Source organism: Mustela lutreola, chromosome 3 (genome assembly GCF_030435805.1).
Source record: "Mustela lutreola isolate mMusLut2 chromosome 3, mMusLut2.pri, whole genome shotgun sequence".
Classification (NCBI taxonomy): domain Eukaryota; kingdom Metazoa; phylum Chordata; class Mammalia; order Carnivora; family Mustelidae; genus Mustela; species Mustela lutreola.
This window is the reverse complement of record NC_081292.1, coordinates 135,690,107-135,762,195: the sequence shown is the minus strand read 5'-3', so window position 1 is coordinate 135,762,195 and position 72,089 is coordinate 135,690,107.

The following is a 72,089-nucleotide window of genomic DNA, read 5'->3' as shown; positions in this document are numbered from 1 at the left end:
CCTAAATTTATCACTTTGTGTGCATTTTTGTAAACTGCCTTAATTCCCTTCTGGAATGAGGTATGTCATAAATTCATTAATATCTACTAAGAGTGTTTTGAAAATTTGTGAGATAGTATTTGTAAACTTAATAATAGAATACACTGGCACACAGTCCTCTTTCTATTCAATTCACTCTTAATCCAGTTACATTAATATTCCTATAAAGTCATATATCTGTTATATTTGCCATCCTCCCAACATGTACTTAAAACCATTTTGGCTCCTTTTACTCTCTGAATAAATCCAGAAACCATTCTAGTGTGTTTTACTCCAGGTTCGTGTGTATTAATTTCCATGTCAGATGCAAGTTTTTGTCTAAGCATGGATCAAGTCAGTATCAGCTGAGCATGAGTAGGCAACAGTTTTGTTTTCTGAAGGCCGTGTCATGGTCAGGTAGCAGGTGGCAGGGAACCTTAAAAGTAGACTCCCAAGTATCAAAAACCTAAGTATATCAAAAACCTAAGATGCAGGGGCAAAGTTAAACTGAAATTGAGAGAACAGATAGGAGTTAAAGACATCATGGGTGTTAGGTTTCAGGTGAATGCCAGTAAGCCCCTTTTTTGATAACCCAATAGGTTATCCATCTTAAAAATGTAGGTGAATCTCTGGTAGTAAGAAAAAGAAAATTACATTTGTATGAAACTTAAAAGTATTTGTAGTCCACATATGTGAACTAATTTGATTTTTTATAGCATAAAGAAGGTAATATAAATATTATTAATTTTTATTTTATCTGAAAGCCGATATTTGGAAATGGTAAGCAACCTGTCCCAGGTCTCTTAATTAGAGAGGGTAGATCCTGGAGTTTTCTCCTTTCCTCTTCCACAAAATCTCTGTGTTTGCCTTCAGATGCTCTTTCAGCTGAGCAGACCTGATCATGTCCTAACATTTTAGCCTCCACACTGTTTATGCTGGAATGGAATGTTAACTAAGTCTAACTTTTCCATTATAGGGCGCTTTCAGTGATCTTCCTGTTACCTGAACTACTATAGCTTTTGTTTTCCGTGTGACTTACTAGGTATTAATGTAGTTCCTAAAATATAACCAAGGACATTTCAGCTTCTGAAATTTTCTTCTAGCCAATTAAAAAAATCAATTTTCATTTACTCTTTCCTTTTTAACTTTCTATGCTTAAAAGTCTGTCTCCTTAGTTACGGAGCTTCTTCAAGAATGAATTCTTACATATCTTTAAATTCCCTTAGGGACTCTGCAGTGGAATGCATATAGGATGTGCTCAATTAATACCTGGTAAACAAATAAATATGTACATGTTAAAAGTCAATTATGAAATAGCTTTTATATTTCTTACTCCCACTTAAATTGTGTTTGTCTAAACAGTGCAAACGGTTCTGCCAGTTGATGTTCTCTGCATGACAAAAACACTTTACATTAGTTACAGGCTTAGTGTATTGCTATCTACTTGAGCTAGTGTGTGTACAGGAATCAGAGAACCAATTTGTTCACATTTTTAAAGTATAGTGATGTTATTCTCCATAGTCAGATTTCATTATTTGCATGGAAGACTTCATTTGACCCAGACATGCTATTATTTGTACTGGGTTCTGGATCCACATGTAAATTCTCCAATCCTTAATAACATACTAATGTTTGATCTTTAAAGTACACAGAAGTCAGTTGGTTAGGTGTTTTTATGAGCTCCTTTGCCCCTTGAGGATTTCTGTAAACCCTGATTAAGCCCCAAATGTATTGCCAGGATGCTTTCCATAATTTCTCCCCTTGTTACTTATGTACAAAGTTCCAAGCTTCCTCTTTTTTTTTTCTTCTTTTTTTTTAATCTATCAACCCACATTTGTGGATTTGGTAGGTTTTAATGCAGACCTGAAAGTTCTCTACAGAAATCCAGTCACACTACACAGCCTTTCTTCTTACTTTACCCCCACTTTCTCTTTTATTTTCATTTATCCTTTCCCTTTCCTTTCCTTTCTTTTCTCTCTCTTTTTTTAATTTCCTTTTTTGAAGCCAGAAGTCCATTGTCTTGTCTCAGGCAGAACAGTTTTACCCATACTCAAGTCCCATTATATCTCACCTTCTATTCCATACAAGATTATTTTTGTATTTTCTTAACAGTAAGAGTTATTCTCTTTCTAAGAATTCTTATACCAGCTAAAACACTTCTTGATATACATGATTTTCTAGGCTGGCCATATTCATTGTCTAAAAAGCAAAGCTTGATGTCAATACATGGGATTTGAGGGAACCCAGAAGCTGAAAAGCATTGCAAAAAGGCAAACCCCATAAAATACAGCACAAAGGCCATAGAATACCAGACTATTTGCAAATTTAAGATCTGTTTATCTCTATATTGTTGGAGTCCCCTAAATTTCTACAGAGCATTGCATTTGCCACAAACTATCTTCCACTAAATATCTTAAAAGTTATGGAAGGATGTTAAATACATCTGTAAAGTTCTTTAAGCCCCGTCTCTTCATTTAACGACAGATACACTGAAGCACAGTGAAGTGACTTCTCCACAATCAAACAGTTTATTTAAGTTGAAATTTAGACTGGATTTGCAGCCTATTGTCTACCTGTTGGAGATTGGTAACAGAGCTTTGGACTTAACCACTCACAAGGCTGTGAGCTGAACAAGGAAAAATATATTAAGTCCTCCCTGATACAAATTCTGCTCAAATTACTCCTATAGTAGCTCGGGAATTTTTATCGTGTTGCTAACAAATGCCAAGGGGTTCCCTTTCAGGACTTTCTGCTGAAGGAACTGTATTTCTGGGTTTGCCATTTGATGGTCTCTGAATGACCAAAAAAAATTCCCCAAAGTGATAGGCCAGGAAATCAGCCATGTGCTAGGACAAAGACCATAGTTATTTTAAGGTGGCCTGTGTGGAAAGAGAACGAGAGTATAAGTGTGAGAAAATATTAGCATAAATATCTCACCAAAACAACCTGCGATCTCACATTCCCTTTTCTGTTGCATAAACACTGTTACTATTGCTGTGAAATTATAACTACATTGCAGCAGCAGTCCTATTTCTCCGCTCTACCAATTGTTTTATAGGAGGAATCTACTGAAACTGCCTGAGGCTGTGTTTCCCAAACTTTCAGGATTGTATTTTTTTAAATGGGTGATTCTTATGATTTGTCAGCTCTTAACCACTGGTTTAAAGCTTTGTCTCACACCTTAGACTCATTCCAGGGAGGGGAAGGCACTTGTTAAAAATGTAGATTCAGGTCTCATCCCGAGACTCCAGTTCAGAAAATCTGGGGTGAGTTTGGGAAAATACCCTTTTATAAGTCTGCACAGTGATTCTGTAAGAGGTGGTTTGAAATCCACACTTTCAGCAATGTTAGTCCTCAGGCTATACCAAAGTAAATGCTAAATATGTTTGCTTTGGATTTAAATGTATGTTTATAAATGAAACATTCCCCCAGGGACTCCATAAATCATTTCCCTTCATCTGTCTTATTCCCTTGACTACTTTGAAAGCATTAACCTTAAGTAGTAATTTTATTTTCTTCCTTGATAGCAATGTATATTTCCTTTTATGTTGTTTATATTACAATAGTAATGCACACTTCCTCTAACAGTACTTACAAAGCTGTGTAGAGGAAACATTTATTATTACAAACCAGTGGCACACTCTGCTTATTCTGTGCACACCCATGTCACCCATTCTCAAGCTATGGAGTCAAAATTAACAAACTGGTATTATCATTCTGTCCCTTCTCTTTGCTCTTTCAAACATATGCAAAAATAAATCACCATACACTCAAGAACTTGCTTTTTACACATAAAATTATCTTGACATTTTCATATATCAGTAAGCAGAGTTAATTTTGCTTTTACAAATTGCTTTATTAATTCATACATCCTTTGAATCACACATATTTATATGTGTCGTTGTACATAAAAAAGATAGTCTCTTATGCATCATTTTTAAAACTAATAGTTTGCTTTCTTTTGGAGTGGTCTCTCCTTTCCTTTTTTCTTTCATCTGCCTTACTTTCTCACCTTTATTGAACCCTACTGAATGAATGCCTAACAACCTTGTCTTTATCTTTTCTTTTCCTTTATGTTCATAGAACCATATATAAGGAATTCATCCATCCATCCATCCACCCAGTCATCATACGAAATGCTTTTCTGCATCTTTTTTCCCTACCATATAGTACCCTATAGAAATGTTACCACATTAACTGGAATAAAACCAACTCAGTTCATCCTAATTGTTAATATTTCATGGTAAAATGGTGAATATTATTTTACCGTCCTTTTTATAGATGATTATTAATTTTATTTCCATTTTTTGGGCATTATGAACATAAGTACAAGGAATATTAGAAACTGGCAATTTTATCTTATGGAATATATTCCCAGTAGCATGACTGCTAAGATATTGTCTTATTGCTTTCCAGAAGATTACAATGATTTACATTTCTGCCAGCAGTATATGATCATAACTTTCCCCAGCATCCTAAACAGCAAGATGTGTCATTCCTTTTAATTTTTGTCAGTCTAATGAATATAGTGATATTTCATTGTTACCTTAATTTATATTTTCTAGACTTTTAGTAAGTTTAAGCTTTTTTTTTTTTTTTTTTTTGCCATTTAGGTTTGCTCCTGAGTGAACTACTTATATCCTTTCTTCATTTTTCTATTGAGTTGTTTTTATTTTCAGTTTTAAAGGCTCTTGTATGTTATCTCATTGCATATAATACACATTAAAACATTTTTGGTATCTTTTCCTTTATAAATCAATTAAATTATTTATTATAAATATATCTCTTTTCTTATTTGTAGTTTCAGGGCTTTCTTGTTTTGATTAAGAAGACTCCCTACTCCTTATTTTTTTATGAATATAATGTTTTTAGTATTTAGATATTCTACCTCCACTCCATAATTTAATGTTGTTTATAGTGTGAGATTGGGGTTTAACATAATTTTCTCTTAGTTAGATAAATGCTTCATGTTCATCAGTTAATAAATAAATCCTTTACTTTTTTTTTTTAACTTATTTATTTGACAGACAGAGATCACAAGCAGGCAGAGAGGCAGCCAGAGAGAGAGAGGAGGAAGCAGGCTCCGTGCTGAGCAGAGAGCCCGATATGGGGCTGGATCCCAGGACCCTGGGACCATGACCTGAGCCGAAGGCAGAGTCCTTAACCCACTGAGACAACCAGGCACCCTATTAAACCCTTTACCTGTTAATAGAGTAAATGAGCTATATACTAGAATCTATTTTAGTATCTTCTTCTTCTTCTTTTTTTTTAAAAGATTTATTTATTTGACAGAGAGAGAGATCACAAGTAGGCAGAGAGGCAGTCAGAGAGAGGAAGGGGGAAGTGGGTTCCCTGCTGAGCAGAGAGCCTGATGTGGGGCTGGATCCCAGGACCCTGGGACCATGACTGAGCCGAAGGAAGAGTCCTTAACCCACTGAGAGACCCAGGCACCCCATTAAACCCTTTACCTTTTAATAGAGTAAATGAGCTATATACTAGAATCCATTTTAGTATCTTCTTTTTTTTTTTTTTTTAAAGATTTATTTATTTGACGGAGAGAGAGATCACAAGTAGGCAGAGAGGCAGGCAGAGAGCGAGGGGTAAGCAGGCTCCCCAATGCAGGGCTCTCTGCCTGCCTCTCTGCCTACTTGTGATCTCTTCCTTATCCCTTTTTCCCTCCAGGCAGCTCATTTTTTTTTTTTTTTAAGATTTTATTTATTTATTTGACAGACAGAGATCACAAGTATGCAGAGAGGCAGGCAGAGAGAGAGGGGGAAGCAGGCTCCCTGCTGAGCAGAGAGCCCAATGCGGGGCTCCATCCCAGGACTCTGAGACCATGACCTGAGCCAAAGGCAGAGGCTTTAACCCACTGAGCCACCCAGGTGCCCCCATTTTAGTATCTTCTATTGTACTCCAGTCTGTCTGTTCCTAAACTGATATTGTATTAATTCGATTACAGCAGTTTTGTAGTATATTTTGATATAGTATAACAAGTCTCCTAAGTTATCTTTCATTCCTGTTTTCTTGGGTATTCTTGAACATTGTTTCTTTTGGATGACTTTCAAGATCACTTTATCTAATTCTAGAACCATACTTTTGGGATTTTAATTGGAACTGCATTAATTTACATGATAATTTTGACACAGTTAATATATTTTTATTTTAAGTCATTATCTAAGAACATTGTGGGTTTTCCATTTATTCACACCTTGTTTTAAGGCCTTCAATTATTTTAAATTATGTTTATTAAGGTATAATTCATATTCAGTAAAATTACTCTGTTTGAGGTGTACTCTTTGATGAATCCTGCGAAGGTATACACTCACATGTCTACCACTGTAATTAAGACATAGGACATTTCCATCACCTTGAAAAAATTCCTTATGCCCTTTTTTAGTTGTCTTCTCAGTCCCCCAATCTCTGGCAACTATTGATCAAACCTCTTTGAATTAGTTTTGCCTTTTTCAGAATATCATATATATGAGAGCTTATAAAATATATTGCCTTTTGTATCAACTTTCTTTCATTTAGCATGAACATTTGAAATATATATATTGTTGTGTGTATTAGGAGTTTGTACTTTAATCGTGAAATGAATATTCCATTGAATAGGCAGTTTGTTTTTTCATTTACTAGGTGATAGACATTCTGTGGTGATGAATAAACCTACCTTAAATATTTGCAGACAGATTTTAGTATGGAAATATGTTTTCATTTCCCTTTGTAAATAACTATGAGTGGAATTGCTAGGTTGTATGATAAGATATGTTTAGCTCCCTAAGACACCAGCAAACTTTTCAGAGTGGTTGTATTGTTTTGTGCCCCAGCCAGGGGTATATCCATTCTGCTTGTTCCACATCCTGATCAGGACATACTGTGTTTTTGTTTTTGCTTCTTTTTGTTTGTTTGTTTTGGTGCTTTTAATCATTCTTAAAGGGGTGTAGTGTCAATGAAATATTATGAGGTTCTTCATGTGTCTTTGCGGGGCCCTGGGAGGTTAAGATTTTTCCTACATAATTCATTACTATTGTTAGTTTTATTCTTTTCTCCTTTATATTTTTTGATATAGATGCATACTCTAGTGTAAAGCTATTGAGTTTTGTATATCTATCTCTTTTCCTTCACATTACAAATCTCTTCTATAAAATTTTATAATTTTTAAATTAGAATCTCTTTGTTGTCTCCAGCATATAAGTGCATTATCAGCAAATGGCAGTTTATCTCTTCTAAAATATTTATATAAGATATTTCTTTTTAAAATTGAATATGCCAGAACCTCCAAAATAAAACTGAAAAATAATGACAGCAGTGAACATCTCTCCTGAGTTCCAAATTATAAATAAAATCATTTTAGTGTTTTATCTTTTAATGTGATATTTGCTGTTGAACTTTAATAAGTAGATTTATTTATATTTAAATAGACTGTTTCTATTCCTACTTAGAGTTTTTTTTAAGAAGCGTCTGTTGAATATTGTCAAATGCCTTCTCAGCATCTATTAATATAATATGATTTTTCTGTTTTACATTTTTTGCTGTAATGAATATGGTGATATATTTTCTTTTATTTTTAATTTAATTTATTTTTTTTCAGTGTTCCAAGATTCATTGTTTATTTTCTTATATTGAATGAATCTTCTATTCTCTACTTCTTTTGATACGCTGTTGGTTATTATTTGCTAATATTGTCTTCAGAATTTTCTGCATTCGTATTTTGAAGTTCTACTTTTTTGTTCTATTTAAACTTTTATCTTCCCTTTCTTTATTAGTATTGATTTGATCAAGTTATTATTCCTTTTTCAACTTTATAAATTTAGGAATTTTTCTATGATTTTCAGTTTTATTAATAGTTATCTTCTCTTTTTTTATCCCTTACAATCAAACCTATATATTATATATCCATATATTAAAATGAGTTACCAGTTATTTATCTCCCAAATATTATATTCTCCTGCTTCTAATTTTCCTTTCTCCATAAGGTATAAACTTTACTATACTTTTCATTTCTCACTTTTCCTAACATCCACTTCAAGTTTCCAGATAGAATCTTTTTTAAAAACTTTTATTTCTGGGGGTGCCTTGGTGGCTCATTGGGTTAACCTCTGCCTTTGGCTCAGGTCCTGATCTCAGGGTCCTGGGATCTAGCCCTGCATCAGGCTCTCTGCTCGGTGGGGAGCCTGCATCCCCTACTCTCTCTATGCTTGCCTCTCTGCCTACTTGTGATCTCATTCTCTGTGTCAAATAAATAAATAAAATCTTTAAAAAAAGAAAAAAACAAAACAAAAAAACTTTTACTTTTGGCCTAGCCCCCCCCCCCCCCGCCCCAAATCCTAGTTTAGAAATTTTAGTACCAGGTGAATGTTAGGATTTCCACTAAAGTAGATTTCTTCTATTTTAAGAAACTTTATCACGTACACTACACATTCCCATAGAATCTAACATTGTTTATTTGGATTTAACAATACACATTTTAAGATTATTGCCCATCACATTTTACTCTCCTCCTTATTGTCTCCTATTATATTAATCAAGAGACTTTTCATGGCAAGTAATGTAAATGAATTTAAGCTGACCAGAAATATAAGCACAATATTATTAAAATTTTTATATCTCAACATTATATAATGTCAATTAATTTAAATACAATACAAAATTTATTTTATATTGTTAATTTATATACAATATAAAATTATTATATCTTAAAGATAAGAAGTTTGAAAAGGCCTGATTTCTTACTCTTTGAAATTAACCCCAAGTAACTTTTTTTCTTTCTCAAATTTGTAATATTTGTTTTTTTATCCTTGACAATCAATAGTTTCATCAAGATGTATGCAGGAATGTGTTTCTGTTTCTACTCATTTTTCATAGACTTCTATAATCCATTCCAGTCTACAGATATATACTTAACTTTTTATTTTTAAGGCTCTTAAAATATTTCTACTGTCTTGTTTCTTTCTTCCCTAAAGAAGCTTATAATTGCTAATTTCTCTTTACATTCTCTGTTTTCCATATTTGTTATTTTTCTCATCTTTATTCTTGCCTCTCCTTGGCATTTAACTCCTCTGGTTTGCCACATTAGTCATTCCCACAATGGTGTGTATATTGTAATCACCTGGAGAACTTTTTAAAATACAGTATTTTTGAGATGTTAAATATATAAATACAGTGTTATATCAATTGAGTCAGACTCTGAAGGTTAGGATTCCACGTCTATATATTCAAAAAACACTCTTAGGATGCCTGGTTGGCTCAGTTGGTTAAACCTACAACTTTTTATTTCGGTTCAAGTCATGATCTCAGGGTCGTGAGATCAAGCCCCACATTGGGCTCAGTGCTGGACATGGAGCCTGCTTGGGATTCCCTCCCTCACTCCTCCTTCTCCTACCCCCTCCTCCCCCCTGGCCCCCCTTCCCTCCAGCTGCACAGTCACTCTCTCAAAAAGAAGAAGAAGAAGAAGAAGGAGGAGGAGGAGGAGGAAGAGGAGGAGGAGGAGCAATCCAGGAGATTCTGATAGGTTTAGCTTAGCTTGTTGATCAGCAGTGAACAGCTTATATTCTATATTTTGTTTCTATTACTTTAGTGTCGATTCTGTGGTCCATTGATTTCAATATATATTTTAATTTTGCTATTTTGTTTTCATTTCTCTGCATTATTTTCTTATATCTGCCAACTCTATTTTTGTCTTAGCTAATGTTCTTTCTTGTCATGTTAGTTTATCTTATGTTTCATAGAGTCTGTGAAACTAGATGGAATCACATTTTCTTCTACATTCATAGACATGCTTTTCCTCTAATCTTAAGTAGATTGATTTCCTTGCTTCATGTTATAAATCTTTCCATAGTCTTCTTGAATTGGAAAAGATCTAGCCAAGCCCAATATGCCTCTGGACAAGATATTAATTTGATTGGCTTTACTGTATATCTCTGTGCTGTCAGATTCTTTTTTTTTTAGAGTACATACTGAAGCAAAAGTTGATACACAGTCACTAGTGAAATTTCTATTTTATAAAGTCTTTTATTCACTATTCCTTTGACATACAGAAAGTTTACTTGTTCTTTGATTACCTATTCTTTTTAATATGAATAGATGGCTTTATTCCTTAATAATATTCTGGAAGGACATTCCTGTCCCTCATGAACACTGAATGTTCCCACACTTTTCCTCTTTCTGTCCTTAGCTATTATCAGCAATATTCCAGGTTGTCCTTTATTACAACCTGTGCCCTTTACTCTTAGCCATGTTGCATTGCTAGGCGATGAGGCTTCATTAATGGAGGTACGAATAAAATTATGATAGATGCCAAAGACATAGAAGGAGGAACCAATTCTGACTCTTTAGAAAATATATCTTATATAGTAGGTCAGTGGTTCTGGCCCTACTTCTTTGTCATTAGGGTTCCTGGGAAGAGAGTTCCTGGAAACTCTCTCTTATATAATCCTCTCTAGCCATGTTGCTGGTTCAAATGTGTAGACCAACACCATTAGAAATGTGGCAGTCACATAATGTAATTTGATATTTCCTAGTAACCACATTAAAAAAAAAAAAAACTAAATGAAAGCAAGAGAGATATTAGTCAGCCCAATATCTTAAAATATCATTTAAACATACAACTGATATAAAAATTACACATGAGATATTTCACATTTTTATTCAAAGACTTCACATCTGATGTGTATTTTACACTTCCTTTATGTTTCCATTTGGAATAGTCACATTTAAGTTCTCACTGGCCGCTTGTGATGAATGGCTAGCTTTTCACACAGCATAGCTCTGGGCATTGATCATCTCTCAATCTGTTCAACTATGCACTTTTATAAGGGAAATTTCCTCCCAGTGTTTAGCTACATTTTTTTATTGCTAATATTGCTTCTCTACCATTATGACTTTATATCACTTTCAGTATTTTTATGAAAATTTCTGTGAGAAGTTTGGTTGTATAAATGAACACAGGTAACTAGCCATTATCATTACCTGAAAGAACCTGATACTTAAAAAACATGAATAAGTAACTCTATTACTTTAAGTATTAAAGCTACAGTATTATCTGATTACAGTGCAACTCCTGAGACAATTGCCTTACTGTGATTTAAAAAAATTTTGATAAGAATTGCTCATTTGCCTTTGCTGTATGACACTGTCTGATATCCACATACGTTGTTGGTTTTGAATTTACCTCAGTTCCATTTCTCAGAAATCTTTAAAATATGTTATTTTTCCCTCAAAGTCCAAATATTCCTGTATCCATGTGTGTTCAATGGACAAGGAAATTGAACTTTTTCATATCCTAGGACTCCAGGTTTCTAAAGCCTAAACCTGCTGAATATACTCTACTAATCCTATGTTCACCCAAGTGAGATCCAGGATTAGGGGGAAAAATAAAGCATTGTTATATCTGATACTACATTAGGATCTATTTGGATTTCTATGTTAGAGTACTCTAGCCTCCTAGGCTTTTTTTTTTTTTTTTCTTTTAAAGATTTTATTTATTTATTTGACAGACAAAGATCACAAGTAGGCAGAGAGGCAGGCAGAGAGAAAGGAGGAAGCTGGCTCCCTGCAGAGCAGAGAGCCCAATGCGGGGCTCCATCCCAGGACCTTGGGACCATGACCTGAGCCGAAGGCAGAGGCTTTAACCCACTGAGCCACCCAGGCGCCCCTAGCCTCCTAGGCTTTTAAATACATATCCTTGTTCTTCAAGCAGAGAATTTGGCTACATGAACTAGCCCTGCCAAAAGAATCAGTAGCCATTATCAAAGGTAACATTACATCAAGTTTGGAATATACTTTAGACTGCAACTTTTCTAGTATTAGAAGCAATTGTCATACTTGCCCCACTCGAATGTAAAGTGCTTGTAGATTTTTTTTTTTTTAAAGATTTTATTTATTTGTCAGAGACAGAGGGAGAGAGAGCGAGCGAGCACAGGCAGACAGAGAGGCAGGCAGAGGCAGAGGGAGAAGCAGAAAGGAGCCTGATGTGGGATTCGATCCCAGGACCCTGGGATCATGACCTGAGCCGAAGGCAGCTGCTTAACCAACTGAGCCACCCAGGCGTCCCAAGATTCTTTCATTTAACTTCTTCCACTGATCCTTTTTCCCTATAGCTTTGAATATTCTTAATAGGAGTAACAAGAATATTACTGAATAATATTTTATAGTACATCCTTATTGGGGAATATAGGATGATCACCCAGAATTATCCCTGATTCTTGCAACACAGCTGACAGTTTGTGAGAAGCTGACTGGCATTGGCAGTAATAATATGTGTAATAATGAGTTGTGATATGATGGAGTCTGCTGGGATAGAGATTTGAGCATAATTAAAAACATCTTCAGGGATAGCTAGCTGCCCTTTCTTTTATGAATGTTCAAAGGGGTCACCCAGGCTAAAGTGAAACAGAAAAATACGGATCCATATTATTTATTGTTGGCATTGAGTGTTTCTTTCCCAAAGAAAGGGAGAGATATCTCAATTCCTCAGTAATCCATAGGCTCCTCCTCATCTTCCTTTTATTTGTTTGCATTACAAAGGTCACTGAGGACAATTTGAAGACAGTCTTCCTTTGAGATTCATTTTCCAGTTAAACTTTGTATTTTTTAACTAGCTTAAGCAGAATTTCCCATGGTACTTGTTTAGTACTTAGGGAAATACTTAACCAAAATGATGAGATGGTGGATGTAAATTTCTTGAATGGTAGATGTGAATTAACTTGAGATGATGGATGTGGAATTAATTTGGGGGAAATTTGGGAGATTATATGTTTATGAATATCCATGTCACTTTTTATGCTTAATTTTAGTGACCCAAATTAATAATTCAAATTATAACATGAAAAACTTCTCAAAAACAAGTGACTTCCAAAAAGAAATGCCTAGTGTCTGCAATTCCTTTTGTATAAAGGTGGGTATTGATAGGTCCTTTAGGGAGCTGCAGAGAAGATTAAAATAATGAATGTGAGTGCTCCAGTCATTTTGCTAGGTACACAGTAAATACTTAATAGATGCTGGGTTCTTTTACCTGTACGTGGCCAAAATAATTTTGTTAAACCGTTGAGTCCCCAGTGTTGGGTCCCCCAGTAATGGGTCCATGGTCAAAGGAGCGAGACTGATACAAAGTAAAGTTCAAGCAAAGCTTTATTTTGTGCCAAGCATCAAGAATCAAACCCACCATCAAACAGACTGGTCAGGGCTGCCCCTTACAGAGAGGGTGACCCCTCCCTGCCCCACAGACTAACTTTTATAGAGCAAAGGCCATGTGGTTGGGCCTGGCCACACACAGGTGGCGAATGAGACTGTAACACACAGAGAAAGCTGCACAGTCATGCTAGGTCACACATGGGTGGCCAATTGAATTACAGTTCACCTAATAGTAGCCATTTGAGCTAGCCTATCACCTTAGTCAGAATTGGCACCCAAAAGTGCCCAAAAGATACCCAAAATGTGGGGCCCACACTGCTTGGTAGCTAGGGAGACAGTATTCTCGCTTTACTGACTGGATGTCTCCACCTGACCCGACTCATCCCTGCATTCTGGCCGTTATCTCCACCTGACCTGACCCACCCTTGTATTTGGGCTTTGTTACCTGGGACTGGTTTCCCGGACTTGCTTTGAAATAAGTTCCCCTGGGGCTAGGGGGACAGGGTCAGTTTAAGTTTTACTTCATAAACAACAAAATGGCTGTTAACCAAGGTGGGGCTGTTCTGGCTAAATAGGCCCTTACAAAACTTTTGGTAAACTTTTGCTATTTACCTATTTTAAAATTGTTGTTAGTTAATTGATAATGAAAATATGGAAAAATAAGATAGGGTTATAGTTTGTTAGCACAATATGTTGTAAAAGTGTTTAGTAGAACAGTGAAGTATGAATATTATCATTTGCTTGTTACTATTGTGCTATTTTGATACCAGCTTTGAACAGGGTACATGCATATTATATAGCTCCACCTTGGCTACTTGGAGGCAAAGCAAAAGGAAAAAAATTGCATTAATCTTATTATAAGATAATTCTTTTAAACTTAATGTGTAAGGGAAAATAAATATAACTTCTGACTTAAGTGTAGCTTTCTTTGACAAAAATCTCTTATCCTCTCCTTTTCTGATTCTATTCATAAAATTTGTGTACAGTTAAATGTTTGTGAAAATCTGATGGTGTAAATATTTGTTTATTCCTTTTTTTTTTTCCTTGAAGTCATTCATGAAGAATTCCTGTGTTCAAGTGTGGTGTACAAAAGTGAAGATAAAATGAAGTATGTTTTATAGGAGAATAGATGTTTCATGAATAAATTGATGTGTGCTAGTAAATTCAATGTGGAACATTCTTTTCTTGATATAGTAGCAATTCAAGTATAAGAATGTTAAATTTAGGGTCCTCTTAAACCACCATTTCTTGGCACTCTTTCTGAATGATGAACACCTCATTTCAAATTTATCTGAGAAATTTTATAGACTGGGAAGAGAAGGTTATTTTAGTTTTTTTTTTTTTTTTTTTTTTTTTTAATATTGCCCTCAGATCTCTTCTTTATTGTTATTTCCAATCCATTTAAAGAAATTCTTGGTAGAGGAGTTTCTACTATAGAATGTATTATTTAGAATGAATTTAAAGAATGAATTAAAAACATAGTAAGTGAGATTTTATTTCAGAATTGTGTGTTTTCATGGGTACCATCTGTAATTGAGAGGCTCTTTGAAATGCTCTGTAGCCCTTCAGAAACCTCTGGCAGTTTCTTGCATTTCATCTGTCTTTACACACGTGGCAGGAGTGGAGTGACATGGCTGACAGGATTCCACAAGGACTTTTTGTATTGCTGGTTTAACAGCTCATTCATACCTCATTCAACAATAGTTCCTCTGACTAGAGCAGTCATATTTTCTAATCTGCCTCAGCAACGAATTCTATTGGTTTTCCTCTAATAATTTCTGCTTGTATATCTTAATAGAGTTTTTTTTTCCTCCATTGTGATTACAAGATACCACTCTGTAAAAGTATAGCCAGACTAATTTTTATATTCCCTTGGTATTTTTCTTGGAGAAATATAATTTGTCATTTAATGGAATAGAAATTTAATAATTTGTCCTCTCCTATGGAAAAGACAAGATATTGGTGATAAAGAAGTCTATGCTAGGAAGTGAGAGCTCAAGTAAGAGGCTAGCCTTTGGGGATATTTGGTAATGGGATAAATAGCCAGTGCTAAACTAATATTTTATTCCAAGGGGAATATGTTTTATGTGGAAGGACAAATACTAAAGTTGTGAATTTAGACAAAGTCATCTTCATAATTAATAGATATTTGTGATTTATGGGAACCTTCCTTATATTGCTGAAAGCTGAATTGAGTGTGTTTGTGATAGTGTAGGTATATGTGTATGTATGTGAATATGTACACATGTCAAGGAATCTAAAAAGAAATTATATGAAATTCAGGGAAAAATTGAATGAAAAAAATTGCATTTTGGATGCAGACACTACGGTATGTTTTAGGAGAACAAATGCAAAATGACTGTGATGTTATAACAACTTCAGAGGGGACTATATTTTTGGTTTGTTTGGGTTTCTGAGTGATATGTTGGGCACAGGGTCTGTACGGATATATCATTGCTAAATTCTAGAGGAAAATATACCTCCAGCAAGAAGTCAGTTAATGATAGCCCCTCAAATGCATTTCTCACATTACAGTCATCTAATGTCATACGTGGTGGATAAGCTAGATTGACCAACTCAGTGTTTATTCTACCTTCCTTAATGTGCTTTCTGTATGGCAGAGACTGAAAAGCTTAAAAATACATTTCTCAGACTTCCTTTGGAGAAGAAGCTCCAGATGTAATTTGAGTTCATTCAATCAAACACACTCGTGAGAGATTTGAATGCACAGCAGAGTGAAGTGGGGAAAGGGAGGGCCTGGACAGGTCATGCATTTTCTTGGTGCAGGACCAGACTGAGGAGCCAGCACTTCCAGCAGCCCCATCCTGATACAAAAAGCAGACGTGAGGAGCACTGTCTTCCTGATTCCCAGCTTCCTGACTGCAGCTGAGCGAGCAGTTTCCTTTGAACCAGTTATGCAGTGATGATATGGAGGCCCAGCCTAGAGTTTTTGTTGCTCTATTTCCTTATGTCATCTCCTACTTGGAGATGACAATTTTTCAGATTTTTCTTGTTTTTGATGACTGTGACAGTTTTGAGGAGTCCTTGTCAGATATTTATGTAGAATATCCCTCATTTGGGAATTACCTGATGTTCTAGTCATGATTGACGGGAGTTACATATTTTGAGAAGAAGACCACAAAGATGAAGTGCCATTTTCATCACATCACATCAAAGGTACATACTGTCAACATAACTTATCACTGTTGATGTTGACCTTGATAACCTGGATGAGGTAGTGTTTTTTAGGATTCTTTACTATAAAGTTATTCTTTTCATCCATTTTTATACTGCATAGAAGGAACCACTGCACATAGCCCACATTAAGGATGGGGAACTATGCTCCATCTACTTGAAAGTGGAGTATGTACATAAATTATTTGGAGTTCTTCATGGGAGATTTGTCTATTCTCCCCTGCTTATTTATTGATACACTTATAGAGACACATATTAATTTTATACCCAAGGTAATCAGCGATGCTGCTCTATTTCTTTTGTTTTAAAACAGTTCTATCCTCGAACATTGAGAGCTCTTGCAGTTGATTCTTGTATTTCTTTGCCATACTACCATTATTGTGAATTTTTTAAAGCACTTCTTTATACTGTAGCCACTATTTCCATATTTCCTGCCCCATTTCTAGAATCAATCATTTCTTGTAGTAACACTGGTTCATTTTATTAAAGAAGGGTATTAGAACCAAGATCTGGGTACTAGGTGAGCTGGCTGCTGCCGAAGTGTATTTGCTTCTGACTCTTTCAACTGGTAGAGCAAAATATATGAATGTATACTAACCTGTGTATATACACGTATCTATAAATTTCTATATGAAGCCATCTGTATCCATATTAAAGTCATATGAATGTCTCCAACTCAAAACCCATTATCATGTAGATCATTCTAGCCTCTTTTTGTTCATTGATAACCTTCTAACAGCGGGAAGTGTGGCTCCTGCTGTCAGCTACCTTTTGGAAACCATCAGTTCTAGTGTATGTACATAGTGGTATCAGAATTCCTAACCTGAGTTCACATGGGGAACATCTTTCTCAACTAGAATATAACTCTTATGTATAGTTTCTTTTGCCTTTAGTATTATAGACTCCATTCGTTTCCATAGTTACTTAGGTTAGCACCTTTCCCCTTACCCTCTTCTGTGAGATAACTTCATACATTTATCATACAATTAGATTGTTTTGTTATACTTTGCATTCCATCTTAGGAGCTGCCAAGTGTCTACATGATTTTTTGAAAAATTTAATACATTAAGGTTCTCTCTTTATGCTATGAAATCAGTGGGTTTTCGCAAATACATTGGGTCATGTATCCCAAATACAAATATCATGCAGAATAATTTCACTACCTGCCAAAAAATCCTCTGTGCTCCAACTATTTAGCCCTGACCGCTGGCAACTACTTATCTTTTTATTATTGCTATTGTTTTGCCTTTTTCAGGATGTGATGTAATTGGAATCATAGGGTATGTGGCATTTTCAATATAGCAATATTCATTTAAGATTCCTCAATGTGTTTTCATGACTTTTAGAGAAATTCTAGTAATTCTAGAAATTTTAGAGAAATTAAAAAAAAATTCTTTTTATCTCTGAATAATACTCCATTGTATGCATGTATCAGTTTGTTAATTCATCTATTTGAAGACATCTTGGTTGCTTTCAAATTTGGCTATTGTGAATAAAGCTGCTAAAAACATGCAGGTTTTTGTGTGAACATAGGTTTTTATATCAGTTGGTTAAATACCTAGAAGCCTGTTTGCTGGATCATATGAGACTATGTTTAGCTATATAGCAGAAAATGAAACTGTCTTCCAAAGTGGCTATAGAATTTTGTGTTCCCACCAACAATGAATGAGAATTTCCTCACCAGCATTTGTTATTATCAGAACTTGAATTTTAGCTATTACAATAGCTGTATATGTCATTGTCACTTTACTTTGCAATTCACTAATGACAAATAATGATGAGTATCCTTACATATGCACTTTTTTTTTCACCTTCATGAGGTTTCTGTTCAGATTTTTTGCTCAATTTTTAATTAGCTTGTTTCTTTTCTTACTGCTGAGTTTCAAGAGTACTTTGTATATTTTGGATATAAGTCTTTTATCAGATATATGTTTTGAAAAATTTTTTCCCTCAATCTGGCTCATGTTTTGATTCATTTAACAGTGTAATTTGTGGAACAGAAGTTTTTAACTTTAATAAAGTTTAATTTATTAATTTTTAGCTTTCATAGATATGTTTTTGGTATTGTATCTAAAAACTCATCACAAAGCTAAAGTATAGAATTTATTCTTTGTTATCTTCAGGAAGTTTTATATTATTGTGTTGTATATTTAAGTGATCCATTTTGAATTGTGAAAGATCTGTGTCTGGATTCATTTTCCTGCATCTCGATATTCAGTTGTTCCAGCACTATTTATTGAAGAGACTAGTCTTTCTTCATTGAATTGCCTTTGTTTCTTTGTCAAAGTTCAATTGATTATATACATTTGGGTTTATTTCTGAGCTCTATATTCTGTTGCATTGCTCTATCTGCCAATTCTTTCACCAGTACCACACATTCATGATTATTATAGCTGTGTAATATGTCTTTAAATCTGTTTATATTAGTTCTTCCAACTATATTCTTTGCCAGTTTTGTATTGGATATTTTGGAGTTTTGCCTTCTCATATAAATTTGAGAATTATTTTTTCAATATCCACAAAGTAACTTTGCTGTAATTTTGCTTGGTTGTATTGAATCTGTAGATGAAGTTGAAAAAAACTGGCATCTTAACAATATTGAATCTTTTGCAATAGATAAATGTAGAATTCCTCTCCATTTCTTTATATCTTCTTTGATTTATTTCATCACTTTTACACTTTTTTTCATATAGATCCTATGTGTATTTTGTTAGATTTATACCTATTTGATTTATTCCTATTTAATTGTTTTGTGAGTTATACATGATCAGGCACTTTTAATTTCATATTCCAGTTGTTCATTGCTTATATATAGGAGAGCAATTGACTTTTGTGTATTAACTTTGTTTACTGAAACTTATTTATTTCACTTATTTCACCTATTTATTTCACCTATCACTTATTTATTTCAGGGTGTTTTGGTTTCGTTTTGCTTTTGTCACTTCTTTGGGATTTTCTATAAATACATCCATGTTATTTGCAAACAAAGACAGTTTTGTTTCTTCCTTTCCAATCTGTATGCCTGTTATTTCCTTTTCTTACTGCACTATTTAGGACTTCCAGTATGATGTTGCATAGGAATGCTGAGAGAGGGCATTTGCTCTTGATCTTAGGGGGGAAATCCAATTTCTTACCATTAAACACTATTTTAGCTGTAGTTCTTATAGATATTATGAAGTTGAGGAAGTCCCTCTGCATTTCTAGCTTGATGAGAGTTTTTACCATCAATGGGCACTGATTTTGTCAAATACTTTTCCTCCTCCTAAATTGATATGATCATATGATTTTTTTTCTTTAGCCTGCTGTTGTGGTAGTTTGTATTAATTGACTTCCAAAGTTGAACCAGTCTTGAATAACTGGAATAAATTCCAATTGGTCATGATGTATAATTCTGTACATTGTTAAATTCAATTTGCCTAGTATTTTGTTGAGAATTTTTGCATTTATATTCATGAGAGATATTGGTTTGTAGTTTTCTTCTCTTGTCTTTCTGGCTTTGGATAAAGCTGGCCTTATAGAATAAGGAACACAGTGTTTTCTCTAAAACAAGAGTTTGTGTAAAATGTATATGATTCTTCCTTTAATGTTTAGTAAGATTTACTAGTAAAGCCATCAACTTAAGCATTATAAAATCTAATGCTTTCTATTTTGGAAAGTATTATTGATTCAATATCATATACATGCATATATGGAAAGAGAGAGTCTTTTATTCTTTCTGTGAGCTTTGGTAATGTTTATCTTTCATGGAAATGGTCCTTTTAATCTAAATTATAAATTTGTGGGCTTACTGGTGTTCAGAGTATTCCTTTATTATCCTTTCATTGTCCGTTGTATCAATAATAATAATTCCTTCTTCATTTTTGATATTAGAATATGTCTTCTCTCTTTCATTCATGGTTAGCCTGACTACATGTCGATCACTCTTATTGATCTTCTCAGAGAATGGGATGTTCTTTTCCTTGATTTTCTCTACTATGTTCCTGCTTACATTTCATTGATTTCTGTTCTGTTTTTTATTATTAATTTCTTTGTTTGTCAGACTGTTCTTTCTCTAACTTCCTAATGTGGGAGGTTAGATTATTGATTTCAGATCTTTCTTATTTTCTAAAATAAGCATTTAATGATATATATTTCCTTCTATGCCCTGCTTTCACTGCATTTTGATGAGTTGCATTTTTGTTTTTATTGAGTTCAAAAATATTTTAGAATTTCTCTTGATACTTCTTTGATCTATTTGCTATCTAGAAGTTCTTTGGATTTTTAATTTAAAAGAAAATAGGGGTGCCTTGGTGGCTCAGGGGTTAAAGCCTCTGCTTTCGGCACAGGTCATGATCCCAGGCTCCTGGGATCCAGCCCTGCATCAGGCTCTCTGCTCCATGGGGAGCCTGCTTCCTTCTCTCTCTCTGCCTGCCTCTCTGCCTACTTGTGATCTCTAGCTCTGTCAAATAAATAAATAAAATCTTTTAAAAAATAAATAAATAAAAATAAAAAAAGAAAAGAAAAGAAATTCTCCACAGGTTAGTTTCTCTACTTTATTACTAGAATCAGTACCTGCCTGTTAATTATCTAACCAATAAGTGGATAGACATCATTTTAATCTGAGACACCTTAATGTGTAACTATATACTTCATATTTAAATCCCTAAGCCCACTGGAAAGTGGACATAAAATGTACATTTAAAAAGAAAATTTATTTATAAAGAAAATTTCTAAATAAAAAATTTATTTATAAAGAAAATGAACATTTAACAAAATTGACCAAAAAGGTGTGTTTTTATCAGACCTAAGGTTGACCATAGTTAAGGTTAATTTTCCTAAACATTTACATTAATAACTTCACTTATTAAAAGAGTGAAATGTGTCAAGTTATATTTTTTAATACGTGAGAACTTTACATTCTTTTTCTTCTGAATAAGAATAAAAATCTAGTCAGTGTTTAATCAAGTAATTAAATAATGTATCTGACCAAGCAAAATGACACCCACAATCGATTTTGTAGCTTTAAAGACTGCGTAAAATGTGTGAAAGGATTTAGAAATCACTGAAAAATACATATCAATACCATTGAAAAATGGTGTGTTCTGAATTTTCCAAAGATAAGAAAAAGTGCCTAGTCTCAGTATATGACAAGAATATATCTGAGACTTAAAGTTCTAGGTAAAAGAGATTACAGTTTGGGAGAGTCTAGGAAGATTCCATCCAGTTGAGAGTATTGCTTCTATGTTCTGATTGCATGTAAATGCTGCATGATACTACCTGTCCCCAAAGATACAACACTCCAGTGTAAATCTAGTAATAGGCTTCCTTGCCACAGATACTGAAAAGTTAGATGGGATTCCTGTCCAGTGGTGAGGGTCTAGCTTGCCAGTACTTTTGCTGCTGGTCCACTGGAGAACTCTCAGTGTGTCATTTACTATCTCTCAGAGAGATTGTAACAGATGAAGGGTCCGGATGCTGAAGAATTCCATATTCACTCTCATGACTAGGCAAAGAGAAATTACACTCCATAGAAGAAAACACATGAACTTAGAGCAGGGAAAGTAAACCAACAGCAAGAGAAATTTCTCTACAGGACACAAAAGTAATGAGAGAATTAGATCACTACACTTTGAGTATAGATGTACTTTAAGGAACTATGATGAAAGGGCTTTTAGAAAAATTCAAAATAAGATTTTAGAAGATTAAATAGTAACAGAAGAATTAAAAATCAAAATGACAACCAAGATTCTTTTCTGGAAGATTGGAAGAAATATAGTACAACTTAACATAATACAAAATTATAAAGAAATAAAGTTGTGGTTATATTGATAAAAGACATGAATGCTCTAGAAGATATAAGTCAATGGTAAGATTTCTAAGTAAGTCAATGGTAAGATGTTCATAAAGAAAAATGGAACAGTAGGAGACATATGTTGGTTAGATTGTTCTTGCAAACAACAGAATGTGCCCTGTCTAGTTGAAGAAATAAGTGAATTTATTAAAATGTATTTGGTAGAATATCCACAATATGGCTGGAGAGCAAGCTTGTGGAACTTTGGGAATAGAAGATAATGGCTCAGAAAAACTTCAGGGCTTCTGTAGTAAAAGCAAGACTGCCCTAACCACTGGGCACCTCTGCCACTTAGGACTAAGGACCAAATATTGAAGTTAGCCAAAATAAATAAATAAATAAATAAATAATTAATTAATTAAAAAGATGCTTAAGCACAAAGGGGATTCCATAGCACAAATGACACTGGCATCACTACTTAAGGCTGGAGGCAAAAGATTCTCCATCCTGCTATGCCTCACCAATGTGACATCTCTACCACCATGGCTGCCAGAAGGTCATTTCCCTCTTCTGAGTATCTGACTTCTAACTAGGAAGGTGAAAGTTACACTGTGGAAAATTGCAAGTATGGTATTTTTAGATTTTAAGCAACTATAGATGACCAATATCCACTGGAAGATAAAATATTCCCCCCAAATGCTAAAAACTTCTTTGAGATTAAAAGAAATTTGAGTTTTTAGACTGAAGGTGCTTATCACATCCCTTGAAGGATTGATTTAAACTACATAGACACAACTATATCAGAGGTATAATTCTTATACTTTGTTGCCAGTTAAGATTAAGGGTAGGTAGATATGAAGTCATATTCTCTTTTCAGATACAAAATAATACTCCCACCTTTTGCCTTATTGCTCATTCCTGCCCTCAGGATCTCTCTATAAACTTGTAGGTTCTGAATTCTCACATTCTTCAGGTTATTTTCTAGACTGTGGCTCATTTTCTAGACTAACTTCTGTTCTGTCTTGGTGGTTAGTATGCAGTCATTCACTTTAGAAATTCATTAAAATCACTTCTGTTCTCATGGCCCCATTTCTCAATCTTTTTGCTATTTTCAGTTTATACTATATTTATTCCTTTACTATCATTTCAATGAATCCTCAGGAGGCACAAGGGATATAAATCTGTTTTAAGTTTATCATTTTAACCTGTAAATCTCCTATGTTTTATAAAAATGATTTTATCATTCTGATATTATCATAGTATTAAAAATCCATGTGGAATCATTTACTATTCTTTTCCTTACATTAAATTAAAAATGATAATCTGTCCTTTTTTAGATGATAATGAAGAATATCCAATAGGATGTTTAACACCTGTCACTTTCTTTTATGTAGTCCTTTTCAGCATTTTATTCATTTCTTTGATTCATTCTATTGTCTGAAATGGAAAACAGCTAGCCACCCACAGGAACAAAGATGGGAATTATAAAATGTTTGTCTTGTAATTTTAGTCGTTATATACATTAAAGGGAGCGCATGGGCCAAGGGTGTTTGAATATGTAATGCAGATAGTATGGAACAGAACCTGCCCATTGGGGTTTCTGCTTTCAGCTAATGAGTTGGCCCACAAAACAGAATCATTTTTGTGTGTGTTTGAGTCACCCCTTATCCACCCCATTGGTGAGGAATTATAGTAAAGGTTGAGCACATGACACCCAACACTAGACAGCTGAGAACCACAAAATGTATTAGTCACATGTACTCACAGCCTGGAGGAGGATACAGTATACTGTGCAGGGCCACATGAGGGTTGTCTTTGGGAACAGGGTAAATAATCGGGAGCTGTGGTAAGCAGGTTTCAAAGCGACAATATGGTGGGTGCTCTCCTGGTTACCAAAGGAGGGTGTGGTTAGCTTGTTTGAATAATTCTGCTGGCTGGCAGAGAACTGAAAGTGCTACTCAAGTAGAAACAAAAGCTGTACCTGGTTTGTTTGATAAGGAGAGTTGTTTGGGTAGAGGAACATATTCTTAGGGCAGAGTGGAGAGGGGAACCTGCACCTAGGCCATCTGAGGGCTTTTCTAATTTTACCTGATGTCAGGGCAGGACATAATAACAGACCTTAATTTTAGGCCTTAAGCCACGGTGTGCTCCATATGTGAATAAATAATTTTTACATGTCAACATTAAGTATGATACTGTTTTGTTTCCTGTTACTTAGTTAAATTTATCAGTTTTGTTTTCTGAGTAGGCATATTCTACACATTTTTGAGAAGTCTTCAATCTCTAGTAGTGTAACCCTACGAAGAGGTGGAGTTTCCTAAAATATCTAGTGAAGATTTTCCAGACTGAATGGCTTGTCTTCAGTGTTAACCATGTATAAATTGCATTTATGGCATTAAATAGATTAAGAGGTGTGAGTGACCCATCCTGGCTACCCTGGCCATTGAAATCAGAGTAATTGAACTCAAGCTCTTTGAGAAATAAAATTTCCAGCTCTATTTTTTATCTTTTTTAAAAGATTTTGTTTTTTCAGTGTTTCAAGAGTCAGTGGTGTTTATGCACCACACCCAGTGCTTCATGTAATATGTGCCCTCCTTAATACCCACCACCAGACAAGCTCTTTTTTTTTAAAAAGATTTATAGACTTATTTCTGAGAGAGAGAGTAAGAGAGAGAGCGAGTGAGTGCAGTGGGGAAGGGCAGAGGGAGAGAGCAGATCTCAAACAGATTCCCCGCTAAGTGAGGAGCCTGACATAGGGCTTGATCCCACAACCTTGAGACCATGACATTAAGAGTCAATGCTTAACCTATTGACCCACCCAGGTGCCCCTTCCAGCTCTTCTTGAGATAATTGTTGAGACTTATTGATGCCTTAGTTATAAACTAATAAATTTTAGAGGCAGTCTATTAAATATCTTATAAGTACTGGGAATTCTAAGCTTTGAGAGGAAGGGAGATTTGTTAGGTAAATGCAAAATAATTTAAATAGAATAATATTTGGATTAAGTCTCAATCTATTTTAATGATGAATGGAAACACTTCTGAATGAAACTCTGTTTAAGCGATGGACAAGTAAATTCAACTGCAAGCTTAGGAACTATAATTCAGAGAAGGAAAATCAACAAGATCAGAAAACTGGCATTGGGGAAAGAAAATTGGTGTGTCAAAAGGCCTGCGAACTTGTTTTGAGATCTGACTTGGAATAGGTTACTGAACTTCTCTTTGTTTTGGTTTCTTTCCATACCTGCAAAATGAGGAATAAACCAAAACAATCTCATAGGTATGATCCAACTCTAAAATTTAGTAATCTGAGAAATCCCTGGACTCTAACATTTTATGATCATGTCACAGTGCTCAGGACATCTGCATTCTATTAGAATTCATATCAGTTTCCTTTGCCACTTACATTATCTGTTTATGTGGAACTTTTCTCCCAATGGCTATCCCTCTTGGAAATTCAATAAAAGTCTAACAGGAGTGCCAAAACATAAACACACTAATAAACGTTTTAATGTAGTCACCTTGTTAATTTTCAGAGAGCGCCATAAAGAAGTCATAAAATACACTCCTCAGTTAAGAATGCTGTCGGCCGGTGGTGAGGACATTACTCCCTGTTATGTTAGAAATGTCTTACCGGCAGCTAAAAAGAGAATGCAGTGTTTTTTTTAAATGGTACTTAATAGAAAAGGTATGCAATGTGTCTTGGAAAATTAGAAAGAATCATAAGAATAAAGGCAATTTCTTTGTTAGTTAGCCAACTAACTACCTAACTGTCTTCAAAAATAATTTAAGTTGTATTAACCATCGTCTTTTCTTTGGTCTCACAAAATCGCCATGGATGTTTGCCCCTTAATCAGGGAAAATAATAGTAATAGTAATAATAGTACTGATAGCTAATGTGAATTGAGTACTTCCTAGTCAAAGTGGTTCATATGTATTAAGGCATTTAATCTTCATAACTCTATGATATTAACAGTACTAACCATATTTATTTATATGTTAGAAATCTAGAACGAGAGTGTAATTAACCCAGAGTGACAGAACTAAAGGTTAAGGAGTGAGGATATGATCTGAATTTGGATTTCACAGATGGCATACTAACAATTACATGGCAGTGCATGGAAGATAATTGTAGAAGTTACAACCAAAGGGCAAGCCAGTATACCCAACAAATTGAGCAGAGGTAGAAGAGAGAACTCTAATATAAGTAGAAAAGGTAGATCATAATATTCCACATGGGGCTTGAGAAGAGAGCAATAATTTCCTTCCTTTCTCTTTGATTTTCCTAAATGTAGATATCACAGTACAGGCAGGTGGGCGCTTTGAGAGGCAGAGGAAAGATTTAAGGGAGATTTGGTGTTGACTGTATTGTGGGGGAGATAGGGCACATATTGTTTGTTGCCCTATCAGCAACCATCTGTTCCTTCCTTGCTGGCAGTCTGCCTCCTGTAAGAGAATCTGAAAAGGCTAAACAGGCTGAAAGGGGACATTTTTAAACTACAGGTTCAATTCTCTAATAGATGTAGGGCTCTGGTGGGTTATCTATTTTTAATTCAGTAAGCTCTTATAGTTTTTATCTTTCAAGGATTTGTCCATTTCATCTCAATTTTATAGTTTATTGGTATGTGGTTGTGCATAATATTCCCTTATTGTCCTTTTAATATCTGTAGGTTGTATAGTCTTCTTCCCTCTTTCATTCCTGTTATCAGTAATTTGTGTTTCCTCTCTCCCTTTCATCAGTCTGGCTAGAGGTTGGTTAAATTTACTGACCTTTTCAAAGGGTGAATTTTGGGTTGTATCAGTTTTCTCAATTTCTTTCTGTTTTGTATTTTATTATTTCTGTCCATTATTTTACTTTCTTCTTTCCACCTATTTTGAGTTTGTCACTCTTTTTCTAATTTGGTAAGGTGAAAATTTTGATATTGTATATGAGGCCATTCTTGTCTTCTAATATAGTTAGTATTTTACATATCTCTAAGAACTACTTTAGCCGCATCCCACAAATTTTGATAATGTGATTCCTAAAATATCACTCAGTAAAAAATATTTTCTAATATTCTTTGTTTTTATTTTATAATGTGAAGTTTTAATCTACCTAGAAAACATGTTATCTATATATTCATAAGCACTTAATAACATAACCTCAACATAAACAAAGTACAGATCTGTATATGTGTCTGTGTGTGTTTGTGTATCACTATATCAAGAAACTACATAATGCATACTCTTAAGCAAACAAGGAATATATCCAACAATTGGCCATAATATATAAAAACAAAAAGAGATAGAACAGATAAAATTTGTCTCTGATATAATTTCAAGACAGTACGCCCTTCCCACAGAACTAAACACCCCAAGCCCCAACTCTAGATACATATTATATGCTCAAGTTCTCAATTTTTAGTAATAGAACATTACAACAATACACCTTGTATTACAAGAATACAAGGTGTATTTTTCATGATTTCTTTGATCCATGGTTTCAAATAGGTGATTTAATTTTTATATATTTGGTGCTTTTTTGGTTATAGTTCTTATTTAATTTCTTGTGGTTGGAGAATATATCCTGTAAAGTTTTAGAGTTTTGAAATTTATTGAAACTTGCTTTATAGCCTTGCTGTGGTTTATCTTGGTACTCATGCCATGTGCATTTAAGAATGTATTTTCTGCAATTGGTAAGTGTAGTGTTTTTAAAATGGTAATTAGATTAATGTGCTTGATAATGTCATTGAGATACTCTCTACTTTACTGGTTTTATTTCTTGGGGCGCCTGGGTGGCTCAGTGGGTTAAAGCCTCTGCCTCCAGCTCGGGTCATGATCCCAGGGTCCTGGGATCAAGCCCCACATCAGGCTCTTTGCTCAGCAGGGAGCCTGCTTCCTCCTCTCTGCCCACCTCTCTACCTACTTGTGATTTCTCTCTCTGTCAAATAAATAAATAAAATCTAAAAAAAAAGGATTCCAATTATGATTGTGTATTTGTGTATTTCTACCATTATATCTGTTTTTGTTTTATATATTTTCAAACTCCATTTGAGGTACATGGATATGTATAATTGTTATAGTTTCCTGATGTATTGACTCCTTTATTATCATGAATAGACTCTCCTGTCTATAATAATGTCTAGTTTTCAAGTTGATGTTTTTATATTAATATTGTCATTCTCACTTTCTTAATCTTATTGTTGTGCATAGCATGTCTTTTTCCAGTATTTCTTATTTGTGACTTTGTATTTTTGTCTCTTGAAGTAATATGTGGGTGATTCTGACAAACTTTGACTTCTGTTAAGACTTTTATTCCATTTCTATATAAAACAATTTTTTAAATATTTATTTTTATTTTTATTTATTTATTTAACAGACAGAGATCACAAGTAGGCAGAGAGGCAGGCAGAGAGAGAGGAAGGGAAACAGGCTCCCTGCTGAGCAGAGAGCCCGATTCGGGACTCGATCCCAGGACCCTGAGATCATGACCTGAGCCGAAGGCAGCAGCTTAACCCACTGAGACACGCAGGTGCCCAAAACAATTTTTGATTTTACTTATTTAGGTCTGTCATTTTGCTTTTTGGTTTTTATTTCTCTCATCTCCTTTGTTCTCCATTTGTTTCTTCTTCTGCTTTCTTTTGTTTTCATTAGGTATTTCTATTTTAGTTATGTAATTGGATTTTTAGCTCAATTGCTTTGCTTTCTCTTATAGTAGTTGCTCTGAGGATTACAATATGCCTCTTAAATTTATTCTGATCTATTTAAAGTTAATATCCAAATACTTCAAGTCTTATAGGAACTTTGAAGCAAGGTGCTATAATTAGTCCCCCCCTTTAATGCTACTATGTTTATATGTGCCCATTATAAATCCATTAATATATGCTTTATTTTATTTTTTAAGGTTTTATTTATTTATTTGACAGAGAGAGAGAGAGCAGCAGAGGAAGAGGAAAGAGCAGTCTCCATGCTCAGCATTGAACCCGATGTGGGACTTAATCCCAGCCTAGATCATGACCTGAGCCAAAGGCAGATGCTTAACTGACCGAGCCACCCAGGTACCCCATATAATGTTTTATACTTGGCTCTAAACATTATCTTTTGAAGAAGTTAAGAAAAGAAAAAATATATGGTGCTTATTTTTTTTTAAAAGACTTTTATTTATTTATTTGATAGATCACAAGTAGGCAGAGAAGCAGGCAGAGAGAGAGAGAGGAGGAAGCAGGCTTCCTGCTGAGCAGAGAGCCGGATGGGGGGCTCTATCCTAGGACCCTGAGATCATGACCTGAGCCGAAGGCAGAGGCTTTAACCCACTGAGCCACCCAGGTACCCTATAGTGCTTGTTTTTAATCACATATTTATAACTTCTGGAGCTCTCCACTCCTCATTGTGGTTCCATGTTTTCCTTCAGACCAAAGAACTTTATCATTTTCTGTAGTTTGAACTGAATGGCAATACTCTCATTTTTTAACTCCCCCTAAAAATATTTTCACTTTCTTTTTAGAATGGTAGTTTTTTTTTGTTGTTGTTGTTGTTGTTTAGAATGGTAGTTTTTGATAGTCTATTCTAGTTGATTTTTTTTCTTTAACACTTTGAATAAATATTTCTTATGTCTTCTGGATTTCACAGTTTCTGAGAAGTCAGTTTTTTTGCTTCATATACTTTGAAGTTGTTATTATGTGCATAAAAATTAGGATTGTTATATCCTCTTGAAGAATTAATGTATTTATTGTTATGAAATAATCTTTATGCCTGGTATAGTCCTTTGCTCTGAAATCTATTTTATTTTATATTAAAAGAATAATTTCAATTTTCTTTTGATTATTGTTAACATATCTCTTTCCAGCCTTTTACTTTTAACAGATCTGTGACCTTATATTTATAAAGTGGGATTCTCTATATGTAGGCAGCATATACTTGGGTCTTGTTTTATTTTTAAGCCAATAGATGAATTTCTACCTTTTACTTTCTGCCTATAGATTACTTGCATTTAATGTGATTATTGTTCCTTCAATAGGAAGTTTAGACAGTTCTTACCCTAGCCTTGGGTAGTTTTCTCAAATGCATGCACTGATCTTTAATCAGCTAAAGATCCAAGACAATACTCTACAGATCTCTGGAATTTCCAGTCTTTGGAGTGCTTTCCTCTTTGGCACTATGTTCTGCAAACTCTAGCAGTCTTGGTCTTCTCAGACTTTCAACTTCAGAGAAGCTCTATCTAGATTATCTTTCCCTGTGCTCCAGCCTCATATCTCTCTTCAGGCAGTAATATGGACAACGATGGGGCTCACTTTTTTTTATTTTCAAACTTTTGGGAATTATTATTCTATACTAAATGATGTCCATATTTTGTCTGAATTTTTGTTATTTCTTTTTTAAAAACATTTTTATTAATATATAATGTATTATTTGTTTTAGGGGTACAGGTCTGTGATTCATCAGTCTTACACAATTCACAGCACTCACCATAGCACATACCTTCCCCAATGTCCATCACCCAGCCATCCTATCCCTTCCACCCATCTCCCCTCCAGCAAACCTGTTTGATTCCTGAGATTAAGAGTCTCTTATAGTTTGTCTCCCTCTCTGGTTTCATCTTTTTTCATTTTTCCCTCTCTTCCCCTACAATTCTCTGTCTTGTTTCTCAAATTCCTCAGATCGGTGAAATCATATGATAATTGTCTTTCTCTGACTGACTTATTTCGCTTAGCATAATACCCTCTAGTTCCATCTACATCGTTGCAAATGGCACAATTTCAGTTGTTTCATGTGGAGGATAGATCCAACTTTTGTTACTCTTAGTCAGAAATGGAAGTCCTAGTTAATCTAAATTCAAGAAGTAAAAGCATAAGTATAGGCAGTCCAGTTGTCTTTCTTTAGATTTACTTACTTTTTTGTGATATAATATAAATACTATAAAGTGCGCAAAACTTAATGTAAAGCTTGATAAATTTTACATATTGTATAAACGTAGGAAAACACCAGGATCAAGATACAGATCATTTCTGTTACACTAGAAGCTTCTCTCACACCCTTTCCTAGTTAGTACCCAAAATCCCTGCCCTGCAGAATTAGCACTATTTTTAACTTCAGTCACCATAAAACACTTTTACTATGTTCAAGCTTCATATAAATGGAATTATATGTCATGTACCATTTTGTGCATGGCATCTTTCACCCATGATGGTTTTTAGATCTATCTGTGTTGTATATATCAGTAATTCATTCACTTTTTATTGCTGTGTAGCATTCTAGCATATGAAATTGCAGTGATTTATTTATCCCCTTTCCTGTTGATGGGTATTTGGATTGTTTCCAGTTTGGGATTTTCCGAATAATTTTGTTATGAATATTTTTGTAGTCAGCTGTTATTGTAGTAATGTTTTTCTAGGTGAATCAAGAAAAGGAACAAGAAAACCTTTCATTGAAATTAGTAATTGATAGTTAAGTTATGCCGCTTAGAATCATTTACTCTGAAATACCTATTTATAGGGCATTTATGCATTTCTCCATTATAATCATCATTTACATTGTATACAACATGACTCAAATTATTACATATTTTGAACTAATCTCCAAAGAAAAAATTTTTTTAAAATGGCAATTAGTACATGCCATCCTGGTAACTCTAATATAATCTGAGTTAATTGGTAAAATTAACTTTTTATTAACACTATAGACTACCTTTGCTGATCACTTATTAGGTACTGTTAATGCTAAAGATATTTTTATTTTCACAACAGTCTTAGAAAGTAGAAAATATTATTCTCCTGTAACCTGTGAAATAACTGAGACAGATACGTATTACGTGAGTTGTCCTAGATCACACACCGCTAAGAAGTAGTGTTGCTGGAAATTGGATCCAAGTGTCGGTCTGGCTTCAGTGTCCGAGATTTCCTTATGAAAGAATTCCTGGAGCACCTGGGTGGCTCAGTCAGTTAAATATCTGCCTTTGGCTCAGGCCATGATCCCAGCGTCCTGGAATCGAGTCTACATCATTCTCTCTCTCTCTCTGCTGCTCCCATTGCTTGTGCTCTATCTCTCTCTCAAACAAAAAAATAAAGTCTTTAAAAAAAATAAAGAATTACTGATAGCTGCTGATAGAAGAGGGATAGCTAATTTATATGTATTCATTGAACTTTCTCGATTATTAGCATATCCTATTATGATTTTTTATCTCTGAGTTAGTCTTTTAAATATAGAACATATCATATTTCAAAATTCATGTTTCAGCAATGGGGTTATGTCAATGAAAAAGTTACACACTTGCTCAAAAAGCAGTTCTTTTTAGTGGTCCAGAGATTGTGATATATTGATGTCCGTCTTTAATAGCTTTTATGCATCTTCAGTCAGGCTATGCTGGTCTAAATCAGTCTTGATTATGACATCTTCAGGCATCATCAACACTCACAATGAATCCCTCTTAACCAAATGATTTTTTATGAGGAAAAAGTAATAAACCAATTTTATTTCTCAAAGACTTTTCAGCTTTATAAAATGACTAATTTTAGTTCCTATGAAATTACTAAACATTTATCTATGAAAAATCACTTAATATTGTGGTCTTATTCTTTCAATTTAATCTTTAGTTTATTGTAACAATAATATAATAATTATGAAGGACAGATAGAAAGGTAAGCACACACTAATTTCTTATGAGACTGGCAGCATGATGATTATAGAAACAGCAAATGAAGCTCTTATGATGCAGGAAGTCCATTACTAGGATATAGTTCATAAAGGCATTTATTTCAACTGCACCTGTTATTCAAACTGCTTCTATCAGCATTCAAGCATATGTTTTCCAAGGTTATGTTTAGGCCATTTAAGTGTTCTCTAAGGGAGGGGGCTTAAATTACAAATGCCTAAGCTGATCTTGAAAAACACACAAATAAATTCAATTTAAGTTGATTTGAGCTTTACACCTAAAAGACATGATTAATAGTTTGGTGGATTGGCAAGAGAACAATTTAAAATTATCAGTGACTTAGGCAATGATCAAGCACTAAAATTGGACATAGGTAAGTAAGAATCATAAGGCAAATTTAGTAAGTGAATGTCAATTTAGAATGAAATAATATTTCTACTTAAGGACCTTTTCTTCCAAGGAGAGATAAAAGGGAAATAAGAAGAGGTAGAAAAGGTGGATGTGACATGAAGAATTCTAGACCTATAGAAAGGGCGGTGTGAATTAGTAGAGGGGGGTTGGATAAAAGAATTAGGATAGCTGGATTTGAGCACTCTTGTCTCTGCCTCCTACTACTCTGTATTCCTAGTATGTTGCATAACTTGTCTGACATCTAGTTTCTAATCCACAGAGGATAAGATTGCAGTAAATAAGTCCTAAAGACCCTTTGATTTGGACCCAGTGGCTGATTTTCCTAATTGTTGAGAAACTGATTAGAACTCTTATCATTGAGGATAAAAGGACATATCTAGTTCTTCAGTCTGTGGGTGGCTCAATGGATTAAAGCCTCTGCCTTCGGCTCAGGTCGTGATCCCAGGGTCCTGGGATTTAGCCCCACATTGGGTGGGCTCTCTGCTCAGCAGGGAGCCTGCTTTCCCCTCTCTCTCTCTCTCTGCCTCTCTGCCTACTTGTGATCTCTGTCTGTCAAATAAATAAATAAAATCTTTAGGAAAAAAAAATTCTATTTATAGTTACATCAGAATGAATAAAATATGTAGGGATAAGTTTAACCAAAGATAAAAACAAGTATATTGAAAATACTATAAAACATTGATGAAAGAAATTAAAGAAGATACAAATAAATGGAAAAATATTCTGTGCTCATGGGTTGGGAGAATCAATATTATTAAAGTGTCCATACTACCCAAGCAGTCTATAGAGTAAACAGAATTCCTGTCAAAATACCATTGACATTCTCTGGAAACCTAGAATAAATAATCCTAAAATCGTATGGAAGCACAAAAGATTCCAGATAGCCAAAGCAATCTTGAGAAAGAACAAAGCTGGAGGGATCACACTCCCTGATATCAAACTATACTACAAAGCTTATAGTAATCAAAACAGTATGGTGCTGGCATAAAAACAGACACATAGATTAGTGGAACAGAAAAGAGAGCCCAGAAGTAAACCCACAGATATATGGCAAATTAATTTACAAAGGATCCAAGGGAAAAGAATAGTCCCTTCAATAAATGGTCTTGGGAAAACTGGATAGGCACACGCAGAAGAATGAAACTAGACTCTCTTCTTACACATATACAAAAACTAACTCAAAATGGATTAAAGCCTTGAACATAAGACCTGAAACCACAAAACTCTTAGAAGAAAGCATAGGCAGTAAGTTCCTTGACATAGGTCTTGGTGATGATTTTTAAAAATATGATGCCAAGGGATGCCTGGGTGGCTCAGTCGATTAAGCAGCTGCCTTCGGCTCAGGTCATGATCCCAGCACCCTGGGATCAAGTCCCACATCGGGCTCCTGGCTCTGCAGGGAGCCCTCTTCTCCCTCTGCCTCTGCCTGCCTCTTTGCCTGCCTGTACTCTCTCTATCTCTCTCACAAATAAATAAATAAAATCTTTAAAAAAAAATCTGATGTCAAAAGTAAAAATAATCAAGTGGGGACTAAATCAAACTAAAAGTCTTAAGCACAGCAAAGTAAACCATCAACAAAATGAAAAGGCAGCCTACTGAATGGGAGGAAATATTTGCAAGTCATATATGTGATAAGGGGCTAATTCCCAAAATATATTTAAAAACTCACACAACTCAATATAGCTAAACAAATAGTCCAGTTTAAAAAAATGGACAAAACATCTGAACAGATATTTTTTCCAACAAAGACATACAAATACAGACACATGAAAAGATGATGACCTCACTGATCATCAGGGAAATGCAAGTTAAAACCACAATGACATATCACCATACACCTGTCAGAGTTTCAATTACCAAAAAGATAAGAAATAGTAGGTGTTGTGGATGTGGAGAAGAGAGAGGTCTTGTGCTGTGTTGGTGGGGATGTGAATTGATGGAGCTACTATGGAAAGCAGTATGGAGGTTCCTCAAAAATTTAAAAATAGAACCTCCATATGATCCAGCAATTCCTTTTCTGAGTACCCAAAGAAAACATAAACACTAACTCAAAAGGATATGCACCCCCATATTCATTATAACATTATTTATAATAGCTAAGATATGGAAACAACTCAAGTGTCCTTTGGTGGATCAAATGGATAAAGAAATTTGGGTGTATATCCAATGGAATATCATTCAAGCCATAGAAAATGAAATATTGCCATTTGCAACAACATGGGTGGACCTTGATGGCATTATGTTAAGTGCAGTAAGTCACAGAGAAAGATAAACACCGTATGATCTCTTTTATATGTGGAATTGAATGAACAAACAACTATAAACAGACAAGCTCACAGATACAGAAAATAGTTTTGTTGTTTCCAGAAGATAAGAGCAATCAAGGAATGATTCTTTGAGGAGGTGACTGTACACCTAAGTGAAAAGAAGAAATGAGCTAAGGCAAGGCCAGAGGTAAAGATTTTCAAGCAAAGGATATAGCAGGCATAAGGACCTGGAAGCTGGGGAGAGCTTGAGGTGTGAGAGAAGGTTAGAAGTAGCAGATGATGGGTGGGAAAAATAGGTGAAGGGGATTTAAAAGATAAAGAAGATTCTGGAAGGTGCTGTGGTACTTCAAAATAATAAAAAATATATATATATTTTAAAGGATAGGAAGAAGGATAAAAAAAACCTTGAAGTATGATTAATTCAGAGACTATGAGGTCCTGGGAGAATTAATTTATGGAGCTAAAGCTCATGGTGGGTTGAGGTTTACTGAAGTAGTAAGTACTAAGGCAGTATAATGACAAGTTTTTCAGAACTGATCTGACTCAAATGATCCTTCCATCAGGAAATACATATAGCATATTTTATTCTGGCCTAACAAATGTTATCAACAGATTTGTGTACTCTTTGAGCGGCTTCCCCAGGATCATTTTTATCAGAGCATTTTTTGCATGATTAGTGATCTCACTTGACAACTGTTTTTCATTATATTGCATTGTGTTGTCAGTTACTTGGAGAGGCTCCAATTTTTCTTCTTGTATTTAATAGCATTTGTGGCTGTGAGACCTGAGTCTACCAAAAAACTTCCTGAGCATTTTATTGTTGTCATGTATGCACCATCCTTATCAGTAACTAGAAAAAGGAAGTTTAAAAAAGACCCAACAAAACAATTTTCCTTTGTTAGTAAACCTGAGGTAGGCTAAAACTAATATAAGCTTTGTATAAAAAGGGGGTTTTCTTTCTTCTTTAATCAAAATGACAAGATGTAACTTTATTTTCCAAAAAAGTATTTATTGAGAACCATATGGGCCAAGCATTGTTCTAGGAACAGAGAACCATTTCAGTTAAGGGTTCAGCTGTCTTAAAGTATACACAGTAGTGTAGATTCTATCATTTGTTAAAATACAAAAAAATAATAGAAGAGTCTCAAATAGTAATAAGTGCAAAGAATAACTAGTCACTAAGTAGGAAGAGCATTGGCACTTTCAGATAAGAGCAATCAAGGAAAGATTCTTTGAGGAGGTGACTGTACACCTAAGTGAAAAGAAGAGATGAGCTAAAGCAAGGTCAGAGGTAAAGATTTTCAAGCAAAGGATATAGCAGGCATAAGGACCTGGAAGCGGGGGAGAGCTTGAGATGTGAGAGAAGGTCAGGATAGCTACAGTATAGTAAGCAAATGCAGAGCATAGATCTCTGAAACTATAAAATAGAGATTATAACACTTGCCTTTCTGAGTTGTTAAAAGAATGGGAGCATACCTCCAGGGTGCCGATTCTATGCTGTGAATTACAAATATATTCTCTTGGCCAATGCATGAAAAAGACCTAATATGTCCAGTATATGATTTTTATAATTATGTCATTTTACTCTTGAGTAAGTGAGCAGTTTACAGTTACACTTACTAAACATTTTCATGTGTCTTATGCAATATATTTCTTAAATTTTTTGAAGTGATGTATAATGTTTTTGGCCAGAATTTTATGTATCTGGTCATTTGCCAGTGAATGTACCATTATCTCTTTATGGCTGATCCTGAATTTTAAGGTAATTATTGTTGAGACTGGTTGTAAAAACCAAGTCAGCTGCTCAGAATCCTAAAGTACCCTTGTCAGTGGAAGTTGCTACTTTCAAATGATAATGCGTAAGTATTTGAAGGATTGCAGTGAATCTTAAAACTGTAGTGAAACAGAGTTATATTCTGAGCTGTGAATCCTAAGTCTATAGTGAAATAGAGCTATATCCTGAGAGTTCATATCATTGTAGAGCATGTTATTTTAACGCATTTGGAATTGCATTATATCAACCTAGAATTTGTAATAGCTTAGAGGCAGAAGGTACTTTAGAGATTACCTAGTCTATTAATTTTACATTTCACAAACTATACTCTAAAGAAGATTTCACTAGATATTAACAAGCATTACACACACACACACACACACACACACACACACACACGTTAAAAAGACGGGTTTTAAAAGTTTGTGGCTTTCTTTTCCTATAGGACTTCTCAGAGCTTTCATATGTTAGTACACATTGTATATTCCCAAATCAAGAAATGACTTACAGTATTTCTCAAACTTATTTAACTAATTACCTTAGCCTTACTCCCAACCCATGAACATTTTTAAATATCTTATTTTACTAGCAATTCATGGAACACAATTTTTTTTAAAATTCAGGGGGAGACAAACCATGAGAGACTGTGGAGTCTGAGAAACAAACAGGGTTTTGGAGGGGATGGGGGTGGGGGGTTGGGTGAGCCTGGTGGTGGGTATTATAGAGGGCATGTATTGCATGGAGCACTGGGTGTGGTACATAAATAATTTTGGAACACTGAAAAGAAATAAAATGAAATGAAAAAAAAAATGCAGTAATCTTCCTGTAGACATCCTTTACATGTGACTGTTCAACTTCGGTTTGATAATTCTAGTAATGGGGATCTTCCAACCCAACATGTCCAGATCTTGCCTTATAACTAGTACCCACTTCTTCAGTTCAGTTTTTTATAGGCATAACAATAATTAATATTTTTGAGCAGTTATTATTGCTAGAAATTTATGGAAACACTTTATATGTTAGTTCATTGAATGACAAATCTCTGAGGTAAGGTAGTACTGTTGTCCTTATTTACAGATAAGGAATCAGGTATGAAGAAGTTATTGCCTAAGGGCATAGATGGTAAAGGACATAGATAGTAAATAGGAGGACTAAGATTCAAACAGAGGCACTCTGGCTCCAGAGCCCAAGTTCTTAACCACTATTGTTGAAAAAATATAGTCTCGTCTAGAGCATTTTGAGTATTAGTTATGCATTACAATGCAATTCATATACCTCAAGTCCATGTTGCTTGTATGAGTTTTCTCTCAGGTTTACATACTAGGTCTAGCATGTCTCCATATGACAGCTTTATCATCTCTTCCGTAAGTCTCTCTTTCAAGCTATTCATCCCCAGTTCTTTCAGCCCTTCTTCAAAATGATATACTTTTCCAATCTACCCCCTAGTCCAGTGTTCCAGTTTGACACTTTTTCTATTAAAATTCTCTTTCTGGGGGAACCTGGGTGGCTTAGTGGGTTAAGCCTCTGCCTTCGCCTCGGTCATGATTTCGGGGTCCTAGGATCAAGCCCCGCATCGGGCTCTCTGATCAGCGGGGAGCCTGCTTCTCCCTCTCTCTGCTTACTTGTGATCTTTCTCTGTTAAATAAATAAATATTTTTTAAAAATTCTTTTTCTGATATTTTTGAATAAAAAAAAAAACAAAAGAATGTACTTTGGAATCTGAGCCAGACTGCCCACTGCTTCCTTAACTTGTATTGACAGAGCTCAGATTTCCTCTCTTGTAAAACTGGGACTCTGATACATATTTTACATACTGGCTGTGAGAATTAAATGGGATGATGTGTATTTAAAACATATTTATTGGGTCTGATGCAGGGTAGGCATTGCAATAAATGTTAATTCTTTTTTTGCTTTGGTATGCCGATCAGGGTCATACATGTGGGCTCCTGGCCAGGTTTTATTTTTACTCTGCACCTCCCCATCACCCTTTCCAGTGTCTTCCCTGAAAGGTGAATGCATTTCCTGATCTTTTGCTTAGAGATTCCTTAACTTTATAATGACCTTTCTTTTCTCTTATCCCCAAAACATGGAGGATGTAAAGGCTGCTGTGTGTAGGCTGAATAATGACCACCTAAAGACATACATATCCTAACCTTCAGAACCTGTGAAAATGTTATTTTATGTGACTAAGGAACTTTGCATGTCTAAATTTAGTATCTTGAGATGGAGAGATTATCCTGGATTATCTGAATGGGTCAGTATAATTTAAAGGGTCCTCAAAAGAGGAAGATAGTAGTTAGATTTCAAGAAAGGATATATGGAGGAAAGCAGAACTCAAAAATTAGGGTGACATGCATGAAGATGAAGTGGGGGGTCATGAACCAACCAATGTAGGCAGCTTCTAGAAGCTGAAAAAGACTAGGAAACTAGTTTTCTCTAAGGCTTCCAGAAGGAATACCGATACAGCCCTGTGGACACCTTTTAGACTTTGTGACCTTCGGAGGTGTAAGATAATAAAGTGTGTCAATCCACTCAGCTTGTGGTAATTTTTTACAGCAGCAGTCACAAACTTACACACTGTATGACCATATGGCAATTAACTCTTTTAAGGCTCAGTTTCTTGTCAGGATTGTAGGGTGGTTTGAAAATACTGCACAGAAAAACTCTCTACAAAGTTCCTAGTACATAATAAACACTTAATAAGTGATAGAAGCAGTAATAAAGGGAATAGTGGAAGTGTTAACACTTTTACTATTAATTGGACCCATATGTAAGTCTAGCATCACCAAAATTTGAGACCAGGAGTCTTATATAGTATTATAATAGCTTCTGGGTTTATTAATTTAAAATATTAGTCATATGTCATCTCTTTGCTTAAAACAGTCTTAATATCTTTTCCCATATCAAAGTAATATTTAAGACATAGCATGGTTTATAAGGTCTTACAAAATCTGGCCTTTGTTTCTATAGGCACAGGTGAGTCCTCTCTGCTCCAACCATTCTGAACCTCCTTATCTCAGGGGCACTCATTTTAATATTTCTTCTTCTTAGAGTATAGGACCACCTCCTTCTAATAACTGAGGTCAGCCAAAATATCTCTTCTTCAGAAATGCCTTCTTTGATGGCACCAGTTTGTATTGTCCAGGGGCTAAACACTCTTCCTCATATTCCCATTTTTTTTTTCCTTCATCACATTTCTTTTTATCTCAAATTGCAATATATCTGCCTGTGTTTACTTGTTTACTACCCAACTTCCCTGCTTTATTCATGATGTAAGCTCTGTGAATACAGGAAATTGTCTATCCTATTCATTCCTCTAGGTCCCTATACTTTACTAGAAACCTGGGGTATCCAAAAACAAATAAAGCATGAGTAATAGCTAGCTTCTTATTCCAGTGACAGTTCTATTCTACTGAATACCAGATTTCTGCATGGTAGTCATTTCCCCATACATGGTTTGAGAGAAGCTCTCCCCCCTGTTAATGCTTGGGATCTCTCAACATCAACTGAAAATCCTAATGTGGCTTTATATAATCTCCAAGTCCTGGTTATTCAATCTAGTTTATCTTTAATTTATTAAGCCCCGTATCATAAGGGTTAAAATTCTAGCTACCATGTTCTTAGTAATATCTCTTATTCTAAGCTTCCTGTTAACTATTTACAAGTAAAATGTCTGCTCATTTCAGATAACCTAAACCAGTTGTACTGTTTATTTTATTTTTTTAATTTAATTTTATTTTTTCAGTGTTCCAAGATTCATTGTTTATGCACCACACCCAGTACTCCATGCAATACGTGCCCTCCTTAACACCCATCACCAGGCTCACCCAGCCCACCCCCGACCCTCCTCCCTTCCAAATCCCTCAGTTTATTTCTCAGAGTCCACAGTCTCTCATGGCTCCTCTCTCCTTCCAATTTCCCCCAATTCATCTTGGTTCTTTCCACAGTTTGGCGACTGTGATCATTGCTGCTATGAACATTTGGGTGCATATGGCCCTTCTTTTCACTACATGTGTATCTTTGGGGTAAATACCCAGTAGTGCAATTGCGGGGTCCTAGGGTAGCTCTATTTTAAATTTCTTAAGGAATCTCCACACTGTTTTCCAACATGGCTCTCCAACACATGTTGTTTCCTGTCTTGTTGATTTTGGCCATTCTAACTGGTGTAAGGTGGTATCTCAATGTGGTTTTGATTTGACTCTCCCTGATGCCTAATGATGATGAACATTTTTTCATGTGTCTGTTACCCATTTGTATGTCTTCTTTGGAGAAGGGTCTGTTCATGTCTTCTGCCCATTTTTTGACGTGATTATCTGTTTTGTGTGTGTTGAGTTTCAGAAGTTCTTTATAGATCTTGGATATCAGCCCTTTGTCTATAGTGTCATTTGCGAATATCTTCTCCCATTCTGTGGGTTGCCTCTTTGTTTTGTTGACTGTTTTCCTTTGCTGTGCAAAATCTTTTTATCTCAATTAAGTCCCAAAAGTTCATTTTCACTTTTGTTTCCCGTTTAAAACTTAGGGGGAGTATTTGCCCGACAGTTTAGAATAGTCATCTTATCACACTCTATATTCAGATATTATTATGCCTTTTCATATGTAATATAAGAATCTCATGACAATATGCTTCCAAATTCTTTCTTTGACTTTTTTTGTTATTACTGTCGTACATTTTACTTTAACTCACAAGCCCCACAAAAGAGTATTATTACTTTAGAGAATTAATTTTTTTGTTGTAATTAAAAATAAGAAAAACAATATTTATTTACCTTTGTTCCTTTTTCAGCAGTCTTTATTTCTTTGTGTATACACAAGTTCTGATGTAATATTATACTCTCTGCCTGAAAGAATATCTTTTAATATTTCTTTTAGTGTAAGTCTCCCGGTGATGAAATATCTCTAAGATTTTGTTTTACTGAGATACTCATTTTTTAAAAGATATTTTCCTAAGTTTTAGGATTCTGGGGTTGATAGGGTTTTTTCTTTCAACAAAATAAAGATGTCACTCCATTGTCTTTTGCTTTGTATTGTTGCTGGCAAGTAGTCTGCTTTAATTTCTTTGTTTTTTTGTTTATAATGTATCCTTTTTTTTTTTTTTTCTTGTCTGCCTTCAAAATTTTCTCTTTATGGCTCACTGCAGTTTGACTATCATATGTGATGTATCTTGTGTTTTGCTTCAACTTTTATTTTGTTTCGTTTTTAATTTGGTTCTTCTTGCAGTTCTCTTAAGTTTCTTGATTTGTGGTTGGGTATATTTCATAATTAAAAATAAATTTGGCCTTTGTCTCTTCAAATATTTCCTCTGGTCTCTTCTTGCTCATCTTTTTGATGACTCCAGCTATATCAATGAGAATAGTTTATATTGATCCATCTTCAGGTTCAATGATTCTTAAGTCATGTCAAGTCTACTGATGAGCCTGTCATGATAGGTCTTGTCTCTTTTCTGAAAGTCCTCATCTGCTTATGCATGATGTTTGCCTTCTCCTTCTGAGCTTTTAACATATTAATCAGTTAACTTTGCAGAACTAATGTGATGGTTTGAACATTTGGGCCATCTCTGAGACTGGTTCCATTTATGGGTTTTATTATCTCTTGATGATAGTTTACTTTTTCTTCCTTACTGGCATTTCTTATATTTTTTTACTTGCATATAAAACATCAAGTAAAGCAGTTGAAATTGATATAAATATTATTTATACCCAGAAATGGGCAGATGTGTTCTCCTTGTATCAGATCAATGGTGTAGGGGATTAGGTCAATCCACTTAGTGGCTGTGATGAACTTGGTGTTTTATTCTGTTCAAGCTCCTGTGACAGAAATGCCATAAAAAAAAAAAAAAAATGAGGGGGGGTAGTTATAAACAACATAAATTTATTTGTCAGTTTCAGAGGGTGGAAAGTCCATGATCAAAGGGTTAGCAGATTTGGTATTATTGAGAGTCCAACTCCTGGTTCATTGTCAGTGTTTTTTTATTGTGTGAGGACATGTGAGGACATGGCAGAAGGGGCCCAGGATCTCTCAGAGGTAGGTCTCTTTTATAGGTGGACTAATCCTATTCAGGAGGGCTCTGCCCTTGCGATCTAATCAAGGCCCAAAGGCTCTACCTCCAAACACTGTAACATTGAGGGTTAGGATTTCAACATAGGAATTTGGGGGAAGAAACAATCAGTCCATAGCCCTTGGGGTTTTTTTGTTTGTTCGTTTGTTTTTGTTTTCCTCTCTCTCTTTTCTTTTTTTTCCCTTTAATGGCGGGCTGCCATTCCATGTGCTTGGGGTGTGGGCTCTGCTGCCAAGGGACATTCTGAGGGTTTGTATACCACTCTCAGCTGGCAGCCATTTTTGCACCCTTGCATGGGGTTTTTCTCCATGTTGTGCCCCTCACCCAGTGTAGACCGCCATTGTTTGTCACTCACTGGGGGAATGGTAATAGGTTTCTGGTGTCCTGATCCTAGATGGCCTTGTGCACCTGGATTTTGGTTTTGGGTTTTCTCAGTATTCTTGATTTTACTTCTCCTGACAGTCAAATGCTGCCTTTTTTCTGTGGTTAATCTTGGGCAAACATTTTCTGCCCTTTCCTGAGTGAAAACGGGTCACTTTTGCTTGTTACTAAAATAGCATCCTTGGCTCTGAATGCTTTTCCGCCCCTCCCCAAAACCTAAACATTTTTTCTGCTTTAGCCTTGCCGCAATTGGTCCTTTTCTGTCTCTTAAGACAATGGGTTCTGTCCCACCTTCTTTAATGGTTTCACAGCTTTGCTTAAAGTAAGAGAGGGGGGTCAGTCATCTACTAATCACCTCCAGGTCTGCTGTGTCTAAGGATTCTCTCTGAATTGCTTTGCTCCACTTTTTTCTCATGAGCACTCAGTGGAGGTTCATGAAAGAAAAAAAAAAAAAAAAAAAGAAACAAACAAACAAAAATAAAACAAAACAGAAATTTGCTGGTGAGTAACAAGAAGAAACCAACATTCCTCAGTTCTTCCAGACAAACACATTAGACATACTTTCCAACTGTTTGTGAAAACTGTACCTAATTTCCTCTAATTTTGCAAAGGTTTCATGGCTACTCTTGACTCCCATAATTTCTCACAAGTGAAGCAGTTCACATGTTCAGTTTGTCTTTGGAGAAGCTCTTCCCTCTTTGGAGTCTGCCAACTTGGTTGCCTTGCGTGTTAGCTCTTTGAATGGTCAACTAAAATTATGATTTTGTAGTTTCTACCTTATTGTTGTTAAGGATTCAATAGCACTTTTTCCAGCTTTCTGCATACTAAGCAGGAGGCAAACCCATTGAATTTTAAGGCTGGTTCTACCATCATGGAAATCAATCTCCCTTATTTGTGGCTCTGGCTTCTTTTCCTCCAAGGCTTTCTCTGTATCCTACGTGCCCCATGTCAGTTACTTTCACAGTCGAAAATGCTTCTATTCTAAAGAGATAGGGCTCATTGATCAGCTCACAAGATTGTAGTTTCCATTTGCAGGATGCTTTCAGCTTGCAGCTGGCAGGATAAAGACAATTCGGTGTTCAGACTGTTGCAACATGCTTCTTCTTCAAACTCCCTTTGCTGATTCATTTTTCAGGTGTTCATAGTCAGTGGTTTTTCATAATCACATCATCACAAGTTTAATAGAGCAAAATATTTTTTCTGTTTAAAGAAAAAACCTATACATTAAATGAAGACAGATATGATTCTCAATAAAGGAAAAGGGTGCTGTATAGTTGAATGCAATAATTTTAAGGGTGATTTTTTTTGAAAGATTGGTCATGATTATATGATATTTTAAAAGCATTTTTTAAAATACTAATTTTGTCATTTGGACCAGGAATTAGTGCCCAGTAGTGTGAGCCAAATTTAAGAAAAATGTAAGCCAGGAAGTTGTGTCTATTTGGGTCAGAGTCACTATAAGTGTAGAGGTAACAGGTAAAAATAAATCCAATGTCTCAGAAGGGATATATTTTAAAGTAATAATTTAAAAGCATTAACCAGAAAAACTGCCTTTCTTTGACTGGGAAAGAATTAAAATAAGGCCAAGGCCACAAATGAATACCGCTTTTATTGCAAAAGTACACAGAGATAAACTCATCCCTTGAGGGGTGTTCCCCAACTGTATGAAGGGATTGTATGGAACAAAGGAGTCTTAATAATAATGAGCAATAATCGCCTCTTACAGCTGACCTTTCTCATAAAATCCCCTAAGGACTTAATGCACTTTGAATATTATACCAATCTGAAATAGTAAAGAGGATTGTTAGGCACAGAAAGTATTCTGGATATTGGTAGGCCCCGTAAACTGTGACAGAGAGAATTTTTAAAGGCTATCGAGCGATTACAAAACGAAGTATTGCCTTCAAGTATTGGGTAGGTAACATCAATGAGCACAGCTGGTCTGCTGTAAGATAACAGGAAGTGGTAAAGTTTGAGTGCCCTGTGTAAAAATTTTCAAATATAAATTATAAAATTTTTTTTAGCCAGATTAAATAAGCCTATAGGCTATGTAGGTCGCCCTTCCCCACCATGCCCTCCACAGTGACATTTTACAAGTAACGTAACCGAAATGGTCAGTTTCATAATTTGAATCTATATATTTTATTATGTTACATAGCAAACTCTTATATGACATATTTACTTGCCAGCTATAAATTGAGTCTAAATGCTAAGATTACCCTGGACATTTGTTGTAGCTACGAGTACAGTGATACCCAAAAATCTCCCTTGGATTTAATAAATTATCAAAGCCCTACGTAGGTGGTAGTGCTCAAATCAGAACAGTGTTCGTCATTGAAGGGAGGTTTATCTGGCTCACATTGGATCTATATGAATGAGTCAACAAGTTCCTTTCTGCAAAGCTAAATCAGATAATCACGAAGAAAGATGAGTGAAGCAAAGATAAGTCTTTTCTCTCTTTTCATTCTTCGGAAAACATTGGCTCAAGAGGACATGTTTTATCTTACAAGGGTAGTTGTTTAACATGGTGTAGAATCATGGGAAATATGACTTACTTCCTCATTTGGCAGAGCACAGGGCATATTTCTATCTATAGGAAGAAAAGCGGCTAAAATGAAATAAAATAAGGTGTAGAGAAGAAAATGTCTAGACATAGACAAACTGGGTAAATTCTATGGCTAGAAGGAATGAAATATTTTGTGCAGTCTTTTGGAGACTAAACACAGCTCCTGGATTTGGGTAGGTGTGTAAGACTGAAAGCTTTCGTAGAATCCCATTCCGATGGATGCACTGAAGGAAGGTGACACACTTTTATCATTTGCTGTGATCAGTATCCGAGAAGGTAAAACCAGGGGCTGCTTTTATTATTTATAGATTAAACACAACATTATTTTCTGAGACCTCAGCTGCATGAATTCCAATAGTTTAGAAATAAGTAATTAAGAGTTGTATACTGGGAAATCCTTATAGATGTTCTGATATTTTTCTTAACTGAAATCTGTGGGTATGCAGGATTACATAATTGATGGATCACTCTGATTTAGTCCCTTGAGGTCTGAGTTGATTATTATAGCCATAAAAGTTGATTCTATTATTTGATATGGCTGAGTTTTAAACTTCTTATTATTTGTGCTCCTTTTGAAGCCCCTCTCCAACTTCCTACAGAACTCTATACTGACTTAATTTGATTTTAACAGAATGTTAAACACGTTCAAACATAAAACAGATAAAACCTCCACATAATAGCTCTTCTACAAATATAAAATCCAAGTAAATGTACTGATTCAATATATTAAAAAATGATGACCATACTAACATTTAAACGAGATTATAAGATAAATGATATTGCTTTGCTGACATGACATTTCTGGTTGAAATATGAAGAGTACTGATTACATCATAGTCCAGCATCTAACACTACTTTGTACCCTGTGTTGACTCAATTTCCCACAGCTTTCTCTACCCCAAACTAAAATTTATGCTAGAGCACTTCACAGAGCCCTCAGCATCTGTTCACACTCTGTAGTCTGAGAATGGCTGGCACATGGGCTATGGTGCTTGCTCAATGCTTTACACTAATTGTGACACATTTTCAAAGACCCCATGTAAATAAATGAAGAAGGGAAAAAGTAAAGCAAATATAGATTGCATTTGTAGAAAAGCAAAATATTACAATAATAAAAAGTGCTTGTGGAAACTTTTTTTTAATTTAGAATTTTCTCATGAGAGTCAAAATATTGAAATGATTGCCATGCTCCCTTCTATGCTAGGTTTTTTTTTTTTTTCCTTGTAATCATTTTGCTAGCTCTTAGAGAAGAGTCTTGTGGGAAGCTGCTCTGAAATGTTTTTTCAGTCATTCTGTTTATCCCCAATGGGAAGTTACTGGCAGCCATGTTGGTGAAAGGCCATTTCATCATGAGGGTAAGGTCAGTGGGTGGGTTCCAAGCCTGCACTGATTGCTCACTCTAAGGAAGATGATCCAGGGAAATCACTTGTAAATTTGGGGAGCTGGGGAGAATATACCTTGAGATCTTGCCTTAGCTTAACTCCTCTATTATTCTAGCCTTGGTTGATTTTACAGTTTACTGGGATTAAAGACTAATTAAAGACCGAATAATGTATTTTATAATGCTTCATAAGACTTAGATGAAAGAATATTTGCTTAGCATTTTACTCCTTCATCCTTTCAGTGGATTCTTTAGAAGGTAGCCCCACCCAAAGTTGACATTTGTGTATTTGTGTTATGTGTTGTTCCTTTTAATCAGGAAATTGAGGCCAATTCTGACTGATACCACTTCTGTGGTTTTTGCTTAGATATACTGCCCAAGACAGAGTCTGCAGACCCCATAAGCTTAATATTGTTACAGCTTTTCTTATATAATGTTAAAATGCCTTTCAGAATATAGAATATACTAGGTCTTTTCCTATGGTGTTGACAGTATTTTCTTTTTGATGGTTTAATGGGTATTTAATAAATAAGGAGAATGTGATCTCTCGCCCTTAGAATCTGTACATGTTTTGTCATCTGTCTAGAGTCAAATTATGGAACTCACAAATTTTAGAATGAACTTAACCATAGATATTTCTCTTCTATAATATTCAGTATCATCAAACAAATTTCCATGTGCATCAGATTTTTCTCATTACCATTAAATTACCATCTACTTATCAAAGTGTACTGTTAGAGTACATTAGAATGAAAATATATATGTTTCTTCAAATACAAAGTTACTGGGAGTGAAAAAATGTTTTATCTATGCAGAATTTGGCACAGCAGTTTTCACAGAGATATTCCTCTTCTTACATGTGACTTCTAAATGGCTTCTTAGGAACATTCTCTTCTGATTAAATCCCTTTTAAGAGAAGAGTTGACTATCTTTGAACAAACTCTGTGAAGTAGACTTTCTTTCAGAATTTATTGTCCCAGAATTAAAGAAAAATCTAGAACCCTTAAATTCAAGGGTTTTCTTAGATAGCAGGATTTTTAAATTTAATCTCTGTATGGACTGAAACAATGCACATATTTGAACTAAATTAAATATTTTTCCTGGAATGTCTGAAAATAATGCTATGCCACTGCTCCCTTTATCAACTGGGGTTATCCTCATTCTAAGTCACTCTTTATTAGTAAGTACATACTAGATATGATAAGGTAAAGAGGTTAAAGAGGGTGTCAAATTATATAAGGATGTGTTACTGGGTAATAGAATAACCCTATTGTTGATATAAATTGAATAAAAACACTTCAGATGCAGAAGAGGGACAATGATATAATAAGTTTTTGTTTATTTATCATACTCAGATTTACTCTCAAGTGAGACTTTCTTTAAAAATTGCATTAATGAGAAAGAACCATATGGCTTGAGATGGAGATATTGCAAGAGTGGCATAAATCCAGTTGTCCATTTCCAGCACATAAGCATATTTTATTTGCTGTTTAATTGTTTCTAGTAAAAGAATTTGCTTATGTGCTAAGTATACACAAAATATTTCATTTTCTTTTTACATGGTTAATAATGGATAGTCCATCATCATTATTATTTCACATTTACACAGCCCCCTTCCTTTGGGTAATTCATATAATTAATAACCAAATCACAAGACCATTTATGTAAATATTTTGCATGCTTATTTAACAATCTTGTAGCTTGCCATGTGTTTACATTCATGGAGTCACAAATAATTTATAGGGGGCCAGTTGTAATGAAATAGATTTTATTGCTTTAATTTTCTGTTTTTTTAATCTGTGGAGCTGGGGAGTATAGGTATGGGGGTGGGACTAAATAATGGTGGAAAATGTAATATATCAACCTCAATTTTCTGCCAGTAGTGTGAAATATATCTGTTGGGGACAGGAGCCAAAGAAAGGGAAACTTTTTCCTTTTGATATGCTGAACAGAATATAACAAATTATGTTATATCTTTTTTACTTTTAAAGCCCCCAAACATTTCAAATGATCTTTTTAACTACCTTTTAAGCCAAGGCATCAATTACATTTTGTCTTGCTCTGCACATGCAAAAGTCCCTTACAGAGGGTCACTAATGCGTCAGATACTTTATTAGGTATTAGAATTTGTCCTTATATCAGAACAAGTGTTAGTTCAAAACTCACAAACTCTCAGTCCATACATGGAGTCCGATCCATTGTATATGTATAGTTTGGCTTGCAGAGTATTTTACAAACTTCTTTGAATTAGGTGCGATGTTTAAAGGTTGGGATATTGCACACAATAATCTGGATTTGAGGCTTACTTCAGAAAATCAGAATTGGCAATGATAGATTTAGCTTTCTTCCTAACGGTGGTTTGCTGGGGCCCAGTAGCTTGGCCTCTTTTAGATGAGAACACCGTTTCCCACCTCTTCTACTCCCTAAATGGAAGTAGGTTATACAGCATTGTGTTGGAAATGAAGGACAGGAAAGAGAGGAGATTAAGCTAAGAAAATATGCAGGAACCAAACCTTGATGAATCTTGTAGATCATGTGAAGGAGTTTGAACTTTTATTTTGTTGACAATGGGAAGCCTTTGACTGACTCTAAGTAAGGAAGTGTTGTGATTTTATGTTTTAGAAAAAACTATTCTGATAATAACATGAAGGATGGATGGAGAGATTGAGACTGGATAGAGAGAGCCTTGATGAAGAAATTATTGCAACAGTCTGTGGAGGAAGGATGGCAGGTTAAATAGAAAGTCAAATGGACATGGTTTTATATTTACCTAAATATATAGAGTGAGAGATACGGTAGAATCTAAGATGAATGCCATTTATCATGTATGTATGTGAGACTAAGTGGATGTGACTATAGCTGAGATTATAGGGGTGCATACTATGAATTTAATCATGAGATGTTAGTGTTTTCCTATTTTATCTTTTATTTATAAAAATGTGAAATTGCCTAGGTAGATACTATGGATACAATAAAACAAATAGTTATTGAGAAAAGTAAGCACATTTGTGATCTTAGTAAGTGCCAGTATGATGAGAAATGCAAATAAAGCCCTGAGATGTTTCTCCATTTTAAGATTCAAGACTGAAGATATATGATAAGAGTAGATAAAAAGGTTGTGGGGGACTCAAGTTGGTCTATGGAGCCTACAGGCCCAAATGCTAGGATGGAAGGTTGGAGTACAGAAGGCAGATAGATTTTATGGAATTTTCTGTGTAAGAACGTACCAAAGAGACATGTAGGACAGTGAGTTTTGTGGCAGTGACATCTCATATTTAGGTTTAAATTTTCCTTTTCTCCTTTTTTTTCATTCCTCCATCTTATTCTCAACCTAGATACAAGCAGGTGATCCACATGCAAACATTGGAACCAAGGTGAGCTAAAGAGAGCAGTAGCTTCATTGAGAAGCAATTACAGAATGGCCAGAGTGACGGGGGCTGGGGGTTCCCCAGAGCAATGATCTGGGAAGAGACATCTGATGAGGATGGCTTTGCAGAGAAAGCAAACTTCCCCTTGAACAGGGTTTAGTTTGAATTATGGCTGATTTAGATATTGGAGAAAAGGATACCTTAGAAAACTAGATACTTGGAGATTTCAGAATCATCTTGCAGATTGTCTCTCCAATTTCACTAAACCTATCATCTTTCACATCCAGAAGACTTAAAATTCCTAGCATGCATTTTGGAGTACTTTAATGTTGATGCTTAACAAACTCCTTTAGGTCATACTTAACTGTATCTTCTCAAGTCTTTGAATCGCTCCTAGATTAAGCTATTGAGAGAAAGACATTTTACTCACCTCTTACCCTGGTTCAATATCAATACAAATACCAATGCTAGAGTTCAAATCTTGAATCAAAGTCTGCTTTTTACATTATATATTACTTCTTCTCCATTGATTTGTTTTCTAAAACTCCCCAAATCTGCTTCTACCTTGTTTATACTATGTGATGTCTAGCCATCTCCAGCTATCTCAACCACAGAAACCCTCACTCTCCTGTATATTGCCCCTCATTCTCCCCAACACCATCTATTCGTTTTCCTGCTTTGCTCTTGGCTATCCTGATGTCTGTAATTCTCTTCCCTGTTTGGTGGAGTCCTAAATTCACTGAAAGCCCAATTCCCACATCTCTCTCACCTACTGAGTGTTACAAAGCTCCAGTCTTGGACCCTAGGGAGGAGAAACAGCTCAGCGCTTTACTTGCATTTCTCACCATAGTGGAACTTAGTAAAAGCCTGAATGTGCCTAATATATTCAATAGCTATTTGTTCAATTGAATCCATAATGCCCACCCAGGCAATTTCACATGTTTTATAAAAAAGGATAGCATTAAAAAAAATGCTAGTATATCATGATTGAACTCATAGTAACCAAATCTATAATCTCAGGGATAGGCACTAAAACTAATAGATCAGTATCTTTTTTAAAATTGTTATTCTATACTCTCACAGGCTTGATTGAAGGAGTTTAAATTATACCAATGAATTTCACAATGGAATCACTATTTGGAGTAATATAACTGGAACCATGAAATTAATTTTTGCCTTAATAGACTTCCTTATTACACATTATCTTTCAATAATATTTTTAATTCATTTTGTTCAAATGGCAATTGAATAGAGTATCTGTGAATTTCATTAGGATTCCCATGTATTTCTCTTACTAGATACACATAATTTGTATGTTCTTTTATCTAAGGTCCACTTACCTGGTATATCATCTTTAGCAAGTGTTAGACTATTTGTTTCTTACAAATCATGTTCATTTAAAGTTTCTCTGCCTACTATCTTTCTGCTTCTTTTCCCACTAATCTTGGGTTATTCCTGTTGCTTCAAAATCTTCCCATTTTGAAGTCTTAATTCTTTCTTCCTCTATCAAGCCTGTAATGCTATCTCCCACTCCCATAGACATCTCACACAGTGATCCTATGTCCCTGTAGTATGACTCACACAATTCAGTGCTGGCTACATAGTGTTTTACATAGTTCTTTACTTGCTGTGTGAATATTTCTGTTTTATTTTTACTTTCTTAAACATCGTACGTACTTCTAGAACTTATACTTAGTTTGTATCCCTCACTTTATCTAAATGAAAAGAATGGGTGCAACACTATTCTTGTTGGCTAATTATTAATATATTCTTAGATAATATAAATATAATTTACCATTGGTCAAAATTGAAAATAAATAGGAAGGTAGTGATGCTTCTAGGAAACAGAAAAGGTGTCATCATTATAGTGCATTATATAAATTATAGCTTTTATTCCAAAAGAAAAATAGCTGATGATAATGGTACTACCCAGAAAAATTACCCATTTCCATCATAAAAATTTTTATTATTTATCATATGTTTTTGTTTTATTAGTCACTAATATTTAATTTACCCTGTATTTATTCATGGTGATCTTTCTTTTTAATCCTTCTTTTAATGTAAGTTACAGTATTCATTTCAGCAAGTGGCTTAGTCATCTATTTGAATTACTGGCATATTCCACTGATCTTATTCTTGTTGTGTTTACAAACCTGTTTTTAATCAATCTTCTAGATACTCAGCAGTCAGAAAGACTGTTGCAATTCTCAGTTTAAAAGGATTTATACTATCAATGTCTAGGTGTAAAATGTCAAAGAAAAACGAGCACAGAGTTTGGTGGAGACAGTTCAATGTTACTGGATTTAAAAATAGATTACTTAAATACAATAAGAATATGACAATGGGACTCTGACTTGACATTCACATTGTAGAATTGTAGCCAGTTCTATAATGACACAGTAATTGGAAGACTACAGAGACAAGTTAAGGGCAGATTATTAATTCAGTGCAAACAATAAATTTCACTAATAATAAAAAAGTGGTATTTGAGAAACATCAAATGAAAGGATGCCATCTTTCCACTAGGGCACTAAAAATATAATTGCAAAGGCTAAAGAATTAAAACTCTGCTAATAAATGAGTATTATGAGGTGTTGCATCCAGCTGGATCAGGAAAGAAGCAGATTTGTGAGGTTTTTTAATTAAATGTATCTAAGTTACAAATATGAACAGTTAATTAAGATGAAATTTGACTCAATTATATACCATTAAACTCTCCCTCTGTCAGTTGTAAAAACATTGACATGAAAATAAGGTCAGTGGCTTTTAGAAAGGAATTGTAAATACTGAGCTAAAAATTGTCAACACAAGGCAACATGCAACTCAAATGTTCTTGACCCCAGTAGAAGAGTCTCTGCTGGTTGCTATTGATATTTGGGCCATCTGTAAAATAAGGTCTAAATTAGAGTTATTTTATGGCTGCCAAGGTTATTATAATACAAAATATCTGTAATAAGTTTCAGCAGCATTCCTGCTTTGTGATAGGAGATGTGAGGAAATCAAGGGGACCACTATGTGCGATGTCTGTGTGTAGCTCTCACTTGGAGGGAAAAGAAAAAAAAACAACAACATACCCTTGTCAGAGGGTTGGCTATAAGTGGTCTTTCTGTAATGACAGAAACTTGAATGGGTGGTTTCTTAGGTCCTTCTCTTTAAATTTTAGTGCTTTACGCAGCTTCTTCTGTGAGGCATCCCATGAGTTTACTGCCTGGGCATAGGTTTAATCTCTGAAGTCAGATTTCTAGTAAACATATATAATTGTTCTTTTTGGAATAACATAGTTGTAGAAATAGCCTAGGATTTATATTTACATGAAATATGGTAAAGGCTATATTATACATGAAGTATTCTAATGTGTGTCTTCTTTACAATATTATTTTACTTAACACATAAGCAAACTGATCACTAGGGACTTTGTTTCCTCTGAGTAGTTGTTGCTTGGAAAAGAGACATATGGTTGCATGCATTTAAATTCTTCATTAAAAATGTTTACAGGAGGGAAAAAGTAACATAGTCTAAAATGGCAAACATTATAGAGGGTTGCAGAATTCAGCTCCAAAGAGTTTTATATCATTACTTTACGACTTAGAAATAAACATTATGCCTAAATAAGTTGTTTATATGAACTATAAGTAACTTACTTCCCTGAGTAAATATTTAGGTTGAAAGTATTCCTCAAACATTCAGTTATTCTAGTTTGTATGGGGGTACAGGGCGAGAGTGTGTTTAATCATATAATTACACAGAATTTTAAAGAGGAAAACGTGTTTTCTTGGTGTTTTATTCTTTTAGCTGAAAAAAACCATAGATTATTTAACTTTTTTAGTTATGTGGTTAAATATGACAATATTGGTTATCAGAAATTAATTATTTTGATTTTGATTTTGAATTTTGTTTGATTAATGCTGCATCTACTTAGCAGTTGTAGCTGGCAACATAGTGTTCATTCTGAATTGGGTATGGGTGACTACAATATTCCTCTATGATCTTCTGCCTGGTCCACCCTTGATCATACAGAAGTCAAAATAGTAAGAAAAAGACTAAGATACATCAATAAGTAAAGTAATTTGATAATTTTTAGGGATACAAAAACCCATTAAACTTTAAAAAAAGGAATAGTATAAAATAAACCAGTTCATCTAGAGGAGTATAACAAAAAGTGGTGGTTGAAATACAACTCATAAGAGAAGGAGGTGGTTTTGTTCTTTTTTTTCCCCTTGGGGGGAGAAAAAAAAACAGCTCTAGATACAAAATTCCTGGCACTATGCTGGATAAGCATTTGGAGGAAATACAGAGAATGATAGAATATGAAGAGGGAGCTCTAATCTGGTTGAGTCTTAACTGACATTCACATTAACAATGGGGATTAATAGCAGTTAAGTCTCTTCCCTCTTGGAATTTATGGTCCAGTGATAATACCAAATCAAGAAACATTTCTTGGTTGTCAGGGCAGAAATTTAATCAAGGGTATACCATTAATTTAAGTCCAATTTTTCTACTTACATTGTCTATGCGTATTCTTTAAAAATAATGGTACACCCATATGTTACCCTAGATATGGTTCCTTTTAGACTTTTAAGACTTCATAAATATCTATCCACTTATTTCAGTCCCCCAATCTAGTTCACTAGTCATGCCAGCTATGATGCCACAGCTTTAGAATATAGGTCATTACCATCTCAGCTGCTGATTTCTAAATATCTGAATGGTTTAACATGACATTCTAGGCCATTTGTTATCTTTGGGGGCAAAAAAGGAATGTTTTTAATCTAACTTCCAATTATTCTCATTAGTGTTTTCTATAATCCTGTCAAAACAATTTTTTCCCATTTCTTTATTTTATAAGGTTATACAAAGCAATATACTTAAAAGGTAGAAAAAATAAGCAAGGGTTAAAAATAGGAAGTTAACAGGAGAACTTCTCTACTTTGACTCAACACACACGTACATACACAAACACACATTCTTCATCTAAACAAAACAACATAGCACTATCAATTGCCATTCAGCATATGAAAAGACATTATTGTTATAATTAAAGAGATACAAATCAAAACACTAATTTCCATTTTTACTTCTCAGATCAGAAAATAATAAAAATTTTCTATTTCCCAGCGTTGACCAGAGCATGGGAAAAGAACATTCTCATATTATACACTCTTAAAAGAAATGGTGGTGTGTTTATTTGGGCAACCACTCTGGAAGATAGCTTTTGTTTTAGTATTTAATATGATCATACAATAAATTTGAATTTTTTGTATGTGGACTTTCATAAATCTTAACACACATATAGATTCATGAAAATGCCACCATATTCAGGAAAAAAAATGAGTTTTATCATTCTCTAAAACTTTTTTATGCTATCACTTTATAGTTACTCTTTCTCCCACCCATAAATCTGGGCAACCGCTCATGTGTTTTACATTACTATAGATTAGTATTTCAATTATGCCATATAAATAAAATTATACCATATGTAACCTTTGATACAGGCTTCTATCATTTAGCATAATGCTTTTGTGATTCAACCAGATGTGTATAACAATGCTACTTATCAGTATTATCTTTTTGAAGAATAAATTATTTTTATTTTGATGAAATCCAATTTATCAGTTTTCTTTTTGTGTTATATGATTTTAGTATTTTTTTCCTTTTAAGATAAGATGAAAATTGAGAGGGAGGCAAACCATAAGAAATGAGATGCTCAACTGTAGAAAACAAACTGAAGGTTGCTGGAAAAAAGGTAGAGAGGTGGGTGGAGGGAAGGGATAATTGGGTGATGAACATTAAGGAGGGCACTTGATATAATGAGAACTGAATGTTGTATGCAGTTGGTGAATTACTAAATTCTACCTCTGAAACTAATAAAAAAAGAAAAAAATATGATTTTAGTATTCTAAGAAACATTTGCTTCAAGAAAGCAACAATTATTTTCTATATTTTATTGTTTTTTTAGTTTTAAATTTTACAGTTAAGTCTTTAATCAATTTTGAGTTCAGTTTTTTTTTTTTAATTTTATTTATTTATTTGAGAGAGAAACAGCGAGAGAGAGCATGAGCAAGGAGAAGGTCAGAGAGCGAAGCAGACTCCCCATGGAGCTGGGAGCCTGGTGCGGCACTCGATCCCAGGACTCCGGGATCATGACCTGAGCCGAAGGCAGTCGTCCAACCAACTAAGCCACCCAGGCGTCCCTGAGTTCAGTTTTTTGTGCTGGGTAAGGTAAATGTTCTTTTTTCTGCCATTTGGATGTCCAGTTTATTCAGTATCATTTTTTCAAAAGAATTTCTCATTTTATTGTTCTGTTGTAAATAATCAATTGACCACATATGTATAGGTCAATTTCTTGACTTTCTGTTGTTTTCCAATCATCCATGGAAGAGATCTATGGGAGAGATTTTCAAAATTCCAAGCTGTCTCAATTATGGTAGCTTTATAATAAGTCTTGGAAATTAGGTAGGATAAATATTACAACTTTGTTCTATTCTAAAATTCCTTTGTTTAGTCCAGAAGCCTTTAAAAAATTAGCAGTTGCATTTTTCCATTTTAAAATTTCCATTGTGTTTAAAATTTCAGCTTTATTGATGTATAATTGGCATGTAAAATTGTAAGATAAAATGTATGGACATTGTGGGTTTTTTTATTTTTTTAAAGATTTTATTTATTTATTTGACAGACGGAGATCACAAGTAGGCAGAGAAGCAGGCAGAGAGAGGAGGATGCGGGCTCCCCACTGAGCAGAGAGCCCGATATGGGGCTCGATCCCAGGACCCTGGGACCATGACCTGAGCTGAGGGCAGAGGCTTTAACCCACTGAGCCACCCAGGCGCCCCAACATTGTGGTGTTTTGATATTCATATACCTTGTGAAAGGATTCCCCTACATTGAATTGATTAATACATTCATTACCTCACACATTTATCTTTTTCCTTTTCCTTCCTTCTTCTTCCTTCTTCTCTTCCTCTTCTTCTCTTCCTTCTTCTCATTCTTTTCTTCCTCTCATTCTCTTTCTTCCTTCTTCCCCTTCTTTCCCATCCTTCCCTTCTTTTCCTCCCTTCCTTCTTTCCTTTTTTACCTCCCTTCCTTCCTTCCTCCCTTCCTTCCCTCCCTTCTTCCTTTCCTCCCTTCCTTCTCCTTCCTTCCCTTCTTTCCTTCCTTTCCTTTCCATACTTCCTTTTCTTCCTTCCTTCCCTCCCTCCCTTTCTCTCTCTCCTTTTTCTTTTCCTCTTTCTTTCTTTCTTTCCTTTCTTTCTTCCTTTCCTCTCCTCTCCTCTCCTCTCCTCTCCTCTCCTCTCCTTTCAGTGAAATTCTATCCTTAACTAATTTCAATTATGAGACAATGTCAATTATAGCCACCATGTCTTACATTTTAGCCTCAGAACATATTCATTTATAGCTGAAAATTTCTATCCTTTTACCAACTTGTTCCTACTTCTCTCAATCCCAGCCCCTGACAACCACTTTTTATGTCTCTGTTCCTGAGTTTGAGCTATCCCAAGTGGTAGGATTTTCTTCTTTTCCATAGCTTATAGTATTTCACTATATACACACCCCCCTACACACATTTCTTTATTCATTCATCCATTGATGGACATTCAGATTATTTCCATATCTTGGCTACTATAAATAATGCTATAGTGAATGTGGGAGTGCAGATCTATCTTTAAAATCTTCTTGGTTGGCACTTTTCTCCTTCAGTACTTTAAATATATCATGCCACTTCTGTCTTTCAAACTTCTGCTGAAAAACCTGTTGATAGTCTTATGGGGTTACTTTGGCACATGACAAGTTGTTTTTCTTTTGCTGCTTTTAAGATCCTCTCCTATCTTTAACTTTTGACAATATAATTATAATGTGTCTTTGTGTGGGTTTCTTTGGATATATCTTATTTGGAACTGTCTAGGCTTTCTGAATCTGGATGTCTTTTTCCAAGTTGAGGAAGGTTTCAGTATTACTTTTTTTGAATAAGCTTCCTGCCCTTTTCTATCTTTTTCTCCTTCTGAGATCCCTAAATGCAAATATTGGTGTATTTCTTAGTATCCTAGGAGTCCCTTAAGTTATATTCACCCATTTTCATCCCCCCTCCCACACTTTGGTCCTCTGATTTGATGAGTTCCACTGCTTGGTCTTTGAGTTTTCTGGTCTTTTCTTCCACTTTATCTAATTTGCTATTAAACCCATCTTGAATTTTTCAGGTCGGTTTTATATTGATCAGTTCTGTGATTTCTGTTTGGTACTTTCTTCTATTTTTTCTTTGTTGAAAATTTTGCTTTGTTCATGCATTCTTCTCCTGACATTGATGAGCATATTTATGAGCATTATTTTGAACTGTTGATTGGCTAAAGCATGCCTCTCTCTTTCATTAAGGTCTGTTTCTGGAGTTCTAGCCTGTTCTTTTGTTTTGAACATATTTATCTGTTTCTTCATTTTCCTTGACCCTTGTTGGTTTCTGGCATTATATAAAATAGCCATCTCTCCCAGTCTTGATGGAGTGATCTTGTGTGTAAGATGAACTTTATCATTCAGCCCAGTCTGAGCTCTTGGTTATCTCTTAATTATTCAAGCTGTCTTGTTTGTTTCAGTGGCTCTCAGTATTTGAGTGTGTGTTAAGAACTGTCAGTGTCCCAAAGGGAAGGATATCAATCAGCACTTAGGTATAGGATGTTGGAAGTGAGAACCTCAGGCAGCAGCTTTTAAAGTATACAAACATCTTTCAGGTGTTTCAGGAGGGCATTTCTGTTTGCTCCCTCTGCGCTGTGCTCTGGGGGGATAGCCAGTTAAGAATTGGTTTGTTTATTTGTTTTTTTGTGACAGTCCTGAAGGGCCAGTGAACAGAAATTCTGCTCGCTTGCCACCAGAACCTGGTGATCAAGTGCATTCCCTGGGAAGCAGCTACAGAAGTCCAGGTGCCAGATATATGCACAAACTCCTTCCAAGCCAACACCAGTGATGTGGAGTAAGCCAGAGAAGAATGCAGAGAAGGCACTGCTTGCCTCTCTGGTCTATAGGGAAGATTGCATTCAGCACCCTAGATGTATGCTAAGTTAGAAACCTGACCCTTAAGTAGGAGCTTTGGAAGTATGCACATAAGCTTATCTCAGAGAAAGACTGGAGATGGGCTACTTCCATCTATGCCTGAGATTTCTGTTCATATCCTTTGTATCTAGTCCTAGGGGGATACCCTAGGGGGAGTCTTTATGAAACTATTAGGGACTTTTGTTTATTTGTTTACTATAGTCTTGTGGGTCTCATGAGTGCAAGCCCCATGGGCTTTCAGAGCTAGGTGTTTTGGGATCCCATCCTTCAGACAGAAGTCTCAAAAATTGGGGCACCAGATATTGGATCAAAACAATTTGCTCCTCAGGGAGAAGATGAGAATTCTGTGTTCCCACCGCTACTGTGTGTCACTGTGCCAGTCATGGGGTTTATAATGAGAGTATGTTTCAGCCTTTCCTACCCATATCAGTATGCATATTTTTTCATTTGCCTAAACTGTAGGAGTTTCTCCACTTCTGGATTTCTTTCAGAGGAAATTGTTCCATGTGTAACTATTGATTTGGTCTGTCCATGGGAAGAAGTGACTTCATGAGATTTCTATGCCATCATCTCAGACTTCTAATGCCTTTCTTAATACTCTGCCAAGGTAGTTCTAGCAACTCTACCTAATTAACTACAATCATTGTGTCCAACCTTCAAGGGGCCATCCTAGCAACACATCAGGCCCAACTCTAAGTGGTCTTGCCAGGACCCTGAGTCACAGAAGAGTGCCATCACACATCCTTCCCTACACACATCTCAGACTGATGTCCATCTGTTTTCTTTATAATGCCTACTATTCTGCTAAGAATGCTTTTTCATTTCATTCAAATATTAGTTAATTAGTTAATTGCTGGTTTTTTTGTTTACTTTATCTCATGGAACTCAGTTATAACAGATACTTTAAAGACTCTGATCTAACATCTGGGCATCTTAGTGTTATCTCTTGATTATCTTTTCCCTTGAGATATCCCTTTTGACATTTTTTGTTTATTTTTATGTCAAGTGATTTTGGATTGCAGTCTGGACATTGTGAATATTTTATTGTGCAGACTCTGAATCTCACTATGGTCTTTTAGAAAATATTATTTTCATATTAGCAGGCTATCAATCTGAAACTAGACTCACTCAGTAAAGTCTGTTTATTTCTATTGTGGGCAGGCATTCAAATTTTACTTATGGTCTCTTTTAAGTCTTTGCTATGTTGGTTTGGGTCCATCTTATGAATATATATCATTGAGGGGTTGAACTGAACCTTACATGGATTCATAAGCACAATTATGGAGTCTCCTTCTGGAGTGTTCTCCCCTTCAAACTCCCTGCCTCCAAACTATTTGTCTAATAAGGGCTCATTTCCTGATTCTTCTGGCCAAAAAAGATAACTTTTCTATCAGTTTTTTTTTTTTTAAGTTCACAATAACAGGTTGCTCTGCACTGAGATCTTTCCTTGAGATAAATTTGGTAGAGAAAAAAATAATGTTGGTTATTTACCCTTTGTTTCTCTATTTTCACTCTCCTGCATAATCTTCCTGCTTTTGTTTATTAGTTGAATTTTCATCTAGGTAGTTAATTTCTGTTTCTTTGTTTTGTTTTGTTTTATCCAGAATTTTTAGTTTTAATCAGAGGGAAGGGTAGCTCTCAGGTGCTATTCCATTCTACTAGAACCAGCCTCCTTCCTATTATTTTGATTATTGTTTTTTATTATTTTTTTAAATAAGTTACAGGCACAATTTTGCAATTGGGCTATTTTAATTACGGATATGTAAGTCAAAATCAAGATGCACAGGGTGTAAATCTATTTATTTTTCTAAATTGGTCTTCCCCCCATTTTCTTCTCTTTTAAACTAGATTTCAAAATTGTTGAACAAATCAGAACTATTTCAGGGCCCCCAAATATATATTTTTGTACAATTTATTAATCTTTTAATGTCAAGTTTATCAGGGGAATGTTCCATGATGATGCTTTAGCTGATTCTTTACTAATTCAAATTTGCTCTCTGATGATTTAATGGGTCCTAAATTTAAAAAAAGTTCTATTACGCTCTTGAACAGGGCTTATTTTTTTGCATTCTGCTATTTGCTTTGCCCTTTCACTTTAGTAAACAGCCAGTTCACCAGTGGGGCCTGCTTGTTCTTTCACACTTGATTGTGTTTATTGCCATTCATTGTTGGCTGCTTTCTTTCATTAAATCCTTAGTAATGGACTGACAGCTTACTTCACAACCAAAACCTACCTTAAATGCTTCATTAGTTTGTCAGATACTTATTATACTCTGCCCTGCAACTTCCCAGCCTACCTTTTTGCTATGGCTATTTCTATAGCAACCGGCTGCACACAAATATAACCTGACAATCCCTGTATTCACCCAAGGCCTCAGGTTAGGAGCAGCAGTTTCCTTTCCCTTTCTAGAAGTGAGCTCCTTCTTGGTTGCCTGGAGACCAAAACTACCCCAGCTATGGTGGCTCCCTCACAAATGATGTTTATTTTATCAAAATTGTCCTCCCTTCCCTCACTGACTAAAGATCATTAATTAAGATCAGAAAATAACACACCCCAGGAGAAAATAATACACTCACCAAAGGACTGTAAGGTCTGGCTAATATGTACCAGCTGGAGCTGGGGTAACACACATGGGAGAGGATGTTAAGGGACTTGGACCTAAGGGGAGAGACTATAAGGCTGGGTAGGGAAGGATGTGTGGTGGCACTCTTCTGTGACTCAGGGTCTTGGCAAGACCACTTAGAGTTGGGCCTGATGTGTTGCTAGGAGGGCTCCTTGAAGGTTGGACACAATGATTGTAGTTAGAAACTATTAGATTGAGTTTACTTTGTGAGAACAGAATATCCACTCACTGAGTAGATTCCTCAGCAGGAGCAGGATGAAACTTCCTTCATTAAAATGTGAAGAAAGGAAGACAGTGGTGAGTACTTGTGTTTTTGAAAAGCTTACTGGGTTTTGTCATTCCCTACCATCAAGCCAGCACTGACAACAGGGCATGTTGCCCTTTATCTAGGCTCTGTAGTACTAGTTGGATGGCGAGGACTCTAAAACAGTAGAGAATCAAATGGCAAAATTCACCTAACAGCAATGTACTTAACACAAGTCTTGGATCTTCACAACTGCTCAGTGATGGCTATTTAATAAATCATGAGTATTGTGATTAAGAGAGCATTTATAATTTCTCCAATGATTGAGCATCCAGGGTTTTCAACTTTGGATTATTAAAGATAGAGCAATCTCAGAGACTTTGTTGTGGGGTTTTGTCATCTGCATTTTTAAAAAGCTTCACTGGTGAGGCATACAATTATGGCCAACCTGGGATTAGTCTGCTAAAGAGCAAGTGTAGTGATGTTTTAAATGCCAACTTATAGAGTTAGGTGTTGATTCCAAAAGATGCTTATTGTATGACAAAAATTTAAGTGTCTGTGTTGGGGGGGTAGTCAAAATGAATGAATATAGGACTTTTGACAATATTCACTAGATACATGAAGGAAATTTAGTTGAGATGAATGAAGTTCAGGTGTGAAAAATTACTACTAATATTTTGCTCAGTAGTTAATTTTTTTGGGAACTTCTTTAATAGTTAATCATACTGTTTACTAGTAATGCAAAAACATTACCTCTGCACTTTGAATATAATACATTATTTTTCATTTGGTATTAACTTTTCATTTAATATATTCCGGGAAGACCCCACTTTCCAATATTGAGCAGTATATTGCAGTTTCTATTACTGGGTGGGGAGGAGAGAGGGTACACAAGGGAAACAAACTGGCAGATATCTCTAGATTTCCTTCTCTTCTTACTGAGTTTAATCTTTAATAATTTACTGTGCAATAATAATAAGTGGTTAAAAATATAATGGGAAAAATTTAATCTATTCACAATAATTTCAACAATTACTACAATGTTTAAGACTAAACTTAGCAAAAATGGCCCAGACCTATGTAAAAATGACTGTAGAATTTTGGTGAGGAGACAAAGAAGAAAATGTTCCTTGAATATCTCATTTGAAATACTTAAATCATCCCCAGATTAATCTATGCCCTAGATTAGTGTATAAATCACATTAAGTATGTCCTATTTGAGACCTTAGTTTTGTTTTGTTTTGTTTTTTAAGAAAATCTCCTACCATAATTATAAATTTCACCTGAAAGGAGCATAATAACCATTATCCATTGGTCAAGGGCCCCCATCTATGATCTCAGGTGCTGTGGTGGATTTTTCTTAGGAAAGCTTTCACAAGCTGAAGATGCTGCTAATTTAGCTATGGTGAGCAGCTGCTGCTTAATAATGCTTTCTCTTCTCTTTCCAAGCCCCTACAAGTACACCTGATGGGAGAATTTAAGCAAGAGGTATGGGGGAGATGACTGTTACTGTATACTGTCTCTGTTCTTTTCTGGTCTGTTACCTTTAGTCTCTCTCTTTGCTTAGAGGACCCCTTTCAATATTTCCTGTAGGGCCGGTTTGGTGTTGACATATTCTTTTAGTTTTTCTTTGTTCTGAAAGCTTTTTATTTTTCCTTCTCTTTTCAGTGACAACCTACCTGGATATAGTATTCTTAGCTGCATATTTTTCTCTTTAAGTGCTCTGAATCTATCATGCCAGTCCTTTCTGGCCTGCCAGATCTCTATGGCTAGGTCTGCTGCCAATCTAATAATTCTACCATTGTATGTTACAGACCTCATGTCCTGAGCTGCTTTTGGGATTTTCTGTTGGTCACTGAGACTTGTAAGTTTTACTATTAGATGATGGGATGTGGACCTATTTTTATTGATATTGAGGGGACTACTCTGTACCTCCTGGATTTTGATGCTTGTTCCCTTCACCAAATTAGGAAAATTCTCTGCTATAATTTGCTCCAATATACCTTTTGCCCCTCTCTTTCTTCTTCTTCTGGGATCCCAATTCTTCTAATATTGTTTTGTCTTATCATATCACTTATCTCTCAAATTCTCCCCTGTGGTCTGGTAGTTATTTGTTTTTCTTTTGCCCAGGTTCTTTATTGTTTATCATTTGGTCTTCTATATCACTAATTCTCTCTTCTGTCTCATTTGTTCTGGCAGTAGGAACCTCCATTTTTTTATTACACCTTATTCATAGCTTTTTTATTTCAACTTGATTAGATTTGGGTTCTTTTACTTCTCCAGGAAGGGATTTTATTTCTCCAGAAAAGGATTCTCTTGTATCTTTCATGTTTTGTTTTGTTTTGAGCCCAGGTAGCACCTTGATAATTGTCATTCTGAACTCTAGATCTGACATCTTACTAATATCCGTATTAATTAGGTCCCTAACCATTGGTACTGCCTCTTGTTCTTCTTCTTCTTTTTTTTTTTTTTTGAGGTTTTTCCACCTTGTCATTTTATCCAGATAAGAATAGCTATTTTATCCAGATAAGAATAAGAACAGATAAAAATAGAATACCCTGAAATACTAAAAGGGTAGCAATGACCCCAGAAAAATGTACACTAACCAAATTGGAAGAGACCTAAAATGGGGGAGAGAAGAAAGGGAGAAAAATTATCTAATCTAGATATTGATACCTAGATATAGAGATATAGATATAGATATTGATATCTATAACTAGATATATCTCTATTGCACTTTCTCTCTCTCTCTCTCCTTCTCTCTCTCTCTCTCTCTCTCTATATATATATATATATATATATATTAGACTGGTGAATAGAACAGAGCCACACACTTGATTTTGGGTGTATTTTGTCTATTAGAAGAAACTGCCAAAAAAAAAAAAAAAAAGAAGAAGAAGAAGAAGAAGAAACTGCCTCCCAAAATTTTAAAGAAAGAAGAATATATATATATATATATATATACACGTATATATATATATATGTATATATGTATATATGTATATATACATATATACATATATATATATATACACGTGTATATATATATGTATATATATATGTGTGTGTATATATATATATATATGTATATATGTATATATATATATATATATATACATGTGTATATATATATATATATATACACACACAAAAACAAGGATAAATACAATGAAAGGATAGGATATGACTGTAAAGATGAAAATCTTAAAAGATTCTAAAAAAGGATTTGATAAGAAATTGATTGAAAAAAGAAAACAGAGCAGAGCCATGTGCTAGGTTTAGGGTATATTTTGATTTGTTAGATGAAACTGTATCCCAAAATATTAAAGAAAGAAAAGTCTATATGTATACAAAAAATAAGGCTAAAAACAATGAAGGTATGGAATATGACTATAACAATGAAAATTAAACAAGATTTTTCAAAAGGTATTGATAAGATAAAATAGTTAAAAATGTTAAAATAAGAAGAAAAATTAAAATAATAGAATAAGAAAAAAATAAAATTAAAAAAAATTAACTTTAAAAGACCAAAGAATCATGGGGGAAAAGCCATGAATTCTGTGTGTTGCATTCCCCTAGCTCTGGAGTTCTGCAGTTCTCAGTGATTGATGAACTTGGTCTTGCCTGGATGTTCTTGCTGATCTTCTGGGGGAGGGGCCTGTTGCAGTGATTCTAAAATGTCTTTGCCCGAGGTGGAATTGCACCACTCTTGCCAGGGGCCAGGCTAAGTAATCTGCTCGGTTTTGGTCTTGGAAGCTTTTGTTCCCTGAATGCTTTCTGTACAGCTTTGGAAGATAGGAATGATAATGGTGGCCTCCCAATCTCTGGCCCAGAGAAGCCGAGAACTCAGGGCCCCACTCCTCAGTGTGCTCTCAGAGAAAAGCAGTCAGTCACTCCTGTCTCCTTGGTCTCCTGTGCACCCTGAGCTCACCCAGCCTGTGATCAAGTGTTTCTATCTCTGATGCATGGCCCGTTTGGAGTCTCCAAACCCAGCAGATACCTGTAACGTGCTCTTACGCCGCCACTCCTGGAGGAAGAAGGAAGGTGTCTTCACAGATCTGCCACTTGTGAGGGTCCCTGCTCAAAGAGCAGTGGGCTGACTGTGCCTCGGATCACTGTTTAAGGTAACCCCTAGCTGATAGCCCCCTCCTCAGCTCTGTCTCTGCAGCTGGCTTCCCCACTCTGATACCTGGGAGCTCTGCCACACTCAGGCTAGCCTAGTCTTTTTGTGACCCCAGGGGTCCTGAGACCACACTGTCCCCATGAGGGCTCCACCACCTGCTTAGCCTCTGGAGTGACATCCCTCAATGGAGCAGTCTTCTAAAAATTTCAATTTTGTGCTCCACTGCCCTACTGCTTGCCAGGAGCCAGTCACTCCCCCCACAGTCTATCTTCCCACATATCGCCTCAGATTCACTTCTCTGCACATTCTACCTTCCAGAAAGTGGTTGTTCTTCTGTTCCTAGAATTGCTGCTCTTCTTGTCTTTGATTTCTTGTTGAGTTTGTAGGTGTTCAGAATGGTTAGATACTATCTAGCTGAACTCCTGAGACCCAATAATGTTAGGTCTCCTCCTCCTCTACCACCTTGCTCCTCCTCAGTTCATTTCGTATTTGCTAGAATATTTTTCTGAAACTAAGATAATATTATTGATGTCTACTTTTGTAATGTGTGGATTTTACTTTTCAAAGCCTTTTAACAGATTGTTAAATTAAATGGAGAGTAATGGCTAATTTTAGAATAGGATCATTTGAAGAAATGTCAACAGGTTAATTTGCAGGGGAAATTAATGGTGAGACTGCTGGACTGTGAAAATAAAAGGAGAAAATTTGACCGGGTTAAATATTCAAATACGACCTTATAGAATAGCCCTTAAATTTGGCACTGAAAAGACAGACCAGTGACCCAAAGTGGACTCTTCCCCCACCCTTTTTTTTTTTTTTTTAATTATTCTGTTAGGATTAATGGAAACTGTGTAGTTAAGCTGATTTCCACTGTCTTTTCTAACTTCAGGGCAAGTATGTGATTTCTAAATAGGTCCAGCTTTGGCTCAGGTAGCAACTGAGCCTCAATAGAACTTTCTGTTCTGATTATGGTAATAGTATTAAGAGAGTAGCTCTAGGAGCAAACAGTAGTAGCAGAATCAAGCTTCAGATGATGTACATCAGATTTTAATATTTGAATGAAGCTAATGATATCTAAGCTTGGTAAAAGTATTAAGGAATTTCAGCACTTATTTATTCTGTAGTGCTGTGTTAGGTACACAAAAGCTCATCTTTTTCAACATTCATTAACTTTAATATTAAAACTTTGTGTTCTAGGAAAAAACATACCAAGTTGAATGGAAAAGCATATGGAAAAGGTATTTCACATTTGAAAAGATCATGTCAGGCTTATAACTTTTCATGTTATTCATGAGTTTAGGATTTTATGAGCCAAATAATGATACCCAATGATATCCAAATAATGATAATTATAAGATTATATCACAATTATAAGATTATATCTCCTATTATAAGAGAATACTATTCAACAATGCTTTAAGGATGATGTCATTCTTATTCTTCTGATCCACTCCTGAGAGACTTTATATAACTAATGGAATTATTAAACATTTCCTTGTAAAATGCTGACTAAGGGCATTCAAACTTTCCCCCTGTTTTATTCAATAAATTTGTGAATATCTTTTTTCCCCCCTGAATAATATGCTAAGCAATGAAACTTCCATCATCTCCCCATACTTCTCATGGCATAAATGGACAGCAAAAGTTTGTGCAATATTAATTTATAATGTGCAGTTTAAATTGTTTGGTGATAGTTAGTGTCTATAACCTAGACTGTTAGAAATGCTCCATGCCAATATCCGTCTCCCAGTTGGCTGGTACTTTGTTCAGCATTGTTTCTGAAGGAGGTAGTCTTGACCTCTGTCTCCTTTCTCCTAGGGACGAGATCACTAAACTCTCTGCCTTTTATTGAGCCATCTGCTATATACTGACAAAAGAGTTTATAGGAGAAAAGTCTTCTGTGCCATGAGAGACTTCTTATGACAGTAATGGTTTACTAGCAGAGGGGAAATGTCCAGGGTATAGAAGGGGATTTTTTGCTATGCTGCTTCTTAGATGGAAAGCATGGCCTTCTTGAGCTGTTAGTCTTGTATCTGTGGTTTTATATTCATTATTCTAGCATTGGCCTGTGGCTTACCTCTTACGCTTTCACATTGCACGGCACACTGTAGTCTCTTTGGGAATGTTGCTGAAAGCCCACTGAATAAGGCTCCTCAGGTTGTGCTTTATTTTATTTACATTCCTGGACTAGCATTCTCTCTATGCAAGCACCAATCTTACTTTGTGTTAAAGATGGGAGCCTTTACTTGCTCTAATAATAGGTTTTAAATCAGGAGTAAGAGAACTTTAACTCAGTCGGTGTGGAGGGCAGAATCTGCGGTGCAGGGAATAAACAAAGACCTAGAAGGTTTTTGTCAGCCTAAAATACTCCCTGTGATTGTGTTTGATAAAATAATAATAATTACAGTGATGGCTGATGTTTGCTACTGAAAGCCTGTAATTTCTAACAGCTGTGGCATGATCGTGACAGCGACCAGCACATGCGAAATAAAATGCATGTTTCCCTGGATCGGGATTACCCACATATGTAAATACCCTACTTATTATATCTGCTTTTGAAAATTAGTGACTTACCTGAAATACTACTGGGATGTATATGTTTTCAGAAGTTTTTGGCTTTTGAGCTCTAAGAAATTTTGAAGCCAATGAATTCTTTTAAACAAATTAATAGACTTTGTTGTAATACAGCTTATTAGATGAAATTGGTTATACCATAGCTCAAATTACACAGATACTGCAAACCTAATATTAACTAAACAGTTATTCAATAGGCAGGAATTTGTTCTTTTCCCCAGCATTAGTACCATTAAAGGACAATGACAGGAGAGGCATTGCATATGTGATTTTCATAGTAACCAGCTAGTATATAACCAAATTCACATTTCCATTGTCATTACAGTTTATCAAAGGGAAGAAAAGATCTTCTGCAGTTCTCTCTATTTTAATATTTTGACAGATACTACATTATTTAACAACATTTGCTAAATAAATACCAACTACGTGTGAGGAAGACATTGTGCTTGGTCTTAAGGAGAGTAAACAATCAGGTACTTGCCACAAAGAACATCTAGCTTTATTACAAGTTAATTTGAAATTTAAGACTGGAATAAATATAAAGGTATTCAGAGGTGACAATTTTTAGTTACAGACAGGAAAATCTTCAAAATGAAGAATTCAGGACTAATGTTGTTGCAAGTGATGACAAATCAACTCTGGTTAGCTTAAAACAAGAAATGTGTGGTATTTTCCTGCAGCCATGTAGATACTTGAAGTCAGGGTTGGAGGAGGATAAGGCTTTAGTGGAAAGAGAGCAGTGTATTTCAGAATTCAAAAAAGGTGTTCAGTGCAGACAAACCCAAGGGTGACCATTACTGATCTGGTAGTTAGCTGAAGCTTGATGATTCCAAGAAAAATCAGAGAGAGGGAACTTCAAGAGCGGAGAGAGGGAGGAAATTCTTGGTGAAGGGAATTGCAGGAGGAAGAGTGTGGACATGGGAGGCTTGAGGTGAGGGCTGACATTGTTCATTTGAGAGTTCATATCCTAAATACTTCCAATTCAGGGAAGAGTTAGAATTATGAGGCAAGGCTAGTCTTACAGGTAAATTTGTATCAGAATGTGATTACATTCCTTTAATCCATATTTTTTTCTCCAGGAAATGTCAACATTATTACATATGTAAATGTAAAATTATGTGCCAGTAAACAAAATGAACTAAATCCTCACTAAGTTGGTGTGAAATCATAAATATGTTTGAAAACAATACTGCATGCTGATTTTTCATAAACAATTTGATACCCCTCTCAGCTTGGATGAAGCTGTTTAGCTCTACAGGGTGGCAGAGAAAAAAAGCAATGTTGTGGCCTCTGGTCCTCAAATAAAAATAGTGGTCTGATTAAATGCCAGTTGGTTGTAAATGATAACCCACATAAACAGTAGGAAGTAATTATGCTTAAGCAGTGCATTCTAATTTAATTTTATGGGTTTTGGAAGAAAATCCCCTAGGCTAGTCAGCAGAAGCCAAGGAATGGTGACTGAGTAGTACTGGAAAGCTTGTAGTTCTGGTAGGCAAGCGCTGAGGGTCCGACCCTGCAGCAGGTAACTGTCCATCTAAATGCTTTCTCCTGTTCTTCTGATTGGGTCCTTGTATTGTCTGGCCATCAATGTATAGATCACAGATTCACATAAAAGCCATAGCACCAAATTTTGGTGTTGGATGTTCATGTGTTTGGTTATCTATTGGTGTATTAAAAAAAAGTTCTCGGGGCGCCTGGGTGGCTCAGTGGGTTAAGCCTCTGCCTTCGGCCCAGGTCATGATCCCAGGGTCCTGGGATTGAGCCCCACATGGGGCTCTCTGTTCCGCAGGGAGCCTGCTTCCCCCTCTCTCTCTGCCTGCCTCTCTGTCTACTTGTGAGCTCTATCTGTCAAATAAAAAAATAAAATCTTTAAAAAAAAAAAAAGTTCTCAAACTTAGTACCTTTTATATCTAACAGTTCAGTGTGTGAAGAATTCAATCAGGGTCTGGCTGGGTAATTATTTTGCATCTTAAAGTGTCACTTGGGGTCCTAGCTGGTGTTTTGGGCAGTCTAAATGAAACAGGACAGCTTAATTTAAAAGCCTGCTGTTCTGATGGTGACAGGTAGAAGGTTCACCTCAAGTGACCCTTCTCTTTCTCAATATAGTTATAGGTCTTTTTTATGTTGTGTCTCCAGTAGGATTGTCAAATCTTATTTTGGGAGGCTCAGGTCCTCTAGAGACCAAAGTAGAAGCTGCCAGACTTCTTAAAAGTTAGGTCTAGGGCAGAATTAGTGTTACTTCTACTGTACATTATGTGTCCAAATAGCAAAGATTGAAGAAGAAGGTAAATACACTTACCTCTTAAAAACAGCTATGTTTAAGAATTTGTGACCCTCTTTAATCTACCATATTATGCACAAAACAGAATCTCCTAGGGAAATGAAGGTTTGAAAAAAAAAAAAAAAAAACTTTCATCCGTGTAGTTGTACGACCTTTAGAGGTCAGTGGAAAATGGTCTATGGTCAAACAATTTCTTTACATTATGCAATCCTACTGATTAGGTGCTGTCTCAAGCAGAAAATCATTGTGTTAAAGACCAGTTTAAGA